The 70,486-nt window shown below is 42.6% G+C and overlaps 1 protein-coding gene across 1 annotated transcript; it reads left to right on the forward strand.

Annotated features, from left to right (window-relative positions):
- Positions 1-25,194: 25,194 nt before the first annotated feature.
- On the forward strand, positions 25,195-59,961 carry Zbtb10 (zinc finger and BTB domain containing 10). The gene is made up of 6 exons (NM_177660.3): positions 25,195-26,708; positions 39,163-40,048; positions 52,882-52,980; positions 54,584-54,760; positions 54,919-55,091; positions 55,362-59,961. Exons 1-6 carry the CDS (start codon positions 25,758-25,760, stop codon positions 55,659-55,661), a joined length of 2,586 nt encoding a protein of 861 aa, NP_808328.2. The 5' UTR covers positions 25,195-25,757; the 3' UTR covers positions 55,662-59,961.
- Positions 59,962-70,486: the final 10,525 nt, after the last annotated feature.

Here is a 70,486-nt window from a genome sequence, read left to right on the forward strand (position 1 = left end):
GTAGCCCAGGCTGGCCTTGAACTCCTGCTCCTCCTGCCTCGGCCTTATAAGCACAGTGATTACAGGTGTGTGCCACCTGTGCAGTAATTCTTATAATCACTATAAATGACTTACATTTATGTATGTATTGTTTATTTATATGTTCCACATTTAACTTTTGTTTATCACATTGACTGAGTGTCTAGGGGGCAGGTTGTGGGCGTGGAGAGGTCGCAGAACGTTGTAGGAGTCTATTCTCTCTTACAGGCCCCAGAGATTGAACTCACATCCTCTGGCTTGACTGCAAGCACCTTTGTCTGCTGAGCCATCACACTGACCTATTTATTTTTAAAGCCATTGTCTTACTATGTAGACCTGGCTGACTTTGAACTCCCAGAGATCCACCTGCTTATGTTTCCCAATGGCTAACCTTATACTAACATTATAGTCTGTGTCCTACGTTGTAATTGTTGTTAATCTTTTTGTTTGTTTGTTTGTTTTTGTTTGTTTTTCGAGACAGCATTCCTCTGTATAGCCCTGGCTGTCCTGGAACTCACTCTGTAGACCAGGCTGGCCTCAAACTCAGAAATCTGCCTGCCTCTGCCTTCCAAGTGCTGGGATTAAAGGCGTGCACCACCACCACCCAGCTATAATTGTTAATTTAAGAATATCACCTCCACTATAGTAGAAGATTCTTTAAACGGAAAGGTTTTGGAAGTAGGGCCTCGCACCTATAATCTCAGCACTCAGGAAACAGAGGCAAAATCACTGCCAAGAGTTCCAGGCCAGCCTGGAGCCAGAACATTTTTTGTTTGTTTGTTTGTTTGTTTGAGACATGATCTCTCTGCATAGTTATAACTGTCCTGGCACTTGCTATGTAAACCAGGCTGGCCTCAAATTCACAAAAATCTACCTGCCTCTGCCCCCTGAGTGTTGGGGTTAAAGGCATGCGCCACCACTGCCAGGCTAACATTTTTTAAATATTACACAGAATTTTACAATACATTATTCTTCTCTTGTCACTGATTGGTTATCCATTCAATAAATACTTTTCAGGATTATATAACATGTTCAGAAGGCTATCACTCTGCTCATATACATTAATTAAAAGAAGTATAAGTGTGTCTGAAATTCTTAATTTCTTTTTCCTTAGTCAAACTCAGAGTGAGTTTTTAAAACCTTCTGTAATCAGGCTGGGGATATGTGCAATTGGGAGAATAGTTGTCTATCACACACAAAGCCCTGGGTTCAATTCCCAGCACTGAATCCATTAGTTACAGCAGTGTGACACCTGTAACCAGAGGTAGAGGCAGGAAGGAATATTGGAGCCCCAGGGTCATCCTTGCTAACAGAGTGAGTTCTAGGCTAGTCTGGCTGACATGAGACCCTGGCTCAAAAACCAAAACCAGCCAAAAGAAGCCATGGCCAAAATAAACTAAGCCAACTCTCAAGGTTTAGCAGGGCTGTGGTGGCGCACGCCTTTAATCCCAGCGCTCGGGAGGCAGAGGCAGGCCGATTTCTGAGTTCGAGGCCAGCCTGGTCTACAGAGTGAGTTCCAGGACAGACTGGGCTACACAGAGAAACCCTGTCTCGAAACAAACAAACAAACAAGCAAAACCAACAACAACCCCCCCCCCACCACCACCAACAAACCAAAACCCTCAAGGTTTAGCTAGGTGTGGTTACATTCCTGGAGGCAGGAGGATTCGGAGTTCTAGGCCAGCCCATCTCCCACCCCTCAATCCACCCCCCACCCCACCAACCCCACCCCTACCTCTGGGAAATCCTATCTCACAAAACAAAGCAAACAACAAACAAACAAACCCCACAAACCTCTATAGGTAGGTGTGGATCTCGGGGAGAGAAGGTCAAATATAGCAGATAAGGGAAAGGATCTAAAACTGAGCCACTGTCAGCTCAGCTTTGGGACTGTTTCTTACATTCCAGGGTTCAAAACCACCTCCAACATAGTAATTCTGAAGTCTGTTGTACTTCAGAATACTTTAATAAGTACTTTAATACAAAGTAGCATCAGGACTAGAAGAGCTCTTAGGAACTTGTTTCCATGTTTGTTTGGGTTTTTTTTTTTCCTTAGAGACAGTCTGGGTCTCTCCGGCTGGTTTTGAACTAGCTGTGTAGTTTCAGATGGCCATGAACTCTTGATCCTCCTGCCTCCACCTCCCATGTGGTAGGCTGGCAGGCAAACTCTTCCGAGCCCAGTTTACATGGTGCTGAGGGCTTCATGCAGGCTAGGGACCACTGAGCTATGTTCCTAGCCCTCTCTTGGAACTTTTTAAAAGGCAGCCAAACTAATCACTTTCCAAACACTATTATTTTTGCTGCTGTTGCTGACTGCTAAGCCAAATCAAGTGTTTTCTGAGGCACAGCAAAGGAAGGACGACAGATAATAGGACTCTTGCGGTGACATTTTGGGATAGCATGCAACCATGCAGATTAACAATCACCCAATTTCCAGGGGCTAAAAATAGAGCATGGGTAATTGGGCCAAATGAGGAGTGAGCTTGTGGACCTGGCAGTGACCTCCAAGCTTTGCTGTTGTCTTTCCCGTGACTTACAAACTGAGCGAACGCTGTCTCCTTCCTTGAGTGGATTGATGCTTACAAGAATGGGACCAAAGCCTCTCCCAGGACTAAGATGCCATGCCTGATTTTTACATTTCTTTTCTTTTCTTTTTCTTTTATTCCTGCTTTTTTTTAATTTTTTTTAATTTTTTTTTTTTTTATATTCGAGACAGGGTTTCTCTGTATAGCCCTGGCTGTCCCGGAACTCACTTTGTAGACCAGGCTGGCCTCGAACTCAGAAATCCGCCTGCCTCTGCCTCCCGAGTGCTGGGATTAAAGGCGTGTGCCACCAAGTCCGGCTGCTTTATTTATTTTTTTTTTTAATTGAATTGACTTTTGGAAGGTCTCAGGTAGTCCAGGCTTGCCTCAAACTTGATATGTACCATGTAGCCAAGGCTGACCTTGAACCCCTGATCCTCCTGTCTCCATCTCCCAAACACTGGAATTACAGTTCTGTGTCAGCACACTTGGTTGCTGTGTTTTTTTAGTGGTAAACATGAGCTACTTGTGCTTCCATTTGCCCTGACAATTAATTCACAAGTCAAACAGTCTCAACACCCCACCCTCACCCCACCCCCAGCGTTTTTGGAAAAGCCAGAAATCTTACTGTCACACTGCCTAGCAGCATCTGGGTGACATTAACTCACTTGGCCTCATGTTCATTGAGATCTAGAGCTGAGAGACCAGGTGTGTCAGAGAGTACAGAGGGTTATGGGAGGTGAAGATGATCCAAGCCCATTATAGACAGGTATGAAAATGTCACTAGCCCACTATGTATAGCTAGTATAAGCTGAGTTAGGGCTGAGGAGACAGCTCTGTGAGGGTGCTCCCGACACAATTGTGAAAAGTAGGTTCAGGTCTCTAGGGTTCAGAAAGACAGACATGATTGTGAGCTTCTACAGTCCCAGGGCTCCTACATGGGAGGTGGAGACAGGAGAATGGCCAGAAGCTCTTGGCCTAACTAACGCCATGGAGAATGATGAAGAGATCTTCAACAGGGGGAAAGGCGAGGATAGGTACCCACAGTTGTCCTCTGATGTTCACATAGTGCCATGGCACACGCAGACATTCACATATGTGCATGCGCTTGCTCTCTCTCTCTCTCTCTCTCTCTCTCTCTCTCTCTCACACACACACACACACACACACACACACACACAAATAAAAATAATGATGATGTAATTCTAACAGACAAATACACTTAGCCCAGAGAAACGCAAGGGAATGGTGGGTATGGAAGTAGAGAAAGGAGGACAAAAGATGGCTCAGCAGTGAAGAGCACAGGCTGCCTTTCCAGAGGACCCAGGTTCAATTTCCAGCACCCACAAGGCAGTTCACAATTGACTCTTAAGTCCAGTTCCATGGGATCCAGACACGTATGCAGAGAAAATATCCATACACATAAAATAATAAAGTAAAAGGAATGTCTTCAAAAGAGTGGTTAGAGAGGAGGATGGGTATGAAGAAAGCATGGTTATGCACACATATGGAAATGTCACAGTGAGGCCCAGGAATCAGTATAACTAACAAGCACTAGTAATTATAATGTATGTGCATGTGTACAAGTTACATATGATTTTATCGATTAGACGGGAAAGAGGAGAGAGAACCCAACAGCAAGAAGACAGAAGGGTGGAGGAAGAAGGGAGAGGGAGGGGGAGCGAGGGAAAGATTGATTTAGCACAATTCTGATGATCCTCAAAGTGAACCATACAAATATAACATCGAGCTAACCACAGACTCCACAGCTTACAGAGGGATGCGGAGAAAGTGGAAGAGATTCGCCAGGGAGTCACGGAGATGATTAAAGGGTTTGAGAAATAGGAGCTAGAGATTATTTAGCCCAAGTTAGAAGACTGCTAGGTTTCTTAATGACAGTATTGGGGCATAGGAAGAGCTGTTACAAGAGAAAGAACAGTTGCTTTTTCTTCAAGGCAGAACAGAAGGAGCGGGCTCAGAAGTATGGGAGGTGACACTCAGGTGTAAAAAGGGACTTTTGACATGATTATCAGATGTAGAATTACCCCAGGGGTTCTCGGCTCAGTTTTTCCTTTTGCAACTCTATCTCAGATGTTTAAGCTCTCTGTTGACGGGTTGGGTGGTCCTTCAACTGTAGATTGCTTGCCTAACATGCACAAGGCCCAGCGTCTAAGCTCCAGTACTGCAGAAGAATCAAGGTCTCCGTCTCTTTCCACTCTGCTTGTTTCCCTTCCTTTATTCATCTCCTCTGATTTTAATGAACCTGCTATAAGTTAGTCATTTCTAAAATGTGTGTTGAAAAATCCCCAGTCTGGGCTGGTGAGATGGCTCAGTGGGTAAGAGCACCCGACTGCTCTTCCAAAGGTCCGGAGTTCAAATCCCAGCAACCACATGGTGGCTCACAACCATCCATAACAAGATCTGATGCCCTCTTCTGGAGTGTCTGAAGACAGCTACAGTGTACTTACATATAATAAATAAATAAATAAATCTTTAAAAAAAGAAAAAAAAAAAAGAAAAATCCCCAGTCTAGCATGAGACAGAGACCCTGTCTCAAAAAAGAAAAAGAAAGAGAGAGGGAGGGAGGGAGAGAGAGAAAGAAAGAGAGAGAGGGAGAGAGGGAGAGAGAGGGAGGAAAGAGAGGGGGGAGAGAGAGGGGGAGAGAGAGAGAAAGAAAGAAAGAAAGAAAGAAAGAAAGAAAGAAAGAACGAAAGGAAGAAAGAAAGAACGAAAGGAAGGAAGGAAGGAAGGAAGGAAGGAAGGAAGGAAGGAAGAAAGAGTGCTGAATGTCTGGCTTTTGTTTCTTACTTGTTCTACTAAGATGACATCATAGGTGACACTTTCCTGTCTTCAATGTCACCCCCCATTTATATGACGGCTTGGAGTTTCCCAGCTGTTATGTCGATTCCTTGTTTAAAATCTCTGTACATGCTCCAATACTCACTTCTCTTCAATACTCAGCCTCTGAATCCAGTGCCAGTGTGTCACTACAAATGGGGCTTGTTCCAAGATACTGTCACGTACTTGGTCACCCTCAGGATCTGATGTTTCTTGCCTCTTTTCTTTTTCTTCTTTTCCCTTCCTTCCTCCCTTCCCTTCCCTTCCCTTCCCTTCCCTTCCCTTCCCTTCCCTTCCCTTCCCTTCCCTTCCCTTCCCTTCCCTTCCCTTCCCTCCTTTCTTGTGTTTTGTTTTGTTTTGTTTTGTTTTGTTTTGTTTTGTTTTGTTTCCTTGTATAGCCTTGGCTATCCTGGAACTCACTGTAGAACAGGCTGGCCTTGAACTCAGAGATACCCATCTGGCTCTGCCTCCTGAGTGATGAGATTAAAAGTATGTGCCACTATGCCACACGTCTCTTGGCCCTTTCAAACTGCTGTTGTCTTTCTAGAAAATACCATTTCATCTGTGGTTAATTCTATGCTTCCTCTGACCTTATCAAGATAGAACAATGCTCTTCAATAAATGTTTGTGAATTTATACAAAGATAAATCTTGAGGAATACCATACTTTGTTTTGGTAAGTGTTTCCTTTTCACATCCAATACCTACCCTTTTATAAAACATTTTTATTTTTTGGACATAGGGGTTCTGTTTCTTTTTCTTTCTTTCTTTCTTTCTTTCTTTCTTTCTTTCTTTCTTTCTTTTTTTTTTTTTTTTTTTTTTTGGTTTTTCAAGACAGGGTTTCTCTGTGTAGTCCTGCCTGTCCTGGAACTCACTCTGTAGACCAGGCTGGCCTCAAACTCAGAAATCTGCCTGCCTCTGCCTCCCAAGTGCTGGGATTACAGGCGTGTGCCACCACTGCCCGGCTTCTGTTTCTTATTAACAGAATTTAAGTGCCAACCATCAAAATTTTTATTACCAGTCTGGGAATAGCGGTGCACATTTTTATTCCCAGCAGAGATAAGGGTATTTCTGTGAGATTAAGGGCCATCCCAGTCTACATAAGGAGTTGCAGGATAGCTAGGCCTAGGTACAGAGATCCTGCCTCGAAAAACCTTCTATCACTATGGGTAGAAATGTTTAAGTGAAAATAGCAGTAGGGGCTATGGGAAGTGAGAGGGTAGGAGGCAGAGCTAACAAAGTAGAGAATGTACAGTAAAGCCATACAGAAACCTATGATTTTGTAAGCTTTAAAAAAATATAACTTTTCAAAAGAGAGTTTGAAAGCAGATTTCTTGCATGGGTGAAAAACACCGTTCCCAGAAGCCATAAATTATAAAGAAAAAAATCCCAGTTCCTAGTGTGGAATATCTCTTTATGAGTTGTTGGTCAGGGAGGCCCAGAGGCACCCCAAATATTGCATGCTACTGGCTTTGTTTTGGCTCCTCACTAGAACTGTATGATAAGACCCTTTTACTGAAGACACTACAGGTTGGAAGTCAGAGGAAACCTCCTTCGTGTTGGCTACCTTTCATTGGGCCAGAATGAGCTATGCCCACTGATGGGGAAGAAAGGCATTTCCAGTCTTACCCATCTATGAAGCCTGTGAACTCCAAGGCCAATCTGCAAGGCAAGATGCATTAGTGTCATGGCTGTATGGGTTAACCAAAGGGTTTATGATTGGACTGTAGACCCACTCACAGGTGGAATCCATATTTGGTACTGTAAAAGTGGTCAAAAGTCCATGGCACGAGGTCGCAGGCCCTAGGAAGGAATCTACTACTACTATTTTGCTACCTATACATTTTTGTGTTCACTCATAGACTAGTGCTGCTCTCAGCCTTGACCAAAGCAACTTCTGCTTGTAGTGAGCAAAGGTTAACTATTCAAAGTGCTGTGAATAAGTGACTTTTGAATGTTTATCCTGACAAAGGACATCACCAATACCCTCACCTCCACACAAAGCCCAGAAAAAGGGTGAGAAGAATGCTGTGAAAGACTGTCCCCTGGAGAGATGACCTGGTCCTGGCCCTCATGAATTCTGTCCTTACCTGCAGAAGACCAACAACATTCTATTACGGATCAGGGAGGAGTTCCTGGGCCTCACCCTCTACTGAGGGGCTGTCAGCAGTTAATGGGGCAAATAGAGTTCTATTCCCCTTGTCTTGCTCATCTGACTAACGTGCTGACCCACACCTATACAAGCAACACTAACTAGATGAAGTGTGATACTCACACACACAAAAGATGTGAAGGTAAGATGGAGACCAGTTGGAAAGAAGAATGCATTGGTGAGAAGGAAAGAGAGTAAGAGAAGAAAATGAGGCAGGGAATACGATCTAAGTGTGTATGAACAGAATTGAGAAGGAATACATTTAGAGATTAAAGTGTTTACAAAAACCATATAAGTAAACAAACAGAAAAAAGCCAGACAGTGGGCTTTTTTAGTCCCAGGACTCAGGAGGCAGAGACAGGCAGATCTCTGAGTTCCAGTCCAGCCTGGTCTGTAGAGCTAGATCTAGGCTAGCCAGGTCTAAACCCTATTAGAAAACCCAAAAAGAAAAAAAGGTTTAAAAGTGGTGTAAGCAGACTACGTTTATGATACTTGGCTAAGCCTTTTGCTCACCTGTGGTCTCAGGTGTCTCCTTATACCCTTCCTCTCACCCTTCTCCTACCTCCTATCAGCTCAGCGCCTTCCACAGAGTATCCAATTCCTATTTCAGATGACACCTAGTTCAGGTGACAGCTCTATGGAGCAGGATTAGTATTGTCATCTGAGCATTTAGTAATCTCACCACTTGTATGTAGACAACCTATATACATGTATATATACTGCACCCAGCACATGTAGTATATTATGTATTGTATGTATATATTTCCTATGTATATGTGTACTTCATGTATATATTTCCTATGAGTAGTAGTCTACATATCTTTTTAAACGTCTCACAATGACTTCCAAGTCAGATTGCCAAATGTGAGTCTTGAATTTCACTCATCCCCAAGGGCTCATCTTTAGGTGCTACCTGTCTCAGAGACCTGAGAATTATATACAATGCCATTTTTTGTTTTTGTCTTTTTCTTAAATTTCCACATCCAGATTTGTCAGTTCTCTCCCTTTTTATATTTATCAAACTGGTCTAAGTACTCCTCACCTATCTAACAGCCTCTACAGCTCTCAGCCTGCAGGTCATGGCCCATGACCCCTCTGGGGTTGAATGACCCTTTCACAGGGGTCGAATATATCCTGCATCAGATACTTACATTATGATTGATAACAGTAGCAAAATTATACCTAGGAAGAAGTAATAACTATAATTTTATGGTTGGGGTCACTATAACATGAGGAACTGCATTAAAGGGTTGCAGCATTAGGAAGGTTGAGAACTACTAAAGGTGGCTTTTGGTCCTTTGAAGGGGAAACTTAAGGGTTCTTTGAAAAGTCAATTGTGTTGGATGGTGTTTTGCTGTAGCAAAATACGTGAAGGAGTGTTTTCCTTACACTTAAGGAATTCCATTACACACAGGTGAAAGACTAAGGCAGACTCATGAAGGGACGTTTCCCTGAAGCAGACACAGGAGAGAGAATGTTCTGCTAAAGCAAGCACATGAAAGGACATGTGATGAAGGACTCTTTGCTAACAACTCGCATGAGTCGTTCTGCCTTACATTGCATAATTGAGCTCCATTTGTTGGGACTCCATAGAAAGAAACGCACCAGAAAACTTCTCTTGGTGTGCTGCAGTTTCTTACTGCTTCCGAGGACTCAGGCTAATTGCCAGAGTGATCTCAGCTGAGACAGACCTGAATTTTAGAAGAAGTATAAACAGGACTCCAGGGATGATGATGGAGGCTGAGCTTGGCTTGTTTATATAGTTAAAGGCTTGTACCCAACTGGACTGCTGGTGTATCCGTAAGGTGTTTGCGAATGGATCGAGCTGCTGCTGCTGCTGCTAGCCTATGAAGTGAACTGCCTATTTCCAGACAACACAGACAGGAGTTGCTCCAAAAAACTTTTCTAAACAGGTCCACTTCCCCCATATCCTTTTCCACTACCTCTGATGAGTGGTGGACTACAAGGGAGATTTCATTTAAGAACCAGGATTAAAAGTAGGTTTTGAAAAAAATTAAAGTTACAGTCCTTGTCTTACCTTCTGTGTGTGTGTTGTGTGATGTCCTCTCTCTCCATCATACACACACACATGCACAAGAGAGCGAGAGAGAGAGAGAGAGAAATATGCACTGCCTCCTGAGTACCCAGATTTCTCAAACATTATTTGTTGGAAATAAACATGTGAGTTTGAGATCCTGAGTTAAAAATTCAAAGGATAAATACGCATATTTACTTCAGCTCTCTGTGTCATGGGTCCCGCTTTCTTCATCTCAGATAGTGTTCACCTCCAATGCAGCCATTTGGGCCCTGCTTTCTGCCCTACAAGCCTCTAAAACCCTAGAGACACTTTTCTCCTCTTCTTCACAGGATTAACAGTGACCATTCTTCCCCTTAAGGTTTATGTCCCTAGAAAGTCATCTTGATGACCTCAGAGAATTTCATTCCACTATTTTCTCTGGTGCATTCTGTTCTAGTCTAGTCTAGTCTAGTCTGATTCTCCCAAAACTTTCTTTAACTCCTCTTAGGGTTCCTACTGCTTTGATGAAATACCACGGCCAAAAAACAAATTGGGGAAGAAAGAGTTTATTTGGCTTACACTTTTACATTGCTGTTCATCACTGAAGGAAGTCAGGACAGGAACTCAAGTAAGGCAGGATCCTAAAGGTAGGAGCTGATGTAGAGGCCATGGAGAAGTGCTGTTTACTGGCTTTCTTCATTCCTATGGCTTACTCAGCCTGCTTTCTTACAGAACCCAGGATTTCCAGGCCAGGATGGCACCATTCACCACTGGCTGGGCCCTCCCTCATTGATCAGTAATTGAAAAAATGCCCTACAGCTGGATTTCATGGAGGCATTTCCTCAACTGAGGCTCCTTCTTCTCTGATGACTCAAGCTTGTACCAAGTTGACACAAAACCAGCCAGGACTCCTCCTCCTCCTCCTCCTCCTCCTCCTCCTCCTCCTCCTCCTCCTCCTCCCATCTGTTCTGGTGATCATCAACACATCACATAAATTTGGTTTTGTTTTTTGTTTTTGATTTTTTTGCGAACAAAGATTGTATTATCCTTTTATTATCTTTATAATTTTAACACATGTTAATTATAAAATCTTTGGGGTACAGAGTGCCGTTGCAAGACATGTGCATAAGGTCACATGTCACACCATGTACCTCATCTGGATCATGTCTATTCCCACTCACCATTGATCTGTATGTGACAGAAGATTTGACAAACTACTTAGATATGTGGACTAAATAAATTATCTTACTTACCAGACCCTGAGCTAAGTGCTTTACCCGTATTATCTCATGAAATCTTCACAACGAACTTAGGAGCTTGCTCTTATTCTATTATTAGCCCATTTCACAAATGAAGAAGCCAGTATCCAGAGTTACTAAATAACTTGCCCCTAGGCACCAAACTGTGTGGGTGTGACTTGTGCCTACCTCCTTTGAAGATGTTAATTTGACAACTAAAGTGACATCAAACATGAGATTTCCAAATCATGACCCCACCACATGTCTTTTGAGCAACGTCTTTTGAGCAAACCTGAAAATCATGATACGGAAGAATCAACAATAGAATCTGGGGCTGTTGGTTGCAAGAAGGGGAGACCTGAATTGTACTTGCTTAGTGAGCCTGAGCGATCCACAGACTGGTGAGGCAAGGTAACTTTGCATAACACACCTCCAACTGTGACTGGCCTGGGCAAATAGAGCTGGGTCAAGAAACCTAGTAAGCCAAGAGAGAGAGAGAGAGAGAGAGAGAGAGAGAGAGAGAGAGAGAGAGAGAGAGAGAGAGAGAGAGAGAGAGAGAGAGAGAGAGAGAGAGAGAGAGAGACTTGCTTTCTTGCTTTTCATTTCAGTAGCAGGAAAACTCATGTCTGCGTCTCTTCTTCAGTTGGCCACCCCTGTCCACTGGGCTACTGCTACTGCCCCAAGAGAGTACGTAGCACGGCTACAGTAAAGCTGATGAAGGCTTTGGTCTGAGGTCTGCAGCAGTTCAGAGTGGTTTATTCAAAGGTGCCTGTGAATGGTCTCCGTTTACTCTCTTGCCTGCCCAGGTGCAGCTCTGCCTTGTTTTGTTTTCCTTTCTAAACAGGGTTTCGCTGTGCAGGCCGGGCTACTGACAAACTTGAGATTCTACTGCCCCAGTCTCCTGAGTGCTGATAGAGTGCACCACTGTGCCAGGCAGTACATAGAAGTTCACGTCTTGCTGAGAGAGGAAGGTCTAAATATTTTGAGAGGAACCTTATGTTAGCTGGCCATGAAGAGTGCCACCTTCATTTATGGGGGTTGGATTAGGGGCTGTAGATATTATTGTTGTTCAGTTATCATTATGCATGAAATTGTTTAATTATACTTAAATAGCTTGCAAAATTGCAGGTTTCTGTATGGTTCATATACCTCCCCTTCAGACAGCACTTGAACTCTCTGTGTAGCTAGAATGACTTCGAACATCTGATTGTATTGCCTCTATCTCCTAAGTGTACCACATTAAGGACTTTTGAAGTGCCATTGCCGTCTTATGAAATCATTGTTGTTTTGATTGTTGAGATAATAGCTCAGTGGAAGGGGCTTGTCTAGTGTGTGTGAGTCACTAGGTTAAATAGTAACACACACACACAGAGTAAATAAAATAATAGAAAAGAAGAGACAGGACTAGAGAATCCTCAGTGTGCCCATGAGGTGGGAGGCTGGTGGAGAAACCGAGTACCACGGTGTCTCTAGCTTTTTGGGTAGGACTCTAAGAGATGGGGGTTAGCTATCTTACTTCTCTAAGGTCTCAGATTTGCAGCTCGGGAATGGCCCTCTAAAGTGGGCCTGGTGCTTGCATTTTGAATGTGTGAGATTCATAGATACTATCCAAAACAAAGCAAATTCAGAAGAAGTGTTGCTTCGATACTTTTCACATCAACAAACATGTCAAGGCAACACACCTTGTGTGCAAAGGATCAGCCTTCTGGTATGGGAAGCTACACCAAGGCCAAGTTAAGAATCGAACTGATGGGTGACCGTATGATTAGTATGAAGGAGAGAGATGTGAGCAAGGGCTGATGTAGCCAGCCTTGTATTTAAAAGCCTTTCATCTTACCAGGGAAAAAGAGCCAAAGACTTTACTGTTGTCTTTTTTTCGGACTGAACACAGGGCTTCGGCACTTGAGCTAAGCTTTCTGTCACTGACCTCCAATGCTAACTCCTAATTAGTCTCTCCGTACTGGTCACTCTGCCTCTCCGTACTGGTCACTCTGCCTCTCCGTACTGGTCACTCTGCCTCTCCGTACTGGTCACTCTGCCTCACCTCCAGTTTTTCTCCAACACTCCAAGTACACTGACCTCCGAAACACATGCTTATGTTGGAAATAAACTGCATCTTGATGCATTCCTCTTGTATCTAAAAACTCACCTTCAAGGCTTTCTTTCTGATCTGGGCGCAGTAACTCATGCCTGTAATCCCAGCAGGAGGATTGCTCTGAATTCAAGCATGCTACATAGTAAAGTTCAGTTTGGTCAGAGTTACAGAGTATGCCCCTATACGTACGCAGCAGATGTGTGGCTTGGTCTTCATGTGGCTCCCTAACAGTTGGAGCAGGGGCTATATCTGACTCTGTTGAGAGCCTTTGCGTCCCTTTCCTATAGTTGGGCTGCCTTGTTTGGCCTTAGTGGGAGAGGATGTGCTTAGTCCTACTATACCAGGGTGGGTTGGTACCTGCCCTGAGGAAGGGGGGGGGGCAGAGTTGGGGAGGAGTGTAAGGGACGAGAGGAGGGAGAGACACTGCCATCAGGCTGTAAAGTGAATAAACAAATTAATGGAGGAAAAAAAAAGAGTATTTTGTTTTTCAAGCCACTAGCAGCAGCCCATGTTTCCATAGCAACATGTACATAAGTCTATTAACATTTAACCTTCATAATTATTTTTGTTGCTGGAGATGGAACCCAGAATCTCAAGGATAGGTAAGTGCTCTTATCACTGAGCTAGCTCTGTCATTACTAATTTGGATGTCCTCCCTCAGTAAAGCTCAGTTTCTAGAAAGCTGGAGCAGTCTTATTTATTAAATCCTTAAGGACAACACTAGCATTCCTTTGTTTAGTGTGGAAGGGAGCACACACATGCGGAGAAGACGGCTAGTAGGAGCTGGTGGGTCCGGGGATGGAGTTCAGGTCACCAGCCATAAATCCTAACTTTGGATGCACAGTTGACAGAGCTCAGAAGATGCCTTAAAGTGACGACTGAGCGCACTGCGCTCTGTGCGAGCAGGCTGGTTCTACTTCTCATTCAGTCCAGAACATTTTGTTGTATAAACCGTTTTCCTTAGCTGAACACAGTGGCACACGTCTTTAATCCCAGTACTTAGGTGGCACAGGCAGGTAGATCTTGGTGAGTTTGAAACCAGCTTTGTCTACAGAGCAAGAAAAACCAATCAAGCAACCAATCAACTAAACACAACAACAGACCTTGTTCTGAGGCCAGTGTTCTGTTGGGGTTTGGAGTTTGTGAGCTTATAAGTAAACAAAAAAATTAAGCAAAGGACAGGGGTGTGCCCTCATCTGATGCTGGCACTAGAGAGATAGAGACAGGAAAACTAGGAATTGAAAGTCTCCCTTGGCTACATAGTTCAACACCAGCCTAGGATATATGAGACTTTGTCTAAAATAATAAACTAATAAATAAAATCAAGTGGTTATTATAGCTGTGTTTGGTTTTGGGGGGCCTTTTATTCAATCCTATTTGTCTTTGTGTCTGTTTTGCGTGGCGGCCATACTGGGGTTTTTAATTTATTTGTTTCATTATGGATCTGTGAGATGGCTGGAGAAGAGGCACTGGAAAGCTCTTTCTGCTTAGGAGCGTGGAAGGCAGGAGCTTACTACAAAGCTTGAGCTCGCCTCTTGCCTGAGCCTCTGGAGAAATGGGATTGGAGCTATGTGCGGTCAAACCTTGATCAGTATGCTTCTGAAGTGTAGAATTTCCTTTTTATGTGTGTGTATGTGTGTAGTATTTTTTTTAATCTTAACATTATCTCTAAATTTGGGGAGATAGGAGCTACCTCATTTACTATGAAAGACCCCTAGGAGCTACCCTGTTTACTATGAAAGACCCCTAGGAGCCACCCCGTTTACTATAAAAGACCCCTAGGAGCTACCCTGTTTACTATAAAAGACCCCTAGGAGCTACCCTGTTTACTATGAAAGACCCCTAGGAGCTACCCCATTTACAATGAAAGACCCCTCTCAGGTTGCTGAATTAACTTGCGTAGGAAGCCTGGGCCCAAGGCATCTCCTGGTTCACTTCACCCTGAATCATCGTCCCTTCTTCCAAGTGTTCTCACCTGAGCTTTATGAAGGTAAGTGCTTCACACTTAAGAATTCATGAGCAATTGGTGTGACATACATTCATGGTTCCTGAAGAGAAGCAAGATAACTACCCAGGCAACTGATGGGTTTGGCCACTCAGTGAATAGAAACCAATAATGTAGCCAAACGTGGTGGTTTGTTCCTGTGATCGCAGCACTGGGCAGGTTGCCGCAAGAGGAGGAACATGAGTTTGAGGCAGCTTAAGATCCAGGATGAGTATATAAAAAGCTGCAGTGAGGATCAGCTCAGCAAAGGCATAAGCATCAAGCAGGTTCAGAGATTCAGGCCATTCCTCATAGGTTAAACACAGTGGCTTACAGGCAGACACAGTGCTGCACAAGTAGTTGGGAGTTCAACATCTGGATCCACAGGCAGCAGGGAGACTGACACCAGGCTTGGCTTGGACTTTTGAAACCTCAAAGCCCTCCCCCAGTGACACACTTCTTCCAACAAGGCCGTGCTCCTAAGCCTTCTCCATAGGGCCACTCTCTGATGACTAAACATTCAAATATATGAGCCTAGTGGGGGCCATGCTTATTCACTGTTCTCGTCTGGCTTATATAAAAATCCACATTGTAATCTACTTTTATATAATTCATATACAGTAAAGCAGTTTACCCTTCCTTCACCCCTCTGAGACTACAGGGAGCCCTGTGGTTAAATACAAAGAAACTGAAATCATGTGTTTAGCTCAGCATTAATTTTTTAAAGGATTTATTTGTATCTTTTTGTCTGGATATATGTATGTATACCGTGTGCGTGTCTATTGCCTGTGCAGGCCAGAGGGTGTGTGTGTCAGATCTCATGAAACTGGAGGTATGCATGGCTGTGAGCCACCATGTGGGTGCTGAGAATTGATCCCAGGTCCTCTGGAGAAGCAGTCAGTGCTTATAACCACTGAACCATCTCTCCAGTGCCAACATTAAGTTACTTTTAATTTTTTAATTAAAAATTATTGTGTGGCCTTGCAGTGGTGGCACACGTCTTTAATCCCAGCATTCGGGAGGCAGAGGCAGGAGGATTTCTGAGTTCGAGGCCAGCCTGGTCTACAAAGTGAGTTCCAGGACAGTCAGGGCTACACAGAGAAACCCTGTCTCGAAAAACCAGGAAAACAAAACAAAAAACAAGCAAACAAAAAATTATTGTGTGATCTGGCAGTGGTGGTGCAGGTCTTTAATCCCAGCATTCGGGAGGCAGAGACAGGCAGATCTATGGGTTTGAAACCAGCCTGGTCTACAGGTGGGTTCTAGGACAGCCAGGGCTACACAGAGAAACTGTCTCAAAAAAAAAAAAAAAAAAAAAAAAAAAAAAAAAAAAGAAAAGAAAAAGAAAAGAAAAGAAAAGAAAAAAAAGTGTGTGTCCAGAGGCCTACTTGTCTCCTAGTCCATGTATGAGACCTGAGGAGAGAGCACTAGGGAGCTGGCTTTCTCCATCCCCTTCACGTGGGCCCTGGGAATTGAACTCAGTTCTTGGGCCATCAAATTTGCAATAAGAGGCTTTTATTTCCTCAGCCATCTCTTTGACCCTTTTAATCCTAACAATTTAAACTGAAAACATGAATTCACAGATAAGGAACTGACTGTGTATATAGATGCACAGGGCTCCTCTGTTGTCTTGAAACAGGGTCATCCCCAGTTGGCCATCTTTCTGCCTCACTTCCCAAAGGCTGCGATTACTAATATGTGCTACCATGTCTGGCTCTTTTAAAAAAACATTTCGATATGTGAGCCACGGGAAATAATGAAAGTCTTGTGAGGTTTAACGCATGAGGAGTTGAGGGTTCTGTGGGTGGGATGTAGGATCACGCGTGCATCTTGAAGAGATTACTAGCTTCTGCAGAGAGCGGGTTAAAAGGCCTGGCTTAGAAGAGAACATTGTGATGTTTCCTTGAAAGTGTGCAAGCTAACGCAAGCATTCGCAAGATGAGTAAAGCTTTCAGGGAGGAAGAGGTCTCGCAGAAGAGAGACACTATTGCTCTGTAGTTTTGCCTTTTTATGTGTCCTTGTAAAGGGGACAGGGTAGAGCTGGTTCCTAACTACTGGAGAAAGGGAAGACACAGTACCTTTCCCCTAAAAAGTCCTTGGGAAAATTATTGATTACTGGGGTAACTGTTAACCTCCTCTCCCAAAGTGAACGCATTCAGCTGTAACATAGCCCCATGGCAGAGCATTTGTCTGGTTCACTCTGTTCAACCTGTCCCAGCCCAAAGTATCTATCTCTGTCTATCCATCCTTCCATACACTAGACTACAGAAAACTCAACTTCTAAATTGGCTTATGCCTGGAATCCCACCACCACTTGGGAAGCTGAGGCAGGTGGACTGCTGAGAGTTAAAAAGTCAATCAAGGTTATAGATTAAGACTATAAACAAAATGCCGCATGAATAAAAAAAACCAAATGAATATGAAAGACAAAACCAAATCTGATGTTAGTGTCATCGTCCTGGCACATGGGGACCTAAGGCAGGAGGATAAATATCTTTGTTTGTGTTTTGGTTTTTCCAGACAGGGTTTCTCTGTGTAGCCTTGGCCATCCTAGAACTCACTCTGTAAACCAGGCTGGCCTCGAACTCAGAAATTCACCTGCCTCTGCCTCCCGTGTGCTGGGGTTAAAGGCGTGCGCCACCACACCCGGCTGAGGATAAATATCTTGAAGCCTGTCTGAGATATACAGTAAGATCCTGACTCTTAAACTCCCTTCATGCTTGGCTTCATAAGTGGATTTGTGTCCACGTTCTTCCTACCAAGGCAGTTTGGTCACTTCATATTGCTCAAGAGGCAGAGGCTCCTAACTTTGTTTTGTTGTTTTTGTTTTTTGAGACAGGGCCTCACTCTACTGGGACTCTCTAGGAGACCAAGCTGTCCTACAACTGAAAGAATCATCTGCCTGTGGCTCCCAGGTGCAGGGACTGAAGACCCGACTCACCACAGCTGGCCTAACTTATTTTCTTCTAATACTGCATGTCATCAGGTGGCTCTGGCTTCCTGGCATTCTCTAGGTAGAGCAGGCTTGGATTCACAGAGCGTCTAATGCCTCTGCTTCTAGGGTTCCCCGATTAAAGAAGTGTACTGACCACACCGGCTCTATGCTATTTTTATGAGATGGCCATGAACTTACAGAGATTTGAGGATTAAAGGTGTGGGACGCCACTGCCCAGCTCTGGTCTCCTCTTTGAGGTTTCTTTCCTGGAGATTTAATCTCATCAAAAAGACACCACTATTTTTTTTTTAAAGATCTTTTGTTAAGATTTATTTTAATTTTGTTTATGTATTAATGTGTCTCACCTGAGTACAGGCGGCCCATTGGCTCTCTTGGAGCTGGAATTGCAGGCAGCTGTGAGGCACCCATGAGGGTACTGGGGATTGAAGTCTTGTTTTCTGGAAGCGCAGCAATACAGAGCCACCACTCCTGCCTCATGAAGACTTCTTGATCTCCTGACCTTGGAATGTGCTATATTAATTTTGGCACAAATGTCCAGACCATGGTACTCATTTTTCTTTTTTTGATAACTTTCCAATACAATCCCTTGCATGTTTTTATTCTATTCTGTTTGTGGTTATTTACTGATGAATTTTGTGAACTTCTTCCTACGTCCAGTTTCCAAGTGCTAGGTTTCCATGCCTGTGCCACCACTCCCGGCTTAATAGTTGTGGTTTATTTATTTATTTTTTGTTTTTTTGAGACAGGGTTTCTCTGTGTAGCCCAGGCTGTCCTGGAACTCACTCTGTAGACCAGGCTGGCCTCAAACTCAGAAATCTTGCCTGCCTCTGCCTCCCAAGTGCTGGGATTAAAGGCGTGCGCCACCACTGCCTGGCTAACAATTGTGTTTTTAAAACTGATTTACAATGCTTCTTTGTAAATCAGTGAACCGACTTTTGTCATGTATATACAAGATTTCTCTTTTCCTGCTGTTTATGATAAAACCACATTTTCCTTTAGGGGGCTGTGCAGATAGCTTGTTGGTTTTTATGGGGCAGAGTGTTTTCCTCTTGTTTGGAGACAGCCTTGGTAACCTCTACTGGCCTTGAGAGCTTTCAGCAAGTCTCCTGTCTCAGCCTCCCTGGTGAGGTGGCTCACTAGAGCTCACTTGGAAAAGTCAAATGTGGTGGTCAGGGTGTGGTAGGGTATGTTAGGGTGTGCTTGCAATTGCTGAGCTGAGGCAGGCAAACCCCTGGGGCTTACTGATCAGCTAGCTTACCCTTCTTTGTGAATTCCTGGCCAGTAAAACAAACAAAAACAGCTGGGTGTGCTGGTGCCTTTAATCCCAGCACTTCCGAGGCAGAGGCAGGTGGATTTCTGAGTTCAAGGCCAGCCTGGTCTACAGAGTGAGTTTCAGGACAGCCAGGGCTACACAGAGAAACCCTGTCTTGAAAAATCCAAAAACAAACAAACAAACACCTCAAAACAAAACCAGGGCCACCAAGCCCAAGCTCAATCATTTGATGAAAAGAACCCACTCTCAACAGGCCCGACCTCCACACACTCCCTGTGGCGCACACACACACACACACACACACACACACACACATATTAAATAAAAAATAGGATGTACATATGAACACACACACACACTGTGAGGGTAGAGGTAGAGAGGGAACATGTTTGTGCATGCATGTGTGTGTCAAAAATAATATAGTATCTAATATTATATGTATACACGTATATTAGATATATGTATATAATGTATATTCTTGAGTGACGTTTTTAGATAAAAGGGTAATATCAATACATATGTGTGTGTATGAATATATGTTTATTTTTAGCATTTATCTTAAGGAAGCAGAACAGGAGCTTGGGGATGCAGCTCTTTTGGTTGGTAGAATGGGTGCTATTCCCAGCACCACAAAAATAAATATGTAAATAAAACATTACACAGTGTTGTTCTTGCAAGGGTGTCCATTAAAAAGCTGTTTAAATGATGACTGGGCCTGGTGGAACAAGTCTTGGGCTAGCACTTGGAAGGTATAGGCTGGAGGATCAGGACTTCATGGTCTTCCATGGCTAACCTGGGCTACTCGAGGCCCTACTTCAAAAAAAATAATAATAAAAATAAAAAGTTGTTTATAATGGGAAAATTGGCAAAAGTAAACAATAAAACAATGCCCTGGTTATGTCAACCATGCATATCCACATATGGTAAGTGACAAATGCCACAGGATAGCTAGTGATATTAAAATGCATGAATTGCTAAAAATGAGATAGGACCTGACTCACAAATATCAAAACTAGAGTGCTAAGCACAGATACACTATTTTCATGATATTGATTAATTCCGGGTACTGGAAATAGTGGGTAAGACTTTTCTTTTTTCCTACAACTATATTTGAACAATAAAGTTTAATTTTAATGTAGCAATTAAAAACAATGTACCTTATAATTTTAGAGATATAACATTGTTTGTGTATAAAGTTTAGCTTTGACAGGAAAGAATTACCCTAGCTGAAAATATCCTCTAGGGTCAGGCACACCTTTGAATGTTTGATCCTCCTGCCTCTGCCTCCTAAGGGGTAGGGTTATACAAATGAGCCACCTTATTTGACTCTAATTCAATTTTTTTGAAAGAATAACTTCTCTTTAGATAAGAAAGATAAAAGAATCAACAGAAAAGTTTATCAAGGAAGATTGTGAGGAAAGACATCATAAACTCTTTCTGAAAGTCTTATTCTTTGCTTGAGTTTGCGAGAGTAAAATGAGCCCCATCTTTCTGGGAGATGACCTGTACCATTTCTCAGAAGCAGATCAGACAAAGGGCTGAGCAGCAAAGGCCCTCCAAGACACTACAGGACAGTGTAGTCTGACCAAGGCTCAGCTGAGCCAGGTCTAGGTGTCACTTCCTATCAGTCCCCCAGGGACAGCATGAACCATCACCTCTAGAAGTTTACAAAATTTAAGTGAAATTAGGGGGCAGACAGCTTGGGATTGCCCCGTTCTTCAGGGGTTCCCTGGTAAGCATTGGGGGATTCCCTTAAATATGGCAGAACCCTAACACTAAGTATGGGGGCCACAGGGGAGGACAGGCCCCTGCTTGTTAGTTGGAGACTGGAAGGGGTGGGGGAATTCCTAAACACTCCATTTACAGAGAAGGAGAGCCCCTTGTTAGTCACAGTTCCCTTAGTACAGGGCATTTGGTGGTAGATATCTGTTTCTGATTCCTTCAAGGTTTCTGATTTCTTGTAGGTTTTAGAGGCAGACAACTGAAATAAACACACAGAGAGACACACATTCTCTCTCTTTTTCTCTCTCTCTCACACACACATACATAAACACACACACCTACTCCTCTCACCAATACTATTTGGCTATTAATTAGTTCAATGGTCATAGAATTTAATTTACATAAATCTAGTATTGCTATTTATTTTTTTCTTTTCAGGCTGGAGCTCCTGAATGCCAGGCTGGCCTCACACTTAATATAGCTAAGGATGAAGTCTGGTTCTCTTCCTCTCCTTTCCAAGTGATGGAGTCACAGGTCCATGCTAGCATGCCTGGTTTCTACAGTCCTGGGGATCTAACCAAGGAACGCTTTTATTTTTTTATGCTCCAGACTTTACTCTCCCTCCCCTCTAAGCCCACCCTGCATCCACCCTCTGACTGTTTCACATCCCACACCTCCTCTTCACCCCTGACTCCACAAGGATGTCCCCACCTCCCACCCAACCAGATCTCTAAACTCCCTGGAGCCTCCAGTCTCTTGAGGGTTAAGTGCATCTTCTCTGACTGAACCCAGACCTGGCAGTCCTCTGCTATATGTGTTGGGGCCTCAGATCAGCTGGTGTATGCTGCCAGGTTGGTGGTCCAGCATTTGAGAGATCTCAGGGTCCATGTTAATGTATCATTCACTCTTTGAGACAGTTTCTCTCTGTATAGCCCTGGCTGTCCTGAAACTCACTCTGTAGACCAGGTTGGCCTCGAACTCAGAAATCCGCCTGCCTCTGCCTCCCAAGTGCTAGGATTAAAGATGTGTGCCACCACACGGCTCCATCATTCATTCTTTAAAAGTTACTTTTATGTGTGTGTTGGGGGCGGGTTGTCTGTGGAGAACAGAAGAGGCAACTGGATCCCCTGGAGATGGGCTTCCTGGGAGTCCTGAGCCGCACAGTGGCTCCCCATCCTGAGTGTCACTCAATTAGCTCATGTTTAAAGATAATTTCAGAAAGAAGCCATGTGGAAATTATTTAAATATTTGTCCATTAATTCATTTTTTGAGACAAGATCTTGTGTGGCTTAGGCTGGTCTAAAGCCTATAGCAGAGGCTAGTTTGAAATGATCCTCCTGCCTCAGCTTCCTCATTTCAGGGATTACAGTAATGTGCTACCATACCTAACAACAGTGTAGACCTATAAAACATAAGGAAGGATGTGCGTGTGAGGAAAGGCATTTACTCATTGTGAATGCCAAGTAGAACTTGAACTGTTTTGGTTGACTCGATTGCTATAAAAATACATAGGAAGCAGATTCTAGCCTAACTTAATATAGTTCCTATTCTACATTAATTAGGGATTCAAGCTTGAGATGAGGTAAGTTTATTAGTTTTTGAATAAAGCAGATGATATGAATAAATACAGATGACATTTCTCAATCTTAATCTTATAATTGATTGATGTCAGTAACCACTTTTTTTTTTTTAAGGGAAAGAGGCTGGGGTGGTTAAAATATAATGTATTTATTTGCAAAATGCTTAGAGTCTTAAAAAAAAAAAACACATTGAAAACCAAGCATGTCATTGTCACACTTTTCCATACTACAGCAGCCACAGCAGGCAGGTTTTCCTTCTTCCTCCAAGGTGTATGGCACAGAACTGTCTGAAAAATCACCAACCAGAACTCACCAACTCACTCTGAGGGCCTTTATCCAAGTACAGGGCCTACGGCACCTGATGGCAGGTGGCAGTACGGGTAGATGATAGGAAGACACCCCAAGTCAAAGCTTTTGGTGGCATGGAAGTCCCCTCAGTCAGCTCACCGAAATTATGTTGTCATAGGTGACAAGTTTACACAAGTAAACTCAAACTCACTTTAGAATTCATCAATTTTATTTCATATACAAAACTTCATTACACCAGGTACCAAAATTAAGGCGAATTAAGTCAAAGTGGCTTTGAAAAATCTAAATCGACACAGCTCAACACTCGTCTTGGGCTTAGTTCAATCAGAAGTGTTAAGGAAACTGGGCATGGGGCTCTCACCTTTAATCCTAGCCTGGACTAAGGCAGGATTGCTGTGAATTACAGGTAGCCTCATCTATACAGTGCTTTCTAGGACAACCAGGGACATAGAGTGAGACCTGTATAAACAAATCAAAAGTTCCATTGAGGTAAGTTGGGCATGGTGACAGACCCAGGCTGGAGAGTTCAAGGCCAGCAGGCTACATAATAATGCTGTCTCAAAAAAAAGTGTTAGCAAATATTAATTTATAACACTGAGAAAATGTGCTTTAAAAACTTGTGTGCATGGGCATTGTTCCTGCAGGTATGTCTGTCTGTGCACCATGTGTGCCTGGTACCTGAGCAAATCCCCTGTTGCTGCTATTACAGGCTCTGAGCCTCCATACACTTACACAGGCAGTCGCCATACACAGGCTCTGGGAACTTAACTCTTGAGTCCTCAGACACAACAGCCATCAATCTGAATTTTAAAACTTGAAAGATGAGAGACCACCATTTATCAACTGCTCTCTTCACTCCACTCCCACCCCAAAAGGGAAACTCCAGGTGGGTGGATGTCTGTGGGTTCAAAGCCACTCTTGCCTAGTGAGTTCCAGGACAGCTAGGGCTACATAGTCTTAAAAAAAAAAAAAGAAAGAAAGAAAGAAAGAAAGAAAGAAAGAAAGAAAGAAAGAAAGAAAGAAAGAAAGAAAGAAAATTAGCCGGGTGTGGTGGCACACGCCTTTAATCCCAGCACTTGGGAGGCAGAGGCAGGTGGATTTCTGAGTTCGAGGCCAGCCTGGTCTACAGAGTGAGTTCCAAGACAGCCAGGGCTACACAGAGAAACCCTGACTCGAAAAACAAAAACAAAACAAAACAAAACAAAAAATTAAGAAAGGCAGGGGGAAAAAAAACAGGAAAGAAAGCCTGAAATAGGCTCAAACATACGAATTTTTAAATTAAGCTTGTGCAACATGGTGGTTCACACCTGTAATACCAGAACTCGAGATACTGAGGCAGGATCTTTGTGTGTATCCCTGGCTGACCTAAAATGTAGACTAGGCTGGCCTTGACCCTGTTTCAAAAATCGCTCCCAATAAATAACAGATAAATCGACCTCACTTTGTGAATTAATGAGTGTAAACGTGCTAATGTTTTCCAAATAGAGCATAGTTAATGGGGAGGGTGAGTTTAAGGGTTCTTAATTGGCAAGGCCTCTTTCTGAAAAACAAAAACAAAAAAGTAAACTAATATAACTTAGGGAGGTTCATTTCCAGCTTAGACCGATGTAATCACTCTAAATTCCATACGCGATGCCAAGAGCTTTTCTCAAAATCCTAAAAATTAATTCTCATCTACACACCCTGTCTTCGGAGCTGCACTCCCTTCGCGGCCGCACGCGGCGCCCGCAGCAGCTGACTCCTCCCCGTTCATGGGGAAAACCCTGCCTAATATTTATAACGCTATGACATACTGTAATACTCACAAGGTGGTTGTAGAAGTATAAACACGACTGGAGATATCTGATTGGCTGCTGGTGATGTAACACCCATGTCAATACTTCCCACTGAACGCACGTGTTCGACCTTTTATTTAAATTTCCATTTCATCACAGCAATAAGACACTCGGGGCGGTGCATTTTCTGCGAAACGATCGTCGCCCGGGGCCAGAGGTGCTGCCCGGCGTACACAAGGAGCCCAAGGAGGTGTCCTCGCGAGGGAGGCACCGCCTGGTCCAGTCTTTTGTGCAGGAACAAAATAAGTTCACTTCCTCGGGCACGGCCACCCACCCCTCCCCCGGCAGATGACAGGGCCGGGCGCGCTCCCACCGCACTTACTCCTGGAGTCCCAGGTGAAGTCGTGGCGAGAGCCGGGGACCGTGCGCACGGGCGCGCCGCGGCGAGCCGGCCCCTGACACCCGCCAGCTGTTTGTCCTGGCCGAGCCGGCCCCGCCCCGAGACCCCAGCCCGTGCCCCGCCCGCTTCCTTCCCGTGGCCGCACCCCCGCCCGCGGGCCCGAGCGGCCGGCCCCTTTCCCGGTCCCCGGGCGCCCCCGGCCCAGCCCAGCCCGGCCCAGCCCGCCCCCTCCCCCGGCCGGCCCCCACCCTCTCCCCCTCCAGCGGTTACTGCTACCCCGGTGCATTGTGGGCGCACGGTCCGTTGTTCATTTGCCATTCGACCTCCGCCAGGGCCTGGTCGGACGGAAACGCTCCGCCGGCTTTATTGTCGGCTCGCTATGTGGCGGAGCCTGGCGGCTTAGCGCGCCTCTCGCGTCCGCGCCTCGGCAGCCGGCGGCGGCGACACGACTCCCCCCGAGGACGGAGATCTGTTGGCGGGCCGGTGTGTGCGCGCAGCGCTGAAGCGGGGCAGCGGAGGGGCAACCGCACTCCTCCTCAACTTCGAAGGCCGCACGCGCCCGGCTCGCCGCTCCGCTGCCCGCCCACCGCTCCGCGCGGGACGCTGCCCGGAGCGCGGCGGGGCGCGGGTGGAGAGGACGCGGCTGGGACGGCGGCGGCAGTAGACGCGTGCGGCGGCCCGGGAGCGAGCGCGAGCCGGCGGGAGGGTGAGGCCGGGCCGGCGGGAGCGCAGCGCAGAGCGGCGCAGCGCAGCGCCGGGGGCGGGGGCGGGGGCGAAGCGTTGGGGGAGCCGCGGCGAGCGCGCGGGACGCGGCCGGAGCCCGGGCGCGAGCCGAGGCACCGGGCGGCGGCGGCGGCGGCGGTGACCGCGGCGCGCGCCATGTCGTTCAGTGAGATGAACCGCAGGACGCTGGCGTTCCGAGGAGGCGGGTTGGTCACCGGCGGCGGCGGCCCCACGAACAATAACGCTGGCGGGGAGGCCTCTTCTTGGCCTCCGCAGCCGCAACCGCGACTGCCCGCGCCGCCCGCGCCGCAGCAGCCGAATGGGCGCGGGGCCGACGAGGAAATGGAATTGGAGGGCCTGGAGCCCCAGGACTCGGAGGCCGCCGCCGGCGCGGCCGCCGCCGAGGACGTCAAGGAGTTGCTGCTGCTCCCTCAGGACACGGGCGGCCCCTCCTTGCTGGGCGGCGGCGCGGGGGGCCCCCTGCTAGCGGAAAGGAACCGTCGGACTCTGGCCTTCCGCGGGGGAGGCGGCGGGGGTCTCGGCAACAATGGCAGCAGCCGCGGCCGCCCGGAGACCTCGGCGTGGCCCCTCAGGCATTTCAATGGGCGAGGGCCGGCGGCCGTGGATCCGGAGCTGGACGCGCTGGAGGGGAAGGAGTGGATGCAGGACGGGGCGTCCCTGAGCTACAGCACCGAGGAGGAGGGGGCGAGCCCGGGCGATGGCAGTGGGGCGGAAGGCGGCAGCTGCAGCAGCAGCAGGCGGTCGGGCGGCGATGGTGGGGACGAAGCGGAGGGCAGCGGTGTGGGAGCTGGCGAAGGAGAGACTGTCCAGCACTTCCCGCTCGCGAGGCCCAAGTCCCTCTTGCAGAAGCTCCAGTGCTCCTTCCAGACCTCTTGGCTCAAGGACTTCCCTTGGCTGCGGTACTCCAAGGATACCGGCCTTATGTTCTGCGGATGGTGCCAAAAGATCCCCGAGGATGGGGGCGGCGTGGACCTTACCCAGGTGGGGCATGATGAGCTTTCGCGAGGGACCCGCAACTACAAGAAAACCCTGCTCCTAAGGCACCACGTCTCCACCGAACACAAACTCCACGAAGCCAACGCCCAGGTACCGTAGATCCTGCCTTTGCTTTTCGACCACATCTTTTGGGAAAGGTTTATCAGTGGGGAAGACTAAAACTAAAGTAAAGAAGGGGGGAAATTAAGATCCTCCGGGGGAAGACTCACTTCGTTCCGATCGAGAGAGGTTCGCGAGAGCTTATGCGTAGGGGTTTAGAAAGCCTGGAAACAAAGTTTTCCAAAGTTGTGGATCTATTGGGGGAGGAGGGGTAGAAGGACAGTTTTCTAATGATATCGCTGGGTTTATCTTCTTTTTCGAGTTAGGGTTTGCCTGTGAGATTGAATCCGAGAGAGAGGCTGGGAGAGGTTGGAGATTTTAACCTTTGATTGACTTTCGGTCAAAAAGGATTTTTTTTTTTAAGTCAGAGGAGATTTTAGAACTGTCCCTTCTTGTGTTCGTAGACACTAAAGTACTAGAAGTAGCCTGAAGAATGGATTAAACAGTTTCCTTAAGCTTCGGTGCTACAGGCTGTCCACTCTTAAACTCGTGTCAGGTCGAGATAATGTGAAATATGAGAGGCTTATGCAAATGTACAGGAAGTTAGTTCAGTAGGGTAAATAATTTTACGATGTCCGTCTCTGTTAAACTTGTTTGGTATAATCATTGTACACTTTAGCTAGTTACTTACTGATATTTCTCTTCTGAGTGTATTATCCTTTTCAAAAACATGGTCGTGAATAGCTTATATGAAGGGTGTTAATCTTAGCTCTGGAAATGTTTAATGTGAAGTGATTTGGGCTTCATTTGCTCACTGGAAACCTAGTTACAGAGCAAGCCTACCTATGAGCTTTAGTCCCCCTCCCCCCTTTTTACAGGAGCCTGACCGTTTTGATAGCCCTTTTCAAGTCAAATAGCTGTTGGTCAGTCTTCCTTTTTATGACTCAGACAACCTGTGGTGGTGGGTGGAATTGATTCTTTTGTGTTGCTGACCGACACTCAGGTATTAGTACCTCACCATGGTGTTTATGGGAGCCATCCTGCTGCTCAGCACACTTACACTATAGTTTATTAGTCACACAAGTAACCCAGCTTAGAGAGGCTTTAGTTTTAAAAGCATGGGTTATTTTGTTTGGTTGGGTTTTTTTTTTTTCCCCCAGAAGGCAGGGAAATGGAGCTTGTTTGGGTTGAGTTTTTATTTGCACAAAATTTCCTAAATCTTAGAAAGGTCTCTCCCCTATCCGCCCCCCCCTTCTTTCTCTCCTCTCTAGGGTCTCTGGCTACCTTGGAGCTCTTAAGTATATAGACCAGGCTGGTTTCAAACTCACCGATCTGCCTGCCTCTGGAGTGCTGGGATTAAAGGTGTGTGCTACCACACCTTCTGAAGGTCACTTACTTTTAAGATGTAAAGCCCATTTAGTAAATTGCCTTAAACCCTGGATGACAGCCTGAGGCTAGTGCTTATAAAGACTTTTGTAATGGGGGAAAAAGTGAGCTTTGAGCAAATGCAGGTTCTGATCTCAGTTTTCTTTATCACTACCTTTGGAGTTTGTCCTGGAAGTTTGATAGGCCTGACACTTTTGTTTTAGCTGTATCAGACTCATTTACATTATCCAGGAAAGTAAATTTGTTTCCTTTTATAGAAGAAGCATTTCAGTCATTAAAGGGTTAAGGCTTTTCAGTCTTTAAGAGTTAAGTAATAAATACCTGGAAGTATTTAGTAAGATGATAGAAGCTGTGGCTTGTGAAAAATGGAAGGCTGAATTTTCCAAGTATTGGTATGTAAGTATTTTAGATTTTTTTAATTGGAATGAGTTTTTAAATCTAGTATTTAGAATATTCTGTTCTGTAGGCAAACATGAGTGGGACTAAAAATTAGCTGCTCAGTGATCCATAACTCAGAGGGGATTAGGTGGATAATCTTATGGTCCACCCTAGTAAATGGGTGTATCCTGCAGGCGTGTACCTAGGTCTCCAGAGCTCAGTTCTAGGGAAAAACCTTTTGTCAACTTGACTCTGAACTACCCTTTCCATTTCCCGACGACATGGTGGTTTTGTGTGAGGTAGGAGCCATCCCACTTTTTAAGACTTGGGTTAACGCCTTAAACTTGAGGAGTTATGTATTGGTTTCCTTGGTTGAATTTTAGGTGTTACCACTTCATCATTTATCTTCACTTGTGACTAACCTTTGTTTGAGGAATAGCTTATTCTTCCAAGAAACACCTGTAAAGTCTCTTTCCCTTGTTAACAGTGACCGGTTCCTAGCAGGATTTGATGGGGTGGGGGTTGTGTGGTTGTTGTTGCCCTGTAGCCTTTGGTTACCTTTAGGAGGCAGTGTAACATTCTGTAAGAACATTCTTGGGTCCTGGTCCTCTAACCGTTATTTTGTATCATGCTTATTTTATTATAGCTTACTCTTAGACAAGCGTGAAGACAGTGTCTTGTCCCCTGGTTGGCCTCATGCCTGCTTTGACCCTCTTACCTATTTCTCAATGTTTGGACTCCTGGCCCACCAGGCCCCAGTGAGGGTTTAACTAGTGTTGGGTAGCTGATCTGGTACCTTACCCTGGGTAGACCCAAGCTCTCACTGCTGAGCAGCACTCCCCACGCCCAAGATTGGTTTATTTCCTGGTCCCTCGTTCATAAGTGCCAGCGTTTACATTTTTATCTTACTACAACAGAATCTTGGGTAGCATGGTTTGACCTCAGAATGTCTTTGTGTCATCCATTTTGAAGCCACTTTGTAATGGTATTATTCTTGAATGGAGAGCAGATTATTTCCCCATTCATACTTTCCAAGACTGAGGCCCATAAGCCTGGGCATTTTGAGTTTTTCTCACTATAAATGTAATTCAGTTTCATAGTGTCCTGTATTATTAGCTTCCTCATTTTAAAAATGAGATGGAAGCTGCTGAAGAGATGGCTCGGTGGTTAAGAGTGCTTGTTGCTCTTCACAAGGTGAGGTCTGGTTGTCATCACATGGTAGCTCATAGCCATCCATAATTCCAGTTGCCAGGGCATCCAGCAGGCGCAAATGTGATGCATGTGTGTGTGGTCATACATATAAAGCTCATGGGAAGTGAAAATATGAAGGTCATCTTCAGGTATATACCTGAGAGACAGTGTAAAAATAAAATACTGTATGTGAGTTCTGAAACTCAGGAAGGGCTGAGTTTGACCTGGGCATGCTGTCAACATTCTCTTAAACCCAGTGCTGTCTAAAACTCAAGGCACCAGGAGCTCAGCTCTAGAGCAGCCAATAGGGCTCTGTAATGTAATGAGACCCTGTAGGCCGGAAGGGTTTACTCCCTCCTTTCCTCACACTTCTCTTTCCTTTGAGACACAGCCTCACTTTGGGGCAGACTGAGTTTGAATTCATGATCACCTTGCCTCTACCTCCAGTTCATATGGATAGTTCTAAGACTTCCTTTCCCCTAGCCCCTAGGATTTCTCTATGTAGCCCTGGCTGTCCTGGAATTGTGTATCCTAGCCTGACCTCCCTGCATGCTGGGATTAAAGGTGTGTGTCAACACATCCAGCCCTCATTCATTTCAGTTTTTCTAGAGGTAAGGATCAAATTTAAGGTCTCATTTATGCTAGGAAATCACTCTGCCGCTGATCTGCTCCTTTTTTTTTTTTTTTTTAATTAAAAGACCTTTTGTGATGTCATAAATGTTTAATTTCCCTTTTTATTATGTGTGTGTTGTGTATATAGTGGGTGTGCACACTTGGGTTGCAGGTGCCTGAGGAAGTCAGAGGCATGGGATCTGCTGGGGAACTTAGTTTCTGGGCTTGTGAATCAGTCACCTGATGTGAGTGGTCAGAATGAGATGCCAGCCCTTGGAAGAGCAGCAAGCGCTGCACGGTCATCGCTTCAGTCTCTGATTGCTTCAGTCTCTGCTGCGCTGCTTTTATTATTATTATTATTATTATTATTATTATTATTATTTTGCTATTGGTTTTTCGAGACAGGGTTTCTCTGTATAGCCCTGGCTGTCTTGGAACTCACTCTGTAGACCAGGCTGGTCTCTCGAACTCAGAAATCCACCTGCCTCTGCCTCCCAAGTGCTGGGATTAAAGGCGTGCGCCACCAGGCCCGGCTGCGGTGCTGCTTTTAAAGACAGTATTTTACTTTGCTTCATAGCCTGGCTCAGTATCCAACAGAAGACCCCAGTACCCTGGTCTTGTAAGTGATGGGACTTCAAGCTTGTACAATGCTGGGTGTTCTTGCTCATTAGTGTTTTGAGACAGGATCTCTTCATATAGGCCTGGCTAGTCTGAAACTCACTTTGTAGATGAGCCTGGCCTTGAACTCCAGAGATTACTGACCTATCTCTGCCTCAGGAGTTCCTGGGGCTAAAAGCATGTGTTGGATTTTTGAGTTAATATGTTGTTATTAGTACATTATTAAAGTTTACTTTTATTTCTCATTTTCTTGGGAGGTCAGGTACGGGAATTGAAAAGCTAAGGCCTCTTGCACACTGGTCCAAGCTTTACTGTTGAACTGTGTCTTTAGTGCCCCTTTTACACAGAGGCATGGCTTCTTTGTGTAGCCCTGACTGGTCCTCCTCTGCCTCACTGTGCTGGAATTAAAGGTTGTGTGCCGCCTCCACCACCAGGCCCCCCCTCCCCCCATTTAAGACAGGATCTTGTCAGGCATTGCCTAGGCTGGTCTGGGACTCCTACCTGCAAGCCCTGGTAGGCCTTGACACTTGTGAGTGTCCTGGTTCAGGCTCCTGAGTTGCTGGACCTACAGACATGTTCTTTGCCCAGGACTTGTTTCTTATTCTTTATATAAAAGTCCTTTCTTTTCCTTCTCTTCTTCCTCCCTCTCCTCCTCCTCTTCTTACTTTGTTTTGGTGGTGACCAAAAACAAACAACAAAACTTTTTGGAGCTAGGTTTTTGCAAGGTTCCACAGGCTCGTTGGAGCCTAACCCTCTGGTCATGTCCTGCCTGCTCCCTGGTAATTGGAAGTCCGAGTCTGTCCGTGCACTTGGGTTCAGGGCCTGTCTTTTTACTTAGACCTTAGTTGTTAGGGACCGACCCCAAGGAGAAGTGGGGCTTTGGCTTTGGTGGTGGGGTTTGGGGTTTTGTTTTTGAAGCACAGTTTCTCATGACCTCAAACTCTTACGATTATTTTAAGACGTGTGTGTGTGTGTGTGTGTGTGTAGGCTGGAGGGCAGCTTGGTGGATGTTACTCTGTAAGTTGTGGGCTGCCAAGCACCATTAGCTGTCAGGTTTATGTGATGAGCACTCTTAACCAGCTTGGGGATCTCTGGGACTTTTACTTCAAATTGTGCCTCTATTGCTGGGTCTACAGATACATATCTGTAGGCTTGGGGAAGAACTGTGTTGTTTGGGGGAGGCGTTTTGATCCTAGGGTTCTGTGCATGCTCGCTAGTCAAGTGCCACTGACTACATCCTCCCTGGGAGGAATCGAAGATTCTTGTAAGAGAGGACCCTCCATTGGAAAGTAAGACACTTGTTTGGTGCTGGAGATCTCTATAGTTTTTTTAAGTATCCTCAGAGTCAATTTCAAGAATTATCTCATTCAGAATTTGGCCATTTGGCCCAGAAAGATTTTTAAATTGCTTTAATTATAGTGATTACCACTGTAGCTTGGTTCAGACCACTTTCTACCCAATTGTGAAATTCTCAGAGCCCAGATCACTCATTCTGTCAACTCTATGCAGTCTGCTAGGCCTACAGCGTACACCCAAATTATTATTATTGTAAGCTTAGTTAACCTTTCCAGAAATTAAACATGAATTCAACCCAGTGATGTGATTGAAATTACTAGTTGGAATACGTTGATGTCAGGTGGAAAAGAGAAAGGTGAGGCAGGTCTGCCAGCCCTTGCTTTGGAAACAGGAAGTTCCAAAGGTTAGTTGTATACTCTTGCTTTTTTGGCTAGTTTTTAACAACTTAGAAAGAAAGTGTTTTTTTGTTGTGATCTATGTATACATACTTGGCATGTATGAATACAGGAGCATGTGTGCTATACAGCATGTGTGTGTATGGACACAAATGGCTAACAACATGATTTTTAGTAAGAGAATCAAATGTCTATGTGCTCCTATTTAGAAGTACCAGCATACTGCATATGTGGGTTTACAATTTGAGGAGAAAGCTTATAATAAAGATCTATACTAGCCGGGCAGGGGTGGCACATGCCTTTAATCCCAGCACGTGGGAGACAGAGGCAGGTGGATTTCTGAGTTCCAGGACAGCCAGGGCTACACAGAGAAACCCTGTCTCAGAAAAACAACAACAACAAAAAAGATCTATACTAGAGGCCAGGTGGTGATGGCAGGACAGGTTTTTAATTCCTGTACTTGGGAGGCAGAGGCAGGGGAATCTCTGAGTTTGAGTTTGAGGCCAGCATAGTCTACAAAGTGAGTTCCAGAACAGCTAGGGCTCTACATACATACATACATACATACATACATACATACACACACACACACACACACACACACTCATTCATATTCATTCTCTCTCTCTCTCTCTCTCTCTCACACACACACACACACACACACACACACACACACACACACACACACATGTATGCAAAACCAAGGATTAGAATCACTTGAAACTCAGCTCCTCATTCCCAAAAAGAATTAGAATTTATGGTGGATGTGGTATTGTATTGTATTGCCTACCACATAGGCAGACAGAGGTAGGCTGATCTTCGTGTTGGTCTGCATAGTGGATTCCAGGCCAGCTAGGGCTATGTAGTCAGACCCTGCCTTAAAGGAAATGAAACAACAGAAGTAGAATTTCTAGGGATAGTGTTTGAGCCATAAAAGAGAATAACATCAACACACAAGGCACTGTAATAGAGATGATAGACTGCAGAGGAGAACTGATCTACTTTTTTTTTTAAATCGGCAGTTAAATGCGTTAGCACCAGTAGAAGATTGTGATTATATTTGCTATGACCTTGTTTGTCTTCACATTCTAGAAATTGAATTTTATTTTTAAATTTGGAAGTAGAAATTATTTTCTCTCAATATACTGTTCCTAGTGAGTTATTGAAACAAAGCAATACTGATTTTTATGTACTTTAGGTTCATATACTGATACTTGTGAAAATGTCTTTTCTGCTGATTATCGTAGACAAAATTCTGAGCAAGAAAGGAAAACAGCCTTTTACACTAAGTGTTTTTCTATTGTTGTTAATGGGCTGATAAGCTGTGGTCAAGTCTGTATCAGTTAGCTTTGCTCCTTCACCTCAAAGGGGGGCTTGCCTAGTGGTTTACAGGTTGCAGTGAAGTTCTCCAAGGTAGAATGGGGAAAGAGTAACTGCCATCTCTCCCAGGTCTCATCGCCCCTTAACATCGCCTTCCCTAGTTTCAAGGTCTTTGCTTCCTCTAATACATTACATCACACTCTCCCCCTTTGTAAATAAGCCAAGAGGAAACAGTAAAGCCTGGCTGGCCTTAAATTCGCTCTTTTCAGTTTTGTGTGTATTTGTCTGCATGTATTTATGTGTATACCACATGCATATCTCATATTAGCTGAGTCTAAGAGAGTCTCCTGTGAGACATGACATGGATACCAGGAACTCAGCCCAATTCTCTGCAAGAGCACCAAATAATGTTCTGAGCTCTCTCCAGCCCCGGAACTCAACCTTCTTCACTGAATGATTTTGAACTAATGGTCTTTGTCTCCATAACCCCAGTGATTGGGCTACAGCTGCATATATCACTGTACCTGGTCTTAGGCAGTGCTGTGGATCAAGCACAGGACACAGGACTTTGTGCATGCCAGACAAGCACTCTACCAATTAAGCTACTATGCTAGAACTATTAACAGTAGGTTCCCAGCTGGTCATAGCATTTGTCTTCATTCTCTGGTATTGATTCCTCTTCACATTTCTTTCTTCAGTCTGTCAGCCAATCCAATGTATCTTTTGTTAAGCCTGGACCTACACCCACACCCACACACACACACACACACTCACACACTCACACACACTCTGTCTCTCTACTTGTCTCTTTCTCTCACACTTACAATTAAAAGTTCCATAAGGCATACATAACAGCAGTTCTTGCCCTTTTTGAAAGATAAGCTTTTATTTATTTGTATGGCACTGGGATTTGAGCCTAGGGTTATCATAGGCAGCCATCCCAGCTCATTACGTTTTCATTTAAAGTCAGGCATAGTGGCACATGCCTTTAGTCCCAGCACTTAGGCAGAGGCAGGCTTATCTTTGTGAGTTCCAGGACAGCCAGAGCTGCACAGAGAAACCAAAACCGACAAAGCTTGAACTTGAGACCCTCCTGCTTTAGCTTCCCAGTCACTGCCACCGTTATCAGCCTTTGTCTTCAGGCTCAGCTCTATCAGTTTATTGTGGTCCTTCTGTATATAGCTCAGAATGGCCTGGACCTTGTTATTGTCCTGTTCATATCCCAGGTGTTGGGATTACAGGCATGTGTCACTAGGAATGGAAGTGCTGCTTGTTTATAAATCTGATGGACGTGGGGGGTGTTTACATGTGGGAACTGTGTTGTTTATTTGTGCTTTATGGACACTGGGTTACACCTTGCATCTCTTATGAATCTAGACTTTTAAGGATGCTACAGAGCATCTTGGTTATCTTTTTAAAATGGTATCTCATTTGTTTAAAATGTGCAGCCTCCTGCCATATTAATTTCTTATCTTCAAAGCACCTCTGTCCCCACAGGGAAATTGGAATGGACACCAGCTCTTAGATAGCATAGACCTGAATCCTTTAACATTTTTTACTCTAATACAAAGATTTGATTAAAGGAATTTCTTAATTTACTGGATTCAGCAAATAATGTCTTTATTTGCTGTGTCTACTTAGTTGTTTTGCAAAAAAAAAAAAATCTTCTAATCTCTTGGGAGAGAAGATAAATTCATGACTTTTTTTTTTTAAAGATTTATTTCATTTTATGTATCTGGGTACACCATAGGTGTCTTCAGACACACCAGAAGAGGGCATCAGATCCCATTACAGATGGTTGTGAGCCACCATGTGGTTGCTGGGATTTGAACTCAGGACCTCTGGAAGAGCAGTCAGTGCTCTTAACTGCTGAGCCATCTCTCCAGCCTCTCATGACATTATTTTGAAGAATTTTTTTTCTTTAAAAAATATTTATCTTATGTGTATACTTGTTTTGCCTGCATGTAGTATATGAAGAACATGTATACCTGGTACCCAAGGCGGCCAGGAAGAGGGTGTTGAATACCCTGGGACTATAGGAATACATAGTGAGACTTCCCATCCAGAAAGGGAAGGTAAAACCCACATTAGGAGGGGGTTATATCTAATTATTGCAACCATCTTAAAGCTACGTCATTAGATCCTACATTTTCTGAAGTGGTCCCACCAAATTATGTAATTATGTTACATTTGTCACACAAAATGTCCTTATTTTTAAAAATTACTTGAAATTGCTTTAAAAATTACAGAAGCCTAGCCACAACATACCCATATTATACAAATGAAATACTATGTAACCACCATTGTTTTATTGCCACTGTAGACCACCACCCACCGTTTGCTTTCACAGAGTGACTCCTTTCCCACAACTCACGGAAGGATAAGCTGTGTACAACAGCTACTAAGACAGCCCTTTACCAAGCTGGCAGAGCTCAGGGTGCTTAGGGACATTTGTTGCTATTAGAGGAGGAGGGGGACCCAGGTTCACCTTCCCCACACTTAGAGATTGGCTCAATTGTATATTCCAGACAGGCCTACAAAATGAACTTCCTGCCTTGGCTTTCCAAAGTCTGATTATAGGGCTCCTGATCATACTGCTTGTTATTTAAACTTTAGGTGGTTGTTTACTTTGAAATGCTAATTCACTGCCCCCCACAGACTTCATAGAAATGCTGCCATAGTTTGTCAGATTCCTTCTTCCAAGGGATCTCCCCTTTTCTGCACTATCTACTAGGTAGACTCAGAACCAAACAAATGGACCTGCTTGTTAGCCAGGTCTACAGCAGCATGCATCACAATGTTTAGAGCTAGGTCTGTACCAAAAGGAAAGTTGTCTTTCATGCTTCCAACTGTCTGAAGAGCAAGGTAACATTCAGATTGTTTTAATTTAAACCCGGGTTCAGCCCGGCGTGGTGGCACACGCCTTTAATCCCAAATCCCAGCACCCGGGAGGCAGGTGGATTTCTGAGTTCGAGGCTAGCTTGGTCTACAAAGTGAATTCCAGGACAGCCAGGGCTGTACAGAGACCCAGGTTTCATCAGGTCTGTGTGATTGGCTCTTTTCATAGAAAGATAGAACTTTATTATGGACATTTTTAGAATTGTCATTTTATGTAACTCTTTTGCTAAGTAGTTTGAAATTTTGTAACATGGCTTGTATATCAGATTTATGTTTTAAAAAATAGCCTCTTAGAACTCGGGTAGGTCTCATGCATATTCTTTGCCAGGGATTGAGGAGAGAGGAGAGAGAAGGGAAGGGGAGGGGCTTATTAGTGAAGCTAAAGCATTTCCCTCCCAGAATTCACACTGTAGTACTGGCTGCCTCGCCTGCCTTAGGAGTGCTGGGATTAAAGGCTTTATTCTACCATGCGTGCTCCAGCTATCCCCTCATTTTTGAAGCCTCACTTTTTTCAAAGCAAAAAGTTAAGACTTACACTAATGAATAGGTTTGTTTCACCTACGTTATTCTTGTAGAGTTTTTGAAGATCATTGAGTCATTTTAGTAGAGGAAAATGGCTACTGTAGAGCATGGAGCATTCTGTATAATAGGATGGGCTTGGGATGTTTGCTACAGCACAATGGCTTCATGAGACTTAATCTCCACTAAGATTAAGGCTGCCAAAGGCATAGTGCAGCTAGATTTCTACTGTGTTTCCCATTCTTCAGTCTGGAGCAGCTCTTTACACTGCAGGTCCGCAGGCGCTCCGTCCTGCTCCGTCGTGCTGCAGCAGCAGTGAGTACTAGAGTGCCAACAGTCTGTGCTGCTGCTGGTCTCTTACTCGACAGTTAACAATGGGAAAGAGTGCAGAAATACTGCGAAAGCAGTGTTGAAGGTGGTGGGGATATACAAAACTCTGCCTGCAGGACTTGCCTGTCTAGTTACTAGTGAAGACACGTTAATAATAAGAACGAATTTTAATAATATTACTACCACTCAAGGCCTCAGGGAAGACTGAGTTGCCAAAGGACACATTCTGAAATTAGATCATACTCTAATTTTTATAGCATGTAAATCTTGAAGATTAGTTTTATTATTTGGGGTGGGGGTGTAGTTGCTTTGCAACCAAAAGATGGTACTAGATCCCCTGGAAATGGAGTTAACAGATGGTTTTTCAGCCAACCATGTTCTGCTGGGAATTGAACTGAACCCACTCCTCTGTAAGGGCAGCTAATGATCTGAACCATTAAGTCATTTCTCCAGCCATGTCTTAGTGTTGTATGTTTTTTCTTGCAGTGCTGGGGATTGTGCCAGAGGGCACCCTCCTCCCCGACACCTCCTTTAGGCTGGTCTCAAACACACTGGAGTTGGGGATGGCCTTGGACTCTTCCCCTCTCAGCTTCACCAGTATGATTACAGCTTTGAACTACATGGTAGCTTAATTGCTATATAGGAACCTTATTTAAAGGGATGCTAAATAGAATTAGAATGAATACTTGCATACCCAATGAAAAGCAAAATTTATATACATCAAAGCCTCTTGAATTCAGGAATTTTTAATCACCTTATAGATGAGATAGTATTTGTGACCATAAAGAGAAGGCATTTTGAAAGTTGACTAGAAAAATAACTGGATATGCTCATAGTGGAAAGAAGTTTCCACTAGTTTAGATTTAATTAACATCATTGATCTGAACCATTCTATTACAGTGTTTGCCTGAACTTAAGTTTACCTTTCTACTTCCTTTGGCATCTGCTTTCCTGGCTGATAGAGCAGAGTGATTTGATCTCAAGTAAATGATCATTTCTTTCTTTTGTGGGGGGTGGGGGAGTGGTTTCGAGACACGGTTTCTCTGTGTAGCACCAGCTGTCCTGGAACTCACTCTGTAGACCAGGCTGGCCTCCAACTCAGAAATCCGGGTGCTGGGATTAAAGGCGTGCACCACCACGCCCGGCGATAATTTCTTAAGAAAATAATTGTTACTTTTAAGTTTTGAAATTCATTCTTAGCTTATATGTGAAAAGAAGCCAATGAAATCATGCTGATCCTTGGATGTCTTTCTCTTGCTTGCCCCCTCCTCCCCTTCCCCCCCTCTTTCTCTCTCTCTCTCTTTCTTTCTTTCTTTCTTTCTTTCTTTCTTTCTTTCTTTCTTTCTTTCTTTCTTTCTGTAATAGCGAGTTGCGCCAGCCTTGATAGACTTCTTTTGGAGTTTAATATGGTGAATATTTTTATCTCAAAGTGTATAACTATTCATGAATTGTCATGCTTGAATAATGATTTAACAGTTATATTTGTTTCCCTTGGACTTATAAAAATTTATTATAACATTTATATTATAAAATTTAATGTTAATGTTTTTCTCCAATTACAGGAGTCAGAAATACCATCAGAGGAGGGGTACTGTGACTTTAATAGCAGGCCAAATGAGAACTCTTATTGCTATCAACTTCTTCGACAACTAGATGAACAGAGAAAGAAAGATATTCTTTGTGATGTCAGCATTGTGGTGAGCGGGAAAATCTTTAAAGCTCATAAGAACATCCTGGTTGCAGGCAGCCGTTTCTTTAAGACTTTATATTGTGTTTCAAACAAAGAAAGCCCTAACCAAAACAATACTACCCACTTAGATATTGCTGCAGTTCAAGGTTTTTCAGTCATCTTGGACTTCCTGTATTCTGGGAACCTGGTGCTCACAAGCCAAAACGCCATTGAAGTGATGACAGTGGCTAGCTACCTTCAAATGAGTGAAGTCGTTCAAACTTGCAGGAATTTCATTAAAGATGCCTTAAATATCAGCATTAAATCGGAAGCTCCGGAGTCTGTGGTTGTGGACTATAACAATAGGAAGCCAGTTAGCAGGGACAGCCTGCCTTCATCCTCACGGGAACAGAAGATCGCCAGCTTCTGGGCAACGCGGAACCTGACCAACTTGGCAAGTAATATAAAAACTGAAAACGAAGGCTGTGATGTCGACGAGGGCCAAGTAGAAAACTACCAGATGAATGACAGTAACTGGATCCGGGATGGCTCTCCTGAATTGGCTGAAAATGAATCTCAAGGTAAAACAAAAGTGTTTATTTGGAATAATATGACCTCTCAAGAGACTGGCAAAGCAAGGAGGAAAAACCAAACTACAAAGAGATTTGTTTATAATATACCGCCTAACAGTGAGACAAAGGTAGAAGATTGCTCAGTGATGCAGCCCCCTGCTGCCTACCCAGAAGAAAGCAAGGCCTTACTCATCAAGGAAGAGCCAGGTAAGGTTGTCAGTCCAGTTTTGTACCTGCTGAAGTTTACTTTTAATTATTAATGTATTAGAACTAAGGATACTTAGTTCTTAGTTTTGGGTCTTTTGTGTGTCTATGTGAGTTTAAGTTTTAGAGTGGGTGGTAACTAAAGTACCACCTGCCAAAAGCCTTATTAATAACTATGTAACAGACTCTTTCTGACTTAGGGTAAGGTTGTATCTCTGTAAACACCATAAGATCACTCACGCTGTCTTTAATCTTTAAGTCAGAATTGTTAATATCCTCAGCCCATTGTATATCACAGTTTGAAGAGCTTTCTTATAATAAGTGATAACTGTGTTATGTAAATTTATTAGATGCTAACCGAAACTAAAAGTGATTTTAGGGTTTGCCTTTTCATAATTTGGAAACATTTTAAATTGGACTCTCAAATCCCTTCATCAGTATTGTCAAGGACAGTATCAGTATTATCCTATTGGCAGCCTCTGCACTACTTTATGACAGTGTTTAGTTGTAATGTGTAACTAATCACTTTGTCTCCTGAAATTCAGTTGTAGGATCTAGTTCACATTTAAACATTTATTGTTACAGAAGTTTGCTGATTCCAAGATGACTCTTTAGCGTGACTCTGCCTATTACAGGTCTCCAGAAGCAGGAATGCTTTTCTTATTGTCACCTGACTGTCATTGTCATTTGAACAGCTTGTGGTGGGGTGGACTATTAGCCTGTTTTCTGGGGGTGGGGCTGTTTCTGTGGAATTGCAGTTTTTCCTTCCAGGCCATGGAGCTCTTATTTTCAGTATATTCCTAGACAGTGTATATACTGTGCAAGAGTCGTAGCATGTCATATTGGTGGTAAAGACCTTTTTATCTATCTATCTGTTTGTTTATTTTTTAAATGAACCGAGTGAAGGACTTCTAGAAAATGGAAAATGTAGACATTTACCTTATTTTAAACTGGCTGTTTCTAACTTTGAAACATCTCAGGGATTTGACATTTCCTATCCATATTTTAGGTTTGTGCACCATTAGTTTAGTGATTTAATGCCTGTTTATCTCAAGGGGCTTGAGTTGGGTACACTTACACTTCAGCATTTTCATGACAGAGGCAGGTAGATCTCTGCAACTTAATGGCCAGCCTGGTTGGTCAACAGAGCATGTTCCATTACAGCCAGGGCTGTCCCAATAGCAAACAAAACCATGCCTGTTTAGTGTCTATGATAATGATGGAGTATTTTATGTTAAATATTCTTTTACTTATCCATTTATCTGCTGTTTCTCTCTCCCTCTCTCTTTCTCTCTCTCTCTTTGTGTGTGTGTGTGTGTGTGTGTGTGTGTATGTAAGTGAACCATAGTACACACATGCAAAATTCAAAGGACTGCTTTGTGGAATTCTCATGTTATGAAGGTTCCAGGAATAAAACTTAGGTTGCAAAGCACCTTTCCCCATTGCTGTTCTTTTTTCCTTGTATTTTATGTCAGTTCTTATCGGCAAGTCCCTACTGAGACTTGTGTTAGAGACAGGCTCTAGGACAGGCTGGCCTCTAATTCACTATGTGGCTGAGGATCACCTTTCTATCCATCCTTAGACTCTTGGCTTTACCTTCCAAGAACAGAGAGTAGAGGGCTGTGTCAACACTAACAGTAGACCCCTTAGCTAGCACTTTGTTTTTGGCTTACTAATACAGAAGTCTTAACAATTCAAAACTGGTAACTATCAGGACTTTCTGCTGCATTTAGTGTTCCACTGTGGTAGTTAACTCTGTCAAGTGTTTAAACGTATGTGTGTATGTGTGCCCACACACATACAGATTTTGAGCACCTGGAAATATGCATACAATAAAAATCCTTTGGAAAATTAAGCAGGTATTTTGAGTGGTGGCAGGACCAATCAGAGCTAACACTGTTCTTAACAACTACCATATAATATTGGAGTGACTTAAAACAATAATATTGACCCAGATTGGATACTTTCAGAAGTCTTTAGCATTTACTTAGCAATTATTTTAGCAAGCATTTTCTTACCATCCATATCAATGCACCAGGTCTATCAAAAATTGTGGATAGTTTAATGAGTCAGTTTATCCCATCCTAAAAAAAGATAATTTTTGATGCTTTTAAATCATTGGTTGCACTTTGGTACCTGAATTCATAAATTTGGTTTCATCATGACAAGCTGCATATCAACTGGTGACACTTTTATAATTTGATAGTGTCTCTAAAGGAGAGTTACAGCATCATTCAGTGGCAGAAAAGTGGGTTTTCTCTCACCTAAACAGTATGCAAGATACAGGAAAATAAGAGGTCAAGCTAGTGTTTGTGTAATTCACATATAGCTCATAGTCTGGCCTTGCTGGTGGGCAGCCCTGTGAGCAAGTCTGCATTTTGTGATTGCTCACAAGGCTGTTCCAGAGCCAAAGTGCTCCTATCAAAGCTCTGCCTATAGTGGAGAATAAGAATGGACAGTTGTAGGGCCACTCGTTTGTTCTGTATGTTCATCTAGTACAAAGAGATGAAGCTGGCTCCTTTTTAAGAATTCCCATAAAACATGGAGCAGCACTGAGCACCTGGTTTTGTTAGTAAGCGGGTGGCACTAGCTTCTCAGAAGCCCTCATGACTGTTCATTCACATAACACCTTCCAGTGCACTTTCCCCAGAGTAATACAGACTTTCACTTCCAACATAGTTTTAAAGAGAGGTAGAAATATATTTCTTGTAACTTTTTTTCAAGTCAGTTTCTCTGTGTAGCCCTGGCTGACCTGGAACTTGCTCTGTAGACCAGGCTGGCCTTAAACTCAGAGACCTGCCTTACAAGTGCTGGGTTCAAAGGCATGTATGTGCCTTTCTTGTAACTTTTAAGAATATAATGACACTAATCTTTGGTTAGTTTCTATACCTTTGTTTATATAATAAAAATCAAAATAAATTCTCCAAAAGATGTGTCTTCTAGAAGACTTGAGTTAAATTCTCAGCACCCATATAGTGAGTCACCACCAGCTGTAAGTCCTGGGACTTAACACCCTCTGAGGGCATAGGCACAAATGTGAAAAGTAGCGCGCATACATGCAGGTAAAAGGAAACAGGAAAGAAAATAGACCTTATTAAGAACTTGATGGTCAGAAAATAGTGTGAGCCATTTTTCTTGGAGTCTCACTGTGTAGCTTTGGCTGATCTGGACCAGCTCCCCATGTAGCCCAGGTTGGCCTCAAACTCACAAAGCTGCTTTGCCTTCCCTGTGGTGTGATTAAAGATGTATATTACCATGCCCAGCTGGGCTTTGAAGCAGCCCTGACAAAAAAGCTATACTTTATGTTTGGTATGGTTGAAAGGCCTGTATATAAACAGAAGGAACTATTTCTAGCAAAGCTTTGTTTAGTCCTTGTCAAAAAAACTGTCTATTAATCTTAGCCATAGATTGGAAACCTTGAGCATTACAGGTCAGGATAACTTTTAGCTTAGGGATTCCAGTTGAAGTTCTATGTACGGTGAGTCTACAAATGGTTGAATCCACTGGTGGAATAAAAGCCCAGGTTCAGTTAGCTCTTGAAAACTGCTCCTCTCTGTATAGACTATGATGGGTGTAAGTTAAGCTGGGTACTGTTTACAGGGTTATATGAAAATTAAATGACAAGTTATGTCTGTGCCCTTAAAGTTAAAAAAGACTATTGAAGTTATTTATAACAGTTTTCCAGTGCTATGTACTTTCTGCCAAATGCTAGATAGATGGTCTTGGCTTGCTGACAACGATGACCTTAAGCAGCCTGTGTGTATAATGACAGTTATTAGAGGTTACCTTCAGTTTGAGTCAAAATTAACTTCTATAATGCCCCCATTCTGCCATTTATAGTAGAATTTGGACATAGTTTTAATCCCTCTATCTGGATTAGAAATATAAATAATACCTCTCTGAATCCATGTTTTTCTAATTTAAGTGCTATTTCATCTATTATTGAATATAGAGAACTGACGTTTAACTTTGCAGGGAAGTTTGACCAATATAACAAGTGTAGTGTTTATTTAAGGTATGGTTGCCTTTCCCAAGATTAGTCTCCTGGTAAAAGTAGGAGCCTTCAAAATCATGTCTGCTGTTAAAACCTTAAAAATGTAGTTATGAACTTGAAAATATGTTAACATCTATATCATTATTGTGTTTAATTTTTCACTTAAAAGTAAAAAATGAGCGAGACATGCTTTTGCATGATTTTAAAGCTCTCTTATAAACATCTGAAAAGTACTAGTGAATATTTTGAAATCTAAATTCAATGCTTGGCATATTTAGATTTGTGAGCCCTTAAAAGGGAGTGTGACTTGTATAGTTTATAACGACAGCTCTAAGAATGCACCCTTTGTCCCGTTATGCTGAAACGGGGGTTGCACCTTGTAACATCCTCTGCAGGTTTGATTGAGACGGCACATTTTGGATCTGTAAGCAATCATATCTTGTTGGACTTAACTGCTAGGCTTGATTCTATCCAGACATGGAGGGAACCGGGGAGGGGTAGCATGCTTGTCCTTTGATACCGAGTTGATAGATTTAAAAACTGAACACTCCTTAATCAAATAAAGGGAAAAATGATCTTATGATATTAAAAAATTTTAACTATCTGAAATGAAATCTGAGATTTGAACTTTAGTTATTAGGGGTTTTTCAGTCTTGGTTTAAATGCAGGGCCTTGTTAGTGAGGTGTGCACTTAATCCTTCATTTTTATTTATTTTTAAAAATTCTGACACAGGTTGGTACAATATATCCTACCTTTTGATAAATTTTGTGTATAGCTTAGGAAAAATTTGAACTTGTGATGCTCCTGCCTCAGCTTCTGAAACATTTTGGTAACTCAGGGTGCTGCCACAACCTGTCTTTTGATTATTACATTTTTGTTGTTTTGAATGTGCACATTTGCAGAGTTAGTGCAGTGCACATTTGGAACTCAGGGGACAATTTGTAGGAGCTGGTTCTCTCCTTGTACTTGATGGCTCCCGGGGACCAACTCAGGACAGTAAGTGTGGCAGTGAGGGACTTTACAGACTCACATCTCACTGGCCCTGGCCTCACCTTTGTAATTGATGTATTTGCCTCCCAGGGAAACTGCATATAAGCTGGTATTTAGAACGCAGTTTTGAGGAACCCGGGCTCAAGCTGCATGCCTTTTTGGGAAGCCTAATAAAGCATATATCTGAAATAATTAGTAATTCTAGTTATAGAACTTTTATTTTTAAAGTTATATGCTAACCAGCATTTCTGTTCTCCTATATTTATGGTGATAGTTGTTCATTATTATTTATTAAGAAATTAACACATCTATTTATTTGTGTGTGTGTGTGTGTGTGTGTGTGTGTTTGTGCTTTGCAACTTATGGAGAATTAGTTCTCTCCTTGCCATATAGCTCACAGGGACTGAACTCAGGTCATGTCTTTACCCACTGAGATATAGCTCACTTGCCATTAAAATAATATTTTATGACTGTTAGACATTTTTGATATCTCACTATTTTGACCTTGTTGTTATAAGTTTGTTAAAAGCAGAGTCTAAAGCCATGGGGTTTACTTTGGTTGAGGTGTGAGTTTTACGTGTAGCCCTGTCACTGGAGAGTCCCCAGTGTGCCTCTAATGATCTCTCTAACAGGAAATCACAAAAATCTCTAAAAACCCAAGCTCTTAAAGAAAATTAATTTTGAGAATAAAAAGTTTATTTTGTGTATTTTCAATTTTTTTCTTGAATGTGAATATACCTATTTTGTCATGGAGAAGCATTTCTGTTGTTAAGGCAGAGTCTGGCTATGTACCTCAGCTTAGCCCCTTGCTGCAGTTTCCCCAGTGCTGCTTTTACACATCTAGTCTGCATGTTGCACTGACTATAACTATACTATAACTATAACTATACTATAACCCAGTAGGGTGTTGGATTAATATGCAGTCTCCATTTATGGGACTTGGATTCAATTCCAGATATTTAGGTAAATCTTGGTTTTGTTTTTGTTTTTTTGTTTGTTTGGTTGTTTGTTTTGGTTTTTCGAGATGGGTTTTTCTGTGTAGCCCTGTGTCAGAATTTTTAAAAATAAATAAAAATGAAGGATTAAATCTTTCAGGCATCTTTATTGTAGAGTATGCTGTGAAAAGTAAGCCAGTTTTGTTTTGTTTTTTAAAATCACTTTTATTAGAAGCATGGCTTACTGCTTACTTTAAAAATTGGGCCATGAAATCTTACTGAACATACTTTTTTTTTTTTAAGATTTATTTATATACTACTGAATATTTGGTTTCTGGCAGCAATATATTAGTTGGCCAGGTTGTTTTAAATTTCTCTCTCTTTGAATTTTTGTTTTGTATGTTATGTTTTGTATGAATTTTTGTTTTGTATGTATGGTCACTACGTGTATGGTTGGTGCCGTGGGAGCTAGAAGAGGAGGCCGGGATGGTGCTGGGGATTAATTAGATCCAGGCCCTGGAAGATAAGCTGGCGCTCTTAAACCCTGAGTGTGTGTGTAGACAATGTGCCTTTCTTGTTTTTTTGTTTTTAATAAGGTGGGGCTTGCTTGCTTGCTTGCTTGGTTCCTGCTTTGCTGACTATGCTTCGCTGGCTGGCCAGAAAGTGTCAGGGGTCTGCCTATAGAGAAAGCCCAGCATTGGCGCTTATAAGGGTGACACAAACAATTGGTAACTGAGCTAATCACTCTCTAACCACAGCAGTTTGAAAATTTTTATTCTTAAAGCTGTACTCTTTGAAAAAGGTTATAATATAACAAATGATATTTTCCCCTTTTCACATCATAAGAAATCTAGAAACAAAAATTGTAAATCTCAAGATAACAAACAATCACATTAAAAGAACTGAGGTATGCTCAGACTTAAGACTACTAATCTTTGTATGTCAAAGGCTAAGCTGTGATCTTTGTTTTATGACTTGGCAAAGGAGTATTTGATCTCTAATTAGATTTGAGTTATGGAGTGTACTGACTAGGTCTATTGGCATAAATATGTCTTTGAATGGTGAGGAAAAGAAACTATGATGTCTAGTATAAGCAAGACAGGGCAGTTGCAGTCTGTCACTTGAATCAGTGAGTTTGAGTGGAAAACAAGTTTCTAGGGTGCTACAGGAACTAGTATTTGCATTTGGGTTGTAAATGAAATTACTGAATGGGAAAGACTAAAGAGAAAAAGATACCTATGCCTGTTTATGAAGAGGGCCTGCTTTTAGTTCTGCAACTATCTGCAGACATTTTTATATGCTATGATAATTTATGAATGCTGTGTTTATATGAAAATGAAATTTGTGTAGATCATTTATCTCGAGTTTTATATGAGTTTCAGCTATTTTTGTTTTTTTCCTGCCATCAATTCACATGTCATTCACATGAGTATTGGGATCCTGAAGAAGCCAGGCTAGCCTGCGCTGCACTTAGAAATGGCGAATGCTGAGGACCCTAAGCAAAGCCAGCGGACTCCACCCCAGACAGTGTCACACACAGGCTCTAGAATGATTCCTAGCCCCCCTTTTCTGTGCTGTTACCTTGGTACTAAGATTACCCTCATTTGATGGTAGTACCTTGTTCCATGTGTTTTATAACTTGAAACACTATACTTTATAGTATTTCATTTATTTCATTTTACTTATGGTTTCACACTGCAGTTTTGTGTAAATATTTTAAAGACAGTTTTAATAAAATGCCCAGACTCGCCTTGGACTTGACCATCTTCCCACAGAGTTTCCTGATTGGCTGGGATCATGAACGTGTGCCGTGTTTCACAGCAGGGGCAGGGGAACATGGATCATTTGGGGGCAAGGAGATTACTTGTTGGAATTAATCATCTCCTTAGAGGCAGATTTGGGGTCCTCATAGGCTTAGGGGGAAACCTGTCCCACAGGATACCCCTTCACCTCTTTTGGGGGGGGTCCGTGAAGCAGGCAGCAACTTACGTAGCTTAGTTGACCTCAACTTGATTCTTGCACTCAGTGTTGCAGGGTATTTGATCACACTGTGGAAAAACCTCGAGATTGTGCTGTGTACTGGAAAAACCTGTTTTTAGTTGTAGTGTGGCTCAGCCTTAGCATACATACACTTTTAATCCAAGAGCTTTCTGCTTGAATATTGTAAATAAAGTCAGCCATAGGTCAAGAGCCATTTGATAGGAAGGGTTATTAACAACAACAACAAAAAACTTAGTAAGGAGTCAAGAGGACTCCTGGTAGAGATGGCACAGGAAGGAGAGAAAGAGGCATTTCTGATGGTTTTTTAATGCATAGGGGTGTTTTGCTTGCATGTGTATCTATGTGTAACTTGCTTGTCTGGAACAGATGGAAGCTTGGATGCCAGCTCCCCTAGAACTGGAGTTTCAGACAGTTTTGAGCCACCACATGGATGCTGGGAGTCAAATGTAGGTCCTTTTGTAGGTAGAGCAGCCAGTGTTCTTAGCTTTCCAGCCCAAGAGTAACTGCTACTCTCCTAACAAGACTAATTCCTAAATAAAGCCACATACTTGTGAAAGCCTATTAACAACAGCTAGAAAATTGGCCCTGAGATGTAGTTTTGGAATGAAGAACAAATGAAGTACTTGGTTCCTTCAAGAGTCATTCCTTAGATTAACTGTATCACAGTGTACTTTTGATTTTGTTTGTTTGGGTTTTGTTTGTTTGTTTGGTTTTTGTTTTTGTTTGGTTTTTTGAGACAGGGTTTCTCTGGATATCCCTGGCTGTCCTGGAACTCACTTTGTAGACCAGGCTGGCCTCGAACTCAGAAATCCGCCTGCCTCTGCTTCCCGAGTGCTGGGATTAAAGGCGTGCGCCACCACACCTGGCTTTACTTTTGATTTTGAAGGAAAACAACACAGCTGATTTTGGGGTGAGGAATTTCCTACCTAGATCTGTAGGATTAAGATTACACCTGGACGTTAATTTTCCTTCAATGATGGGCATTGAATCCAGGGGCTCATGCATGGTAGGCAGGTGTTCACTGATCCCCAGCCTCACAAAATGACATGTATAATACTTTAGGATAGGAGATAGGAAGATTTAAAGAACTAGTTGATACGTATAGATCATGAATGAGGCCAGCCTACTTAAGTGACCACCCAAAGAACCAAAAAAGCCAGCTGGTTGAGGAATGCATGTAGCAGATCACTTTAGTAGAATAATTCAGGAACAGAACAAGCATGTATGTCAAACCATCTTGAGAGAATTATGATAAAAGGTTGTCTGAACATTTAAGAATAATGACTTCCAGCAGGGCATAGTGGTAGAGCTTTTAATCCTAGCAATTATTGCAGCAGCTCCGTGTGCTTGGGGCTACTATTGGGTTGCAAAGGTCAAAGTATTCTACCTCGTGTTTAATACTAGTGTTTGTGAAGAAGAGTGAGGTACTCTAGCTAGTTATCTCATGTCCCACTGTTGCTTCCTATTGAGAAAACAGATACTAACATTCTTAAAATGTGCCTAAGCTCTGGTTTCAGATCTCTGGTGTGTGTGTCTGTGTGTCTGTCTGTCTGTCTGTCTGAGGGGGGGAGAGGAGGGAAGAGAGAGATAGAGATGAGAGAGATATGCCTGAGGAGGATATTTTATATCCTGCTCTGCCATTTGCCACCTTATTCCCTTGAGATACAGGCTCTGTCACTGAACCTTGCTAGCAATCCCAAGCGGTCCTCTTTCTGTGCGTGAACAGTGCTAACATACAGAAGCATCCATCAACACCCTCCCCATGGGTCTGCTCTGTGTTGAATACTCCTTTCTCTGTTCAGATGTCAGTATCTGTAACATCTTTAGGGACTTAGTTTCTTATTGTTTCTCTCTCTTCCATCCTATAGTCAAATTTCTGAAAACATTCCCCCATTCTTCCCAACACAAGCCATTTCTTTTTTGTACTTGCCATGTTAACCTTCCAAGTATTATCCTAAGAGCATTCTAGATACTTTGTGAATGGGATAATTCTAGGGTCCTTTTATATACTTGGCATTTTTTGAGTGGCCTTATTCTTTGCTCCCCCTGGCATTGTTTATCATTATCTGGTAACTCAGACCATTTTTGTTATCAGCCCAAGCACCAGATCTGCAGTCCCCTTTTTTTTTTTTTTTAAGATTTATTTATTTATTTATTTTTGTTTTTTTCGAGACAGGGTTTCTCTGTATAGCCCTGGTTGTCCTGGAACTCACTTTGTAGACCAGACTGGCCTCGAACTCAGAAATCCGCCTGCCTCTGCCTCCCAAGTCCTGGGATTACAGGCGTGCACCACCACGCCTGGCCTAAGATTTATTTTATGTATGTATTTTATGAGTACACCATTGCTGTCTTCAGACACACCAGAAGAGGGCATCAGATCCCATTACAGATGGTTGTGAGCCACCATGTGGTTGCTGGGAATTGAACTCAGGACCTCTGGAAGAGCAGTCTGTGCTCTTAACTACTGAGCCATCTCTCCAGCCCCAGATCTGTAGTCTTATTTATTAAATTTCTGTTCTTGGAAACAAGTGGAATAATAAAATTCACATTTGGTGGCATTTATTTAATTTGAGCACTTTTACAAAAAAGAAAAAAAGTCCCCACAGAAAGTCAGTTTTCAACGTTTAGTTAGAATTACTTAGTTGGCTTAGTTGACTTATTACAATACAGGTTGGTTACTGCCAACCGGCTAACGCTTTTGACAAAGGTCCCTATTAGTGCTGGTATATGGTCTTTAAAACCCAGTACATGGATGAAGAGCAGAATGACCTGTTAGGGGAAAGCAAGCTGCCCTTTTAACCATCTAAACACTACTTCTTAGGTGTGTTAGACTCAATGCTCTAGACTAAATGTCACTCTGTACCCTCTGTCCCACCTCGAGTTTGCTCTGCTGCCATCGGAAGATGACCTAGCTAATCTTTCCACAATACTAATTCTGCCACCAATCCTTGTGCTTGCTACACTACTGTACCTATCAGCCCTCAGCTTTGGTTCCTGAGAACTGCTTTCCGCCCACCCTTTCCTCTCTTCTTTTCTGCACCGCGACCCCTGCAAAGGGCAGGCAGGCATTGGGCAGCAAATGCACAGCCTGGGGCTCAGGATTGCTTTGTAATTGGTCTCTGCATCTTCTCTAAGTCCTTTCATTCTCATTCAATGACACCATGAAGTAGATTTTTAGAATTCAAATAGAAGAGCTGTTTCTTATCTAAACTACTTATATCCTTTTAAAAAACAAAGTATGGAATTCTTAGCATAACCCCTCAACCACTGTTTTATATAACTGGCTCACAGTCAATGATACTACTAGTTCCTCGGTATTTGAGTGATTGGGGTTGTTATAATTGTACACCGGCGTGTGCTGTATCACATTCCATTGTATGAATGAGGCCATAGCAGTTTATTTACATACTGTAAATACCTTCTCAGTGAAATGTCTACTTCTTTACAGAAGTTGTATTTACTTTAGGGGATCCAGAGCAGTCAAGGATGATGATGCCAAAGATGTCTTGAGGCAAGGAGATAGTTGACAAGGGAGGGATTTTAAAGTGTTTTCAGATACTTAACTCCCATGAGTGGAGGAGGGATTTAGCGCCGTAGGCACCAGCTAGTATTAGAAGCAGGAACCTGAGTAGTAAAGTCAGGCTAAACTAAAAAGCTTATTAAATCATATTAAAAGCTATAATAAACCGTTGAATCTTAAGATGTTTTATTTTAAGATTTGTGTTTTCAGAAAGATCTTTATTCTTAAACTGCAGACTGTATTTGGCAAGCAAGGAGATAAGAGCTCATTGGCACAAGAGGAGTGAATGAAGCCAGAATGGAAAGGGTTTACATACAGCAAATTACTGATAACACTGAAAAGCACACCCCATCGTCATGGCTTTAATAGAAATACTGCCTCTCTAGGTCTGTCCAGTAAATCAAGTCAACTCTTAGCCAACAACAACAATAACTGCTCTTGTTAAATCTCCACCTGAAATTTTAACCAGGTCTATTTTTGAACTTAGAACAACTCCAATCTGCTTTTTTAGAACTTGTCGTTCATATTACACGCATTAACAGTTGATCATGATTATAACATTTTGTTATTCAACTCAAATTCCTATATCAGATTCCTATATATGCTGAATATACATGAGCTAACAAGGCGTGTAGTCACATAGCCAGTTAGAAAACTAGGGTTAGTACCTGAGACACCTGGGTTCTTCACAGACCATTCCTAACATTTGGACATGTCTATTTTCATCATGGGTTAAAAATTCAAATTGTGCTTAAAAAGGTGGCTCCTCCTCAGGATCCAGGTTTGATTCCTAGCACACACATAGTGGCTCACAGCCATCCACACGTCACGTACATGCACTCTGGAAAGACATTGATACACAAAGCAAGTAAATGTTCACTGTTTTAGGTATTTTTGTCTGTCACATAAGCTAAGGGTGGTTACAGCATGCTTACTTACCTAGGCTGTTTAGTTCAGAGTTCTGGGTTTGGTTCACAGCATCACACAACATTGCAAATAAAAGCGTTTAATTAAAGGTATTTTTCACATAATAGCACAGTTTTCACAATTATTACCAAGTCAGAAATACCATGGCAAGTGAGATAGCTTGTAAAAGGGTCTGCTCCACAGGCCTGGCATTCCAAGTCCTGGAACCCACACTGGAAGGACAGACTGGACTCTGCAAGCTCATACACTTACATATGTGGGATGCATACAGTATTACATAGTTATCGGGCATTGTGTTTAGACAACGAGAAAACCAAAGACAAGTAAAGTATTTTATGGTGGCTTCACCTGGAGTTTACACGCTCTGTGTGTGGTGTTGAAAGGCTTCTGAACCAGGAAGAAAGGACTGTTCTTGGGTGGCTGGCTCTGGTGCAGTTTGTAAATGAACTCATTGTGTGTCATTTTCAGATTTGGATGGTGCACTACTCTCAGGGCCTGATGGTGATAGGACCATGAACACAAATTTATTGGCTGAAGCCTGCAGTGGTCAAGATGCTGGGGATGCTGGTAGGTACAGTAAGATCTTTGTCAAGAATGTATCTGAGAGGTTCTGAAGACTGTAGTGTGCTCGTGAGCCTACTTGGCTAGTCGTGTGTAAATGCTTCCAATTGGAGAGCATTCTTAGGTTAGTTATGGCTGTGATGACTTTAGGAACTCGGTAAATGTAAACTGTTAAGTTTGGTTTGGTTTTGGGGGTGGTGTCTGACACATGGCCTCACATACATGCACACGTGCACAGTCATAAAAAAAATTTAAAAACTCATAAAAATAAATTTAAGAAAACAAGATGGAGTCTCTCAGAGTTTGCAGTGTTTACTGATAGAAGCAAGAAGCAGCAACTAAAGGTTGTCATCTCTCATCTAAAAAGTTAAAATGCTCCAAAATCAGAAGTTTTTGAGCAGCAACATAATATTCTTTAAAAAAACAAAATCCTAGATTTGTGAGCTTTCGAGATTCCAGAATTTTAGAATTAGAGATATCCTACCTGCATTACTATATGAATACGTTTTGTGCATGCCTATATTGGAAAGGAATGCTGCAGGCGAGTCAGAGTTAAAAGTGCCTTGCAATGGGAGCATAGTTACTACCATGGAAAAACTAAACAGAGGTCCTTATTGTTGGAATGCAGCAGCCCAAAGGGGCAGTTGGAGAGAACGCTTTCATCAGGTTGTCTTGGCTTGGCTATAGAAAGTGCAGACTCACTGTGCGTTACATGGGTAACCCTGTTCCTTGCAGCCTGTCAGGCTTTGTATTAGCCTGGTTTTGTTTTGTACCAGTTTTTTGAAACAGGGTCTTACTCTTCCTTGTCTGACTTTGTTTCAACCTCCCAGTTTGGGGTTTTTATTGTTTTAAAAAAAGAATCTGTGGGAGGTGTGGTGGTACAGGTTGGTGGTGAGGCAGGGGTCCCAAGTTAAAGGTCATTCTCTGCTACCATGGCAAGTTCAAGGCCAGCCTGGGCTGCATAAGGCCATGTCTCAAATTGGAAAAAAAATGAAATGGCTGTGGCTGAATGCAAACTGGGAAATTATTTGGTGGCCACTAAAAAAGAAGCCGTACACTAGAATTGATGGTTGATTGGATCAAGTGGCAAAAACTAAAGATAAATGTATATATCTATAGATGTCTGTGTATATATCTATATATCCTTATACAGGAAAAATCTTTGACCCAATAAATTATATATAAATTTTAAATAGGATTAAATTAAGAAAGAGGTAATTCCTGACTGTGTTCTGGTTTTAGTTACTGTAGACTAGGCCTTTGTTGCTGTTTTCTGTGGCTTTTCTTTTTTCCATTAAGCTCAGACTGTTGGAGGTTCAGGTGTTTATATCCTTTGAGTGTGGGAATTGAATCCAGGAGCTCGGGTTTTTGTTCGGGTTTTGGGGGGAAGACAGATGGGAAGGAGTTGGGTAGTTTTGAGATTGGGCTTCCTTGTGACACATAGCTGACTCTGAATTCAGTCTTCCAAGTATGAGCCAGCACATGCAGCTTGATTTAGTTTATGTTAAGATAACTTATCATTGTTCTTATAATTGTATTTTATTTTCTCTGGCTCTAATTAAGAGTTTTTCCCAACCATTACTTCAAAATCACTTTTCAATTGTACTAGGAGCATCACATGATTTCAAGTATGGTTTGATGCCTGGCACTTCAAGTGATTTCAAGTATGGGTTGCTACCAAGTACTTCAAATGACTTCAAATTCGGATTGCTACCGGGTGCTTCAAATGATTTCAAGTATGGATTATTGCCAGAATCTTGGCCCACACAAGAAACGTGGGAAAATGGCAAGTATTGGTCAACTAAACAACTACAAAATTCTAAAATTCCATGATTAAGTGCTTCTGAGCTGTGTTAATAATTGTTATTCCTATATGGTTAAATATAGTATTGATAGGTGCTTTCTCTTTAATAATATATTAACCAGTACATTTTTCCCTTTAAGGTGACTCATCTCTAATCATGAACAAGTTGAAATGCCCTCATTGTAGCTATGTAGCCAAATACAGGCGAACACTAAAAAGGCACTTGCTCATTCATTCTGGAGTAAGATCATTTAAGTGTGAAATTTGTGGAAAGATGTTTACTAGAAGAGAACACGTAAAAAGACATTCCCTGGTAAGTGCCTTGAAACGCTGTTGATCATGGAGGTGTGTGGTTTTATGCCAGGGATATGTCTGCAGATCGTGGAGGTGCCTGGCATATACTTGGCAAATTTAAGGAAGTATGCTAAGCTGCTTTAAACAGAATTATTTTTGAAGTGATATTGTACTTCATTTAGAAATAGTAACTATCCTTTCATTACTAATTGTATGGCTTAATTTGAATGGCTCAAATGCTTTCTTTATCTGTACTACTGTTATATTGAGTTCTTCCTCTTTCAATTAGGTACATAAAAAGGATAAAAAATACAAATGCATGGTGTGTAAGAAGATCTTCATGTTAGCAGCCAGTGTTGGAATAAAACATGGTTCTCGACGCTACGGAGTATGCATGGACTGTGTAGATAAGTCACAGCCAGGAGGACAAGAAGTTGTAAATCAGGGACAAGATACAGAGTTCCCTCGGGATGAAGAGTACGAGGAAAACGAAGGTGGCGAGCCCGATGAGGAGCTGGCTGAAGACGGACAAGATGAAAACGATGCACCTCGATGGGATGAGTCAGGAGGCGTTTATGTCTCTGGATGATTAGCTGACCTACTATGTTCCTCAAGAATGCTGCATTGGACATACTATGAATCGACAATTCGGATTGTTGAACTTGAAGGCTTGCAAAATATGGTACATGCTGGATGGTAGTTTTGTTGCTGTGAAAAACTGTAGGGTTAAAGCCTTATAGCAAAAAAGAATTTTTTTATATTTGCACAGGACTATACAGCAAACAACCATGTGGTTGGATACATGGAGTCCTCACATATTTCAGTCAGTTGTCAAAGTAAACTATTTTTTATTTATAGGATATACAGTTAACTATTTGGGTTGTATGAAAATATAGTCCTTGTCCTTTACAGAGCTTGCTTACATTCATGTGCCATTTAACATGAATGAGGAAATCCATTTATGGAAGTACAATGACAGTGACCCAATCGCTCTGCCAATCAAACCACTCAGGCTAGTTTGTACTAGTAGAGTTTTGTTTCTATTTTTATTTTATTAATTTTATTTTTTTTAATACAGATTTTCAGTGAGGGGCTTTTTCAACCCCATTGGTTCTATTTTCTTGTATTTTTTTTTTCATTTTATTTGCTTCATAACTTAAACCAAGTCTCCTCTAGTCTTAGATATTATTTCTTAATTTCGTGCTGATAGGCATGCTTATAAGAACTGGAGAGGTAATTTATTGGAATGAACTGACTGGCTCCCCGCCCTCCCTTCCCTTTTTGACATGAATTTTACTACTTCACAGATGAAGAATGATGTTACAAAGTTACCATGGTGACGCTGACAAATACCACTAAACTGATTATGACTTAGAAGTAACTTTCTCCTGCTGCTCTGATCTGATAGATGGTTGCTCTATGATGTGTTCTGACATGGGGTCTGGTTTTTGGGGATCTGTTACTTTGGCACTATTCTTGTTTGCCTCTTAGTGTACTATACCTCAGCCTTATTTGAAATACAGAAGTCTAATTGAAGAATAGTCCTAGGAAAATACATAAAATGATTTGTTTTATAATTCATCCCCCATGTCCAGTTTGGTTAGCTTGTTATGCAATATAAGTGAAGTATCAGGTTTTTTTTCTCCTGTGCCCATTTTTATCATTAAAATGAACACAAAATGTGCATTCTCTTTTTGTTTCATACTTACCGGGATGTTGAGTGTTTTTAAATTGTAGCTGATAATATATTTTTCCATTCCTTAAAGTCACCACACCTTGATGAAATCTTTATAGTCTCCATGATTCAGCAATCTACAAAAAATACTACAAGTAAAATGTTGAGCCTTTATTGTTCCATTATCTAAATTCCTCAGGAGTCAGAGTTCTTCACACAGTTGAGACTTAGTTTATGTAGCCAGGTGACGGACGACTGAGCGGACAGCAGCACGCTCAGCAGCTTGTGACAGGCTAACGTGCCGTGTGTCAGGAGCAGAGCATATATATAAAAAACAGAGACACCATATTTTCAACTTTCTTTTAAATACAAATTGAGTATATTTTCCTATTTTATATCAAGTAGCTAAATTATGACAGTTGTGTGGAGAAACCACAGAGCTGCTTTGACAGATACAATCTTTTTGGTGCTCCATCTGTTCAAAGTTGAAAAGTTGATTTTCTTTTTGAAAGAGACAAACTTCATCATTGCCTCTGATTTCAGTAGAATAATGGTTTGATATTGGACAGTGACTTCCTGCATGGATAAATCAGAGATGAAGTAGTCATGTTACATGTTGAGACCCACCTATTGCCCTCTGACTCGTATGGCAGTCTCTGCATCCCTTGGGGATGGCAGAAGAGTTTCATTCTGGTTTCTGTTTGAAATGAAGAGAACCCCTTATTCTCTGTGTTTGAAACAAATGAGTGAAGTGTAATTCTAGAAAAGTCCAAAGTAGACTAAGTTGGGCAGAGATATTATGATGAAAAAGTATTTTAAACGTAAGATGTTGTGCTTTGTGAATATGTAAGTATAACATAAAGATTTCTTCCATCCCACCTATCCCCTTCCTTTAAAATAAACCATAGTTTACAATTGGTAGATCTGTCTATATATAAATATATATTAAAGAGCAAATATATATATTTAAAAAAAGATCACCTAAATCTGCTTTATTAGACAGTAGTTCACTGTTGCGTAGAAACTGGACGTGGCTTTACATTCTTAATGTGCTTTATTTTCCTCAAGATAGGACCTTATCTTGAAACAGAATTTCCTTTATTACTTAAATCATTTATGTATATCTGGTAAATTATGACCAAATTTTTGTTAGATTGCACACAGTAAATTGAAATACACATTTGGTACACTACGGAATTGTTGTGCTTTTGTTTGGTTTCAGTTGGAAACAGGTTCGATGGAGATGACTTTATTACTGTTAATTTAAATAGTCTATAATTGTCCGTTGCCTTTTATGTCGTGTTGTGACAGATTTGGCTATATTTTTAGTCATCTGAAATATACTTTAAAAAGTTTGTTTTTAGGTAATCCAAAGGAAAAATGTTTATACTCTTGAATATATATTTGCCTCAGCCTATATTAAAGTTTCTTTGAAGTAAACACTTTACCAGAAACAGAATTGACAGATTTTTCTACTTGCTGACTGCCTAAGTTATTTTGTTTCATGGTCTTGAGAATTGCCTTTTCTCTAGACCTTTTTTTAAAAGTAGTTTTAGTACTAAGGTATACTACTGGACGCTCCTATTTTTTTAAGTATATTCCTTTTCTGACAGTACAACTTCAGGAAGTTGATAAATCTCTAAGAAGTTTTGATTGGTCTCAGAAAGGTAATGGATTGAATACTCAGAATTTTGTCTGAAAGTCTGGCAGAGTTGTACATTTGGTGAAGTTTTTCATGTAATTTATATTTTAAATAAAATATTTTTAGAGTTTTTAATTTTAATGAAGGGGAAGAACATACACTTTCATATTCCACAGTGGTAATGATACTATGTCATAGGTTCAGATCATGTGTTATTCTCCCAGACAGTTTCTTCCATATGGTCTCTCATTTGTCAAGGTTCTTGACTCAATTTTTTTACTAGACAAGTTGCTAAATTTTAGCACCCTACAAGAGCTCTGTGTGTGTGTGTGTGTGTGTGTGTGTGTGTGTGTGTGTGTGTAGTGCTGGAAGAGGAAACTGGACAATAGCTAGTAGCTGAATTTGGGGGCAAATGCTATTTGGCTTAAGTAGAGCCATCCTAATAAAGAGTGAGTTAATTCATTGCAGAAAAACTCAAGCACAGTAAGTACACAGTGCATATTAGTTGTTTAATAACAAATGTGAACCAAGAGAAGAAGTAAAAGCTGGTAGGAAGGGATAAATCAGGGAAGTGAGGGGCCGGGACTTGCAAAGGGCCCCAAGGATGAGGAGTGGGTGTGGGAGGCCTGACAGGAAGGAAGCTCTGGGAAACATGGAGTAAGAGATGTAGTTCTTTGGTTTATGACTCAAACTTTCTGGTATGCCCACACTTTTGTGTTGTCTGCCTTACTTTAACCTATAAGGTAGGTGCTATTCTATTTTACAAATAAGGAAAGGCTCAGAGAGATTCAGACACTTGCCTAAATGACCGCAGCTTTCTGTGGAGCGGGGATTAGTCAGGTCTGGTTCGAAGCCCTGATTTCCTCCCTGTGAGATGCTCTGTTAGGAGTCCTGTTCTCTTTGGAAGTTGCTTTTGTCACTTTTGACTCAAGCACACCTCACTGCCATCCTCTGTGAGTGGCTGGGATAGTTTCACTTAATTTTAAAAGGATGGTTTTACAATATGAAGAAGTAGATAGAAGCCCCAGCTTGTGTGCCGTTCACACCCGGATCCTTAAGCTTAACTATGGTACCCAATCTACACAGTTAGAACTAACAGGTGTTTTCTTAGTTTAGGATTTAAAGTAGGATTATTTATTTTGTTTCTTCCCTATCTGCTGTATCCCAGTCTTCAAGTGAAGTTGAACTAGGTAGTTTAAAACATGTTAGGGATAAGCACACTTTGAAAGATGTTTTCTTGCCCTGAATTTGAGGGCACTGGGCAGTAAATTTGGAATACACTAGCTATTGAGAACAAAATTTGGGGGTTAAGAAAGGGATGATTGAGGCCATTATGATCTGGGAGAAGCAGCATCCTAAACACTGTAAACAACTCTTCTGCCTGCTGTTTGTAAAAGCTCTCTGGCAAGATCTTTTACAAAGACCAATTTTCTTTTTTAAATGTAATTTACCTACCTAATATTTAAATGTCCTGAGACATGTATGTAAACTTCCAAAACCTGTTTGTCTGTGTATTTAGAAAATACACAAGAATCTTTATCAAACATAAAATATAAACTTGTGAGCACTAAACTGCTTCTGGCTTTGTGAATTTTATTGACCCTTAATTGTGATTTATTTGCAGGGGTGCTAGTTTAGACTCACTGGGTAAGGGAACCACCGTTGGAAGGTTAGACACTGAGATAGATGCCTTTGTACTTGGAGTTTACGAGTTTGGATTACAGAGTCTGAGGAGGGTTGCTAATGGTTCCTTGGTATGGAAGTAAGAAATAAAGCTACCTCTTTGCAAGAATTCTTATTCATTATACTTTTAGAATTTTTACAGGATTTAAGAAACACTGAAAAGTTCCCTCTAATCACTTCTAATCGTTTCTCTTGGAAATGGGATCGAGACTCAAAGGTGAAGCACTACCTCATATATACTGTTTATTAGACAGAACATCAACTTGTAAACAAGTAAATATATAAGATTACAAATTTCAAGCCTTTGAAAATTTACTTAGAGAGTTGCCTCTTTGCTGGGCAGACCTCACCTCAGACTCAAGGTCATGTGTCCCACCCAGCCTCTGAATTCCAGGACTAACTAATGCCGTCTACTGCAACCAACCTTTTGAGTTACTAATGAAACAGAGGTTGGTGATGGCGTTGGGGTTACAGAGGCACGGTGCATGTGTTGGGTATGGAATTAAGATGTGTTCGGTGTGGTTTCAAGAGGGAATGATTAGGAGCACTTAAGATTAAAAAGCAGATCCCAGCACTCGGGAGGCAGAGGCAGGCGGATTTCTGAGTTCGAGGCCAGCCTGGTCTACAAAGTGAGTTCCAGGACAGCCAGGGCTATACAGAGAAACCCTGTCTCTCGAAAAACCAAAAAAAAAAGATTAAAAAGCAGTTTTGAAGTTTTCAAAGATGAGATGGGGCAGAGCAGTTCCACCACTGAGGGTTCTAGATGTGAAAAAGATTGACAGCCACCCTGGCTAAAGCAGTATTAGCCAAATAGGTTTGTTTCACAGTGAGTCTTAATACTTCTAGAGAGTTAGAACCATGATAGTTGCCAACTTTATCTTCTTGCTTAGTACATGAAGTAAAATTGATAAAATGTGTTCTATGTATGTGCAGACATCTTAAGACTTGTTTTAATGCTAGTAGGCAATTTAGAAGTCAAGTTTAGCCTTAAGTAAAATGTTATGTAAGCTTTTCACTACAAATCACTGTCATAGTGGGAGCTGGCAAAAAAATATATATATATATATATATTGGACTTATCACAAAATGGTTTTAGAACTAAGCGTGGCATGGTGGCTCACTTTAATCCCAGCCTCCTTGGAGGCAGAAACCACAAGACTTCTGTAAAGTTGAGGCTCGCCTGGTCTAAATACTAGGTTCTAGAGCAGCCAAAACTACAGAGCACACATGTCTCAAAAAAACAAAAGAATTCTTTAGTTTTAGAGTTTAGTCACTGCCATGATTATCACCCTATAAATTCTAGAGTTATTAAAACGAACTGGAGGAAATCTAAAACAAGGTGGCCCCGAGCTGGCTACGAGGAGACTGCCTCTGACCCTAGTACACGAGGTAGAGAGACACCTGAGCTCCTAACAGCAAGTTTTTCCTTCCACAGGGTCATAGTTCAGTTTCTTCAAAATATGGTTCAGTCTTAAAACTTGACAATAAGAAAAGGTGCTGATTTTCAGTTTTATTCGGTGTCTGCTAGGTCTTAGGGACAGAAGACTGATTTCTTGGTACACATCACAGCAGTTACAAGACAAGTGGAAAATTGAGTCAAACAGAACCCGAGAGTTCCAGGGCCCAGGACTCCTGAAACGTCCTTCAGTATGCCTCCAACTTGTTCCATTTGGAAGTGTTGCCTGCTGTGAGATAACAGTGGTCACTTGAGCCTTAGGGACCACCTTTTCTACCAAGTATAGAACACGGCTGACAGGCCATATTTCAAGATGAAATGACCAAACAACCTGCAGCAAACAGCATTGATTTATATTTACACTATCATCAACGTTTAGAATGCTTCAAAACCACTGGACCAGGCATTTTTAGTTGGCAAGTTTTTTGTACTTGTTAAGAGGCATATTGGATTTTGTCATACGAGAGTTAACCCCTGTCAGGTTGTCCCCGTGTTTTTAAAATTGTGTATGCAGGCTTGGATGCCGTGGTCCATATAAAAGTTAAACCATGAAAGACTAACTTAGTGGGGTCATTTCTTTCTGCTTTTATGTAGGTTCCAGGGGTTAAAAAACCTTTATTCACTGGGTCAACTCCCAGCATTGTTTTGAGACAGGGTCCTTAGCTGCAGCTAGCCCAGACTGCTGTAAGGCTCAGGCTGAACTTGCTCATCTTCCACACTGCTAGGGTTTACATGCGTGTGCCACCACGCTGCTTTTGCACCCCTTAATAGTCAAGTATTTGCTCAGTTCTAATTATCTTGACACGTGCATCCGTACGAGTCGGTGATTCCTTCCTACTCAGGACTCTGATCAGTGTAGGAACTAGCAGACTTGTTTTAAGGAGACAACATAAATCTCTGGCCATGAGAGCACTCCAATGGGCAGCACAGACTAGCCACTGGGCCACATTTGGATATTGAAAAATGCCATCTCCTCATAACCCTGATGACTTCTTTCCTTTCTAAGGCTGGAGGTGTACAGTAGGAAAGGCTAGCACCATCAACTAACAAGCATAAGACCCTTTCTATCACAGTATTGATTAAGTAGGGAGACCTTAATAGGCAGCCAATGGTTCCCTGCCCTGCTGTCCAATGTGTTTCCCTGTCTCGACACCCTGGTTCCCAAGAGGGAAATCACAAATCCATCCAGTTCAGACTTTTACTTGCTGATTAAAACCAGGGACCTTTGTAATACAGGTGAATACAATCCTGGCTCAGCTCCTGAATGCTCGAATTACAAATGTGAACCAATACACCTGTCTAGAAGCTCGGGTGGGGTGGGGTGGGGGGAATGTCGAACCTGGGAGTACCTCCCTCCACCTGACCTTTCCTTTCTGGGACATGGTCTCTTGCTAAATGTGGTTACTCTGTTGGCCAGCAAAAACTCCAGAAATCTGTCTTCACATCCTCCATGCAAGGGCTCTGGACTTGCAAACACTCTACCAACTGCCTTTTCCCTGTAGGTCCAGCTGTGATTGGGTGTTGTACTGCTGGCTCACGTCCTTACATTAATATCTATTCAATGCCATTATTTCTAAAGTTTGTAACCTGAAAACCCTGGGTAGAGCTGCCGAATGAATGAATTCCTAACACCGAGTGCTATCAAATTGAACCAGAAATCTGTTATCAGATGTACCGATTTCCTGTAAGACCATACAAGGACTCAGATTCTGTGGAGGTGTCAATAAAGACATGCTAATTTTTTAAGACTGAAGATCTTACTACATATTTTCCATTTAAAATACACTTTAAAATAGTGATGGTGCATGCTAATAAACCAGCACAAGTGGGTAGAGGCAGAATAATCGGAGTTCTAGTGATTGACTGTATAATGAGTTCAGGACCAGCCTTGTTTGCAAAACACTAACACATTTCTCTTCATATTAAGATTAAACTTAAGAGCTGCACTCTGGTTTCTTTTCAGATTCTATGTCTTTTACTCCGTAGACTTTAGGGGATATGGATGTAGCTCAGTAAGGATTACTTGCCTAGCATGTGCAGGCCCTGGGTTCAACCCCTAAATGTCCATGAGTTTGGTTCTAAAGGATCTACAGTTCTGTTGCTGGGGCTACGGAGATGGCTTAGCACTGGCTGTTCTTGCATAGGAGCCTGGTTTAATCCCCAGCACCCATGGGGCAGCTCACAGCTGTAACTCCTGTCCCATACATGCAAGCAAATCACTTAAGATGCATTAAAAACAGAAAAGTTCTGCTGCTCTTCCATCTAATGAGACTTCTAGCAGGAGTGTCTATAATCAGAAAAGGCGTGGCAGAATACTGCTGGGGACATGGTCACTGGATAATGACTGAGGTTGCTATGGGGTCACATCCTGCTCAGCGCATCACAGCCTCAATGCTGGTGTCAGCAGGTAAATGAAATTAGTAAATGAAATTGAAAAAGCTTCTAAAAGCTAATTGCTAAGTCCACCCAGTCAGCATTATTGAGCATTACTAATGGCTGCATCCATTGACACTCCTTTATTTGACCTCATAGAATTGGCCGTTCCAGCTTTGTTCAAATGGTGCATACCTCTAATCCCAGCTATTTCCAAGGCTGAGGCAGAAGGACCTAGTGTGAGGAGTTTGAAGCCAGCCTGGGCTACATAGACCCAATACAAAGTGGAACAAATGATGGCGATCCCTAGCATTCTTTCCTGTAGTGTTCCTTTCAGTTATAGTGACCACAGTGGTTAATCTTTGACTTCTCCCCGACCTCTTGTCAGAGCTCCTGAGTATTTAGATGGCACCACATCTAAATGTCATTTGGTGCGCACAGGATCCTCTGGCATACTCCCTACTTAAGTAATGGCTCCTTAGTTGCTACTGGACATTGTTTGACTCCATTACAGTGAACTGATAGTTACACGGCAAGGCCACTTAGAAAGATGAACTACTTTGGGCTGGGGAATGTGGCTCAGTTGCTGGAATGCTGGCCTAGCGCATGCAGAGCCCTGGGTTTGATTTCCTATGCCAGGTAAACCCAAGCACCATTGTGCACAGCTGTAATCCCAGCACTGAACCGGAGGCAGGCGGGCTGTGTAGCAAGGTGGAAGCCACCCTGTGCCCAGCTGGATCAGCACGTGTGTGTCTCTCACAACTACAACGGGAAGAACATTTCAGGAGTGCCCCACACCATGTTCTTTTAGTTGGAACCTTCAGTAATTCTTCCTTGAGCTACGTGAAGTAGAAATCTACTTTCTTGGAGCTCCCACTCAGTAACCCTCCCTCCCATCTCCAGAAGTCGCCATTGGAAGGGATGCGCTCTCCCGTGTTCAGTAGTGGACTCGGGAGGAGGTATAATGGATCTGAGCCATGCTTGGTGCCTTAGCAGTTGATCATGCCTAGGAAAGAGTCCACTTTCTGTGTGAGAACCCCATGTTGCCTGTTCTTGGAATGATTTAGGCATCACTTTGAGCCTAAGAGTTGAACAGTTAATGTGAAAGACTAGTGCAAACGAGAGGGGACAGAGCACCTAGAGAGAGCTCTGTAAAGCAACATGTGACTTGGCTGTACTTGGTTGGCGCTTGGAGAAGCCATCTTAACCTTATGTTAAACTTGCAACGTGGAATCAATGTATATGTGCTTTAAGAATTTCATAATTTGGTTTAATGCAGCATATTTTAATACATGTTTAATTACTAAATTCCTTCCAGAAGATATATTGCAGAAGATGAAAGGCTTTCTTCTTTAATTGCATTTCAGATCAGTATCTAAAGGAAATGAGAAATACTTTTATCTTTCTTATTAAATTCTTATGAAACCAAATCTCAAAGTCTCAAGCCTTTTTCTTTCGTTCTTTTTTCCTTTTCTTTCGGTTTTTCGTTTGTTTTTGTTTTGCTTTTTTTTTCCTTTTTGAGACAGGTTGTCCTATGTCGCTATTCCTGACTGTCCTGAACTCACTATGTAGACCAAGCTGACCTCAAACTCAGAGATCTGCCTGCCTCTGCCTTCCAAGTACTGATGTGAAGGCCGCCATGCCTGAGTCTCAAGCTGTTTCTTCCTGGGCTTCTTTTGTTCTTTTTATACAGTACATGCACACTTGTGTGTGTGTGTGTGTGTGTATGCGCACGCAAGATGTGCAAGATGCACACATATGCATGACAGAATGCTTGTAAGCACCTGTTGCATCAGTGTCCTGCTCTGTCACTTTCCACCCTATTCTCTTGAGATAGGTCTCTCCCCAAACCTAGACCAAGGCTGCCAGGCAGCAATGATGTCCCCACACCCAGCACTGCTGGGATTACAAATACATAGATTCATGCCTGACCTTTTATGTGGGTGTTGGGGTTTCAAACATAGGACCTTTTGTTTGCACAGCAAGAATTCATCCAGTTGGCATGTCCCCAGCCTTGTTTTTGTTTTTTGTTTTTTGTTTTTTGTCTTTGTTTTTGTTTTTTTGAGGTCTCACAGAGCTAAGGTTTGCCTTGAACTTGCTGTTTCTGAAGAACTGTTAATTTTTTACTTTTTTTTTTTTTTTTTAAGATGTCTGTCTGGTGGGAGAATGGCAGCAGGCCTGTTTTTATAGCCAATCCTGACATTTATTGCTCAATAGCATATTTCTGAATTTCAACCTTCAAATATATGAGTCAAGTTGAGCTTGGTGGCACATATCTGAAACCCCAGCATTCAGGAATCCTGAGGCAAGAGAACCTTAAGTCTGAGGCCAGCCTTGGGCTACATGAGAAGAACCTAGATAGATAGATAGATAGATAGATAGATAGATAGATAGATAGATCGATGGTTAGATAGGTAGGTAGGTAGATAGATCAATAGATAGATAGATAGATAGATAGATAGATAGATAGATAGAGAAACCCCATGGTAATAGTTTCCCCAAATGTACTTCCCAAGGTTTATTGCACACCATTTGAAAGAGACTACCACAGACTTCATCTTTCTCTTGTTGAAGAATCCAAGACTAGGAGAAAATCCACGGCGATGCAAAGCAGCTGCGGGACTGTGTGTCAGAGCGCTGAGGCCGCCACGCCATTTGCAGTGGCTCTGACAGGAGCAGGGTTGGACTCCAGCCTCTCCCTCACTGAGACAGCAGTGGAGTTGAAGGTCCTGTGTGCTTTTCTCCTGGTCCTGCCACTCCCTGTTTCGAGTTCTACGTAAGCCGCCATTTCTTCAGAATATGGTTGCTTTTGTTTGCTTTCTTTTATGGCTGTGAGATGCATTCAGCCTACGTCTCGGCATGCCAGGCACACATGCAGAGTTTTGTATTAGCATCATGACTGTATACCTCAAAATGGCTACTGGTGGAAATGAGCACAAATAATGTAGGCAAGCAGAAAATAAATAAATATGCATAAAGCTGACTTATTACTGAAAAAGTCTGTTCCCTACATATATACTGACAGTAACTTGAAGAAATTCAGATTTGATGTTCCAAGTATATGATATAGTAATATATATAGCCATTTAGTAATATCCTGCTGTACTGGCTAGTTTTGTGTCAACTTGACACAGCTGGAGTTACCACAGAGAAAGGAGCTTCAGTTGAGGAAATGCCTCCATGAGATCCAACTGTCAGGCATTTTCTCAATTAGTGATCAAGGGGGAAAGGCCCCTTGTGGGCGGGACCATCTCTGGGCTGGTAGTCTTGGTTCTATAAGAGAGCAGGCTGAGCAAGCCAGGGGAAGCAAGCCAGTAAAGAACATCCCTCCATAGCCTCTGCATCAGCTCCTGCTCCCTGACCTGCTTGAGTTCCAGTCCTGACTTCCTTTGGTGATGAACAGCAGCATGGAAGTGTAAGCCGAATAAACCCTTTCCTCTCCAACTTGCTTCTTGGTCATGATGTTTGTGCAGGAATAGAACCCCTGACTAAGACACCTGCCTTTTAAGAAGTCCTATTTAAACTAGCCTGGAACTGAGTACTAGCTCAGGATGTACTCGTACTCACAGAAGTCTTGTCTTAATCTCATGAGTATGTGATTAACAGGGTTGGGTCACAGTACCCAGTTGCTGTCCTGATTTTGTGTGTGTGTCTGGGGTGCTGGCGATCAAACAGAGCCTTGTGCAGGCGAGGAGAGCTCTCGATGTCCCAATTTCTTTACCTACCACGACCACTACTATTCACTATTAATAATAGTCACTGGACTTCTATTAGCCTTGTAGCCGTCCCTCCCTGAGATTTTACTCATTCACTACTAGGCGTGGTTGCATTTGCACGGGCCAGGTTCATGTGTGGGCGAGGTTGCATTTGCACGGGCCAGGTGCATGTGTGGACGTGGTTGCATTTGCACGGGCCAGGTGCATGTGTGGACGTGGTTGCATTTGCACGGGCCAGGTTCATGTGTGGGCGAGGTTGCATTTGCACGGGCCAGGTGCATGTGTGGACGTGGTTGCATTTGCACGGGCCAGGTGCATGTGTGGGCGAGGTTGCATTTGCACGGGCCAGGTGCATGTGTGGACGTGGTTGCATTTGCACGGGCCAGGTTCATGTGTGGGCGAGGTTGCATTTGCACGGGCCAGGTGCATGTGTGGACGTGGTTGCATTTGCACGGGCCAGGTGCATGTGTGGACGTGGTTGCATTTGCACGGGCCAGGTGCATGTGTGGAGGTCAGCTCTCTCCTTCCACCTTCCTGTGTGTTTCAGGGACCAAAGCTCAAGTTGACAGGCGTGCAGAGCGGGCGCTTCTCCTGCTGAGGCATCTCACTGTGCAACCAACTCTTGAGGGGAAGAGTCAGGCACTTGCAGAAGAGGGCCCCACGGGAGGGCAAGGTGAATGAGACATGCAGTGACTCCGACGTCACCAAGCTGGGTTACAGTGTGTGGCCGAGCAGTCACGGGGCATTTTCTTTTCTCAGGGCTTTGAGATGAGCTGGATCCTGCATTTCATGCTTCATGTTGGAATCACATACATTGATAAAAGGCTTTGGTTGGGGAACTTTCTTGGGTCACCCTGTTTGTCACCCTGTTTTCTGAAATCATTCATGAGAGCCCATGGCTCTCTCCATGCTGAGAATCAAACGTAGAGCCTTATTTACCCTGGATACTTTGGGTCTCAGCTACACTTTCAACGCCTGATTCATCTTTATTATTATTGCAGTGGGAGGGACAGTTAGGTTTGGTATTGGGTTTGTTTTGTTTGTTTGTTTGTTTTGTTTGTTTTGTTTTGAGACAGGCTTTCTCTTTAGTCCTGGCTCTTCTGACTAGGCTGGCCTTGAACTCAGAGATCTGTCTGCCTCTGCCTCCCTATATATATCTTACTGTCTTTATTGGCAAAATTCCTTCTGGGGGATGATTGATTATGGGACATCATGGTGTCAGTATCTAGCATTCAAAAACCTCTTTTGAGATTTTTATTTTTATTTTATGGGGGTTTGCCTATAATATGTATGTCTGACTGTGTATCCTTCAGTGCTCACAGAGACCAGCAGAGGGGGTCAGATGCCCTGGAACAGGAGTTAACAACTAGTTGTGAGCTGCCATGTGGGTGCTGACAACCAAATCTAAGTCCTTTAGAAGAGCAGCAAGCTATCTCTCGGCTGCCCATGCTCTTCCCTGCTGAGCCTTCTATAGCTCTGGCATTGGCATTTTAGAGCCGAACAAGATCACAAGGTTTATTTTTTAACCACAAGCACAAGGAGCAAAGCTTAACTTTATATTAAAGAAAAAACTAAAGCAATTGAAACTAAAAACTAACCTACTGAGGCTTATCATTAGTAATTTTAAGGTATTTCTCCCAGGGATTAATATGTAGCATATGTTTAAGGCCTTTGTAATTCAGGGATGAAGGCTACCCAAAGATTTCTAAGAAAGTAATCGTTTCCTGACTGTCTCTCTTCACTGGAAATCTATTGAGGAAAACCCTGAAAAGAAGATTCGAACACAGAGTTTCTGACTTGTAAATGTTATCTGGGAGGTTTCTAAATAAGTCACGGTTAGATATGAGCTGGCTTTACTTGTGCTAAGCAGGTCTATTGGGTGACTAACTGAAAAATGTTTTCTTTCATTGTGAGAATTATGAGAAATATGATTATGAGAATACTGTTGCTGGCAATTGTATTTCTTTAGCCCTAATAGAAACATTTTATTTTCCATCAGTAAATATTGATCTAAATTTATATGTATGTACCTTGTCTTTTACAGTGTCTATACAAATACATTTTGTAAGTAATCTACATAAGGTATTTATAATGTGACTTTTGTTTGAGCGGGACCTCATTCCTAACCATGGCTGGCCTGGAGCTGTGGTCTCTTGTCTCTAGAGATCAGGCATTTCCAACAAGAGATGCCACCCTGGTGCTCCGGGGGTCTTAGTTTTGGGAGGGAGCGTTTTCTTTGGTCTTGTTTTTGCTTTTAAGACAGCATCTTATATATCTCAGACAGGCCTCAGACTTGCTGAAGACGACCTTGATCTCTGCAGCCCTGTTTACCACAGGCCTGTGCCACCACACCTGAAGTTTTAAAGTTTATACATTGTTTCATCATCTCTTCCCTCTTTGTATTCAATCACAGCATATAGTCCAAACATGGTCTGTTCTCCCTTTAGACTCCGACTTTAGCTATCTAGCGATCTCTTAGAACTGGTCATTGGTGTTATTTGTTTGTTGTTGATTATGTGAGAGAGACAGGGTCTCTCTGTGTAGCCCTGGTTTATATCCACTTTGTAAACCAGGCTGGTCTGGAATCCTCAGAGACTCACCTGCCTCTGCATCCCACCCCCACTCCCCCTTTTTAGTACATCTAGCCTGACTTGGATATAAAGGCATAGCTAAGTATCTCCTAGATTCTCAAGTGAACCAAAAGTGACCTTTAATTCAAACTTAACTGGTTCAAAGTTACCTCGATGTTTACATTTTATTCTAGTGTTTGCCTGATCTTCCAGGAACAACCTCTTTGTGGCACATTTTCTCAGCCTTAGCCTTGGCTGGCTTGCCCTGACCCCGACCTTCTCATTTAAGCAAAACTGGC

Source organism: Mus musculus, chromosome 3 (genome assembly GCF_000001635.26).
Source record: "Mus musculus strain C57BL/6J chromosome 3, GRCm38.p6 C57BL/6J".
Taxonomy (NCBI): Eukaryota; Metazoa; Chordata; class Mammalia; order Rodentia; family Muridae; genus Mus; species Mus musculus.

Bases quoted from the DNA above. Each gene is read 5' to 3' on its own strand.
- Zbtb10 (NM_177660.3), top strand. From the start codon at position 25,758: ATGTCGTTCAGTGAGATGAACCGCAGGACGCTGGCGTTCCGAGGAGGC. The intron at 52,981-54,583 runs GTAGGTACAGTA...CAATTGTACTAG, and splicing joins TCAAGATGCTGGGGATGCTG to GAGCATCACATGATTTCAAG. The intron at 55,092-55,361 runs GTAAGTGCCTTG...TCTTTCAATTAG, and splicing joins ACGTAAAAAGACATTCCCTG to GTACATAAAAAGGATAAAAA.